We start from the raw sequence: 67,386 nt of genomic DNA on the forward strand, positions 1-67,386 counted from the left end.
CTAGCTATTTCTCTTAATATACACTTATATTCAGAGCAATCTAGTCTGATTCTCACGCCGGAGGGTGGTCACAATGAGGTACCCCCCCTTCTCAGTGACGAGCTCACGGTGTCTGTTTTGCAGGTCATCGGAAGAATAACCATCTTTGTAGGACCTAACCCTCGTGGGAAACATCTACTTGACCCCCAGATTATCCGTAATCTGCCGGGTCACTTAGTGTTTCTTTATTGGCGCCATCCGTGCATAAAAGCTGGAACTAATTCTTTTTCAGTTTTTTCAAAACTTCTGGAAAGATGGTTAAGGTTACTCCGGTGCCAAGGCCAGCGAGTGACCAAGAAACCCCGGTAATTAAAACCCCAGCTACTGGGGGGAACACCGGCGAGTACACAATTTTTACGAACACTACCCCGGTTACCCAAGCCGGGGCAAGTGCAGTAAACAATCCTCCCCTGGGATTCATTGATACCCAGTTGGAGAAACAACAAACGAGGCTCCCCCGCCAAACACTTGATCAAGTTAAAGCGTGGGCAGAATAGTTTTAAGCATTTGATATACTATGCACTATAATTTTAAGTTAAACCAAATCTTGGTATTTAATTTATTTAAAATAAAACATTCATACCGATATTGTTTTATTAAATATTGTGCATATAAGAATGATATTTATAACAAAATGTTGTCACAAATTTAAAAACCAAATTTACAAAAACTAAGGTATTGTTATAAAAGAAAAATAAATAAAAATATTTTAAAATAATAAAAAGAGAAACGACGAACAATCTTAAATGGTTGTTTTAAAAAGATATGAGAATATAATGTGAATTATGGAAATGTTAACAGTCAAATATAAGTTTGGTTTTATACTTGAATAGAAATCACATTTGTATATGCTAAGGTAAGAAATCAACACAATTACCATTTTAGGGGCTGTTTGGTTCATTCAGATATGAATGAGTCAGATCTGAATAAACCTCTGTCCTATTCAGCAACAACAATAAGTCTGAATGATTCATACCTAATTTTAACCATTCAGATGTTTTTTCGTTTGGAATTAAACAGTCTGAATTCTGAATGAATTAGATGTTTACATCTTAATGGTTCCATTCAGATGTAAACAAACAACCCCTTAGTTGAGTTGGTAAGCATATTTGGTTTGAAACATAAGGTCTTAGGTTTGAAACCTGTATAAAAAAATAATTTATTTTTCAAAGTTTGATAAAGACTTATGGGTCATGGATCATAACTGGTTTATATTTTATTCAATGCTTTAGCACTTCGATCAGTTATTTTATATTTTATTCTCGTTCGTCTGAGTTACAACAGACTCATGTAGCTTCAATAGAAGCTTTAACAAATGTGCAATAAAAAATATCTAGCCAGCTTTGCATGAAACAATATTACTAAATAAACTCAAAGGATAACTTCAACTACCACACACACGTTCAAAAATCAAAATGAGCATAAAACTTATCGTACCAAAATTTCGTGTTTCATACCGGGATACACATATTTTTGGCGGTTTAATAATTAAGAAAATGAATTGACAACAAAAGAAAAGAAAAGAAAAGAATACAAATGGGCGTACGTACGCCAGTGGATGATCAAAAGCACAAAGAAATGAAAGAAGAAGTTGAGTAGACTCCAAATTGACTCACTCAGTAGTTTTTCGAAAATCAAGTAAATGATCCTCCTTTCCAACGCATTCTTCTTCTGTTGATTATTTGTACGGAGAAAGAAAGATGTTGAAAAAGATTATTCAATCGTTCCAAAGCATTACTGCTACCACTGCTTCACCATCAATTCCTTCGAAAGTAAGTAACACCCTTTTCATTTATTTACCTTTTTAAATAATAATAATAATAATAATAATAAGTAAGCTTTGTTAACTTACCTGCATTTCGTTTCATTTGATACAGGCGATGATGGAAGAAGAAGACTACGACGACTTTTATCATCATCAAAACCAGGTCTGTTATCTATTATGCTTTTACTGTATTCAATTAATAATATTGATTTTTATATAAGTTTATTAAAGTTTCAATTTTGATACAGGGATTGATATCCCCTCAGCATCATAATCATGGGTTTGACCATATGCTCTTTTCATGGTCTCTTGCTGATATCTTGAATCACGACTTGTATAAACATCAGGTTTATCTCTTTTTCATTAGTATATTATATATGGGATGCATTCTTTTCAGAATAAAAAAAAAATGTTGAGAACTGCTGCATAATGCACCTGTACACAGTGCATTAGAGATAGTCAAGGTAGCGGGAGAGAGAAAGCGTGGCGGTTACATAACCGTCTTATGTACCACAATTAAAGCACCAATTACAAGTGTTTTTAGGGGTGAGCAATAATCGAACTTAACTGAAAACCGACGAAACCGAATCAAAGTTAACTAGAAAAGTGGTTATCGATTATTTTTTGTACCCACGGTTAACCGAAAATTGACCGAACCGAACCATTAATATTTTCATATATTTATAGCTTTTATACCTTCATTTCATGTTTTTCATGTTCTATACTACCATTTTATGCATTTATATACCAGTATTATGTATTTATATCTTCATTTTTGTAGTTATGCATGCATTTCTAAGTAAATTTTTAGCCCAAATTTGATTTTGGTATGAACCAAAATTAACCGAAAACCAATTGGTTAATTTGTTTGAGGCTAATAACCGAACCATACACACCCTTAAGTGTATTATGCGGTTCTTGAGGCTCTTAACAATGTTTTTGGTTCTCATCTGACTATCTTCATACACTGTATATCATATATATAGTAAGGAGTAAAGATAAACAAGATTGGTAGGAATTAGGAATATAATCGGGTAAATATTTGGGTAAATAGGTATATGTTATCGGGTAATTGGGCCGGGTAAACGTGCATATCACGAAATCCCATGCCCGGTTATGGGTTTGGGGTTGATTGTCATCCCTAGTTTCAAGTGTTCATAGATCATGATAATGATTTATGAAGCTTAACTATTGTTTTTTGGATCATATATCGATAACATGAATCATTCTTGTAACCTGATATAGGTGGAGGACATACCACTTACTTTCCAATCAGAACACCACTATGTTGGCTCTTTTGTTTATCCTTTGTTAGAGGAAACGCGTGCTGAGTTGGCTTCATCTATGGAGGTCATGTATAGAGCTCCATACGCTGAAATAATCTCTTTAACCGAAACCAAACGTCACGGGGAAACACTGCATGATGTTACTGTGGGAAAATGGAGAAACAAAGTTAGCGAACGTGGTAAAGAGCCTTACCGGACATTACCAGGTGATCTGCTTATTTTAGCAGATGGAAAACCCGAATCTGTTGAAGATTTGGAGCGTGTGGGAAGAACATGGGCTTTTTCATTAGTTACTCAAATCAGTCAAGATGATGATATTGATGATGATAATACATCAATACGTTTTAAAGTTAAAGCTTCGAAAGATATTGAATTCCAAGAGGGGATGTTTGTTGTTTTCTTGACAAATATTACCACCAACAAAAGAATCTGGAATTCGTTGCACATGCACCGAAATATGAATATCATCAGAGAGATTCTTTACAACGATTCTATGGTAAGATTTTTGTTAAGATAACTCTAATAATATTTATTTTTTGTTGGTAACTTTGTTGTTAATTGTGAATGTGTTGGTTACAGGTTAAAGAGGGCTGCGATATTTGCTCTGTTGATAGCGATTTTTCTCAAAAGTTTGATTCACATGTTTTAGATCGGTTGAACGAATCACAAGCAGGGGCAATTAAGGCAGCTCTTTGTAAAACAGAATGTAGCCACGGTTCCTTTGTGGAGCAGATATGGGGACCACCTGGAACCGGGAAGACGACAACTGTCAGCGTGTTGCTGTTTATTCTTCTGCAAATGAATCATAGGACAGTTACTTGTGCTCCAACAAATGTGGCTATAGTACAAGTAGCTTCGCGTGTGCTTAGTCTGGTTAAGGAATGGTCCAAAATTACAACTGCGAGTGGAGATTCCTTTTATTGTATCGGAGACGTGCTTTTGTTTGGGAACAAACAGAGGTTGAAAGTTGGTTCAGAAGTTGAAGAAATTTATCTGGAAAATCGGGTTAAGAGGCTTACAGAGTGCCTCGGGTCATTCACGGGTTGGAGGCTATGCATAAAGTCTATGGTTGATTTACTTGAAGATTCTGTTTCTGAATATCATGTTTTTGTGGACAATGAAAAACAACTTGCAGCTAAAAATGAAGATGAAAATGAAAATGAAAAAGAAACTGAAACTACTGAGTTGGTAGTAAAATCGTTCATTGAGTTTGTTCGTGATCGTTTCATTTCGTGTCTAATTCCACTCAGGAGATGCATTTTACTGTTCTTGACTCATATTCCAAAAAGTTTCATGAAGGAACACAATTTCCAAATGATGGTTTCTCTTTTGGATGATTTAAGTTTGTTTAGGTCACTATTGTTTCAAGAGAAATTGGTTTCTGAAGAGCTTGAGCAATTTTTAACTTCTCAATCATTGCTAAATGATTTTGATGAGTCGAGTGACATGTCATCATTAAATTCTGCTAGAACCAAGACTTTGTCTGTTCTGAAAGCTTTGAATATATCTCTTGGAGGACTCCGTCTTCCAAGTGTTTTGAACAGTTTTGTGATAATGGACTTTTGCTATCAAAATGCTTCTCTTTTGTTCTGCACAACTTCTACTTCCTACAAGTTGCATATGGTTCAAATGAAGCCTTTGGAGATTTTGGTGATAGATGAAGCTGCTCAGTTAAAAGAGGCTGAATCCACTATTCCTCTTCAGCTGCCGGGAATTAAACATGCGATTCTTATTGGAGATGAATGCCAGTTACCTGCAATGGTTTTCAGCAATGTAAGTCTATACTTCCTCTGTTTTATGGTTACTAAGTTAAAGAAACCAGAAACCGATATTGATACATATATTTGACAAAACAATTTTTTTGTTTGTTGACAGTTATGTGCTGAATCTGATTTTGGAAGAAGCCTGTTTGGCAGACTGAGTTCTTTGGGACATTCTAAGCACTTACTTGATGTGCAGTACAGGATGCATCCTTCTATAAGTTATTTCCCAAATTGGAAATTCTATCAAAATAATATTCTGGATGCTGAAAATGTGAAATGTAAAAGCTATGAGAAACAATATCTTTCTGGACCAATGTTTGGTTCATATTCGTTTATAAATGTTGTTGGTGGAAGGGAAGAAAAAGATGACGAAGAAAGAAGCCGGAGAAACATGGTTGAGGTGGCTATAGTGATTAAGATTGTACAAAATCTTTACAAAGGTATGCGAGTTCTTTATATTTTATCATTTACACCAACATTTTGTTTCTTCATAATTTTGTTGCGGGCTCGATTTATGTATACTTATAATTCTAGAGAAGACAAAGTAGAATAATGTTGTAACACTAAAACATAAGTAGCTGTGAAATTTTGTTTAAGTTTTATCTTTTTTTTGGTGTTATAGCATGGCAGGAGTCAAAGAAGAAATTTACTATCGGTGTTGTGTCTCCTTATGCTGCACAAGTTGTTTCCATTCAAGAAAAGCTTGCTAAAAAGTATGAGAAACTTGATGGATTCTCAGTAAAGGTGAAAACCATTGATGGTTTTCAAGGTGGTGAAGAAGATATTATTATCTTATCAACAGTAAGATCTAATAACCATGGGAATGTTGGCTTTTTATCTAGTCCTCAAAGGACTAACGTAGCCTTGACTAGAGCACGGTATGATAGCTTATCAGATTGTTTTATTCAGTTATTTAGAATAATATTCCTCTTGTAGTTATGATAAAACTTGTCTTGAACCTCAGTATGTTTGACTTTGTTAATGTTTTGTCTTTCATTTTTCTAGACACTGTCTTTGGATATTGGGCAATGAAAGAACCCTCACTAATAGTGAATGTGAATGGAGCGCGTTAATTTATGACGCAAAGACTCGCCATTGTTTGTTTGATGCTGATGCTGATGAATGTTTGCAGTCTACAATCATAGCTGCAAAGAAAGAACTAGACCAACTTGATGATCTGGTTAATGGCAATAGCATTCTTTTTAAACATTCTAAATGGAAGGTATTGTACCTATATGCTTTTTTTTCCAACATAAACGTATCTCATTATGTGGTATATTTTGTGCTTTTGTTTATCTATCTTGTTACTTTTATCCAATCAGGTTCTCTTTAGTGATGATTTCAGAAAGTCGTTTGGAAAACTGACATTTGCTCGATTAAAGAAGGTGGTTTTAAATCTTTTACTGAAACTTTCCGGTGGTTGGCGTCCTAAAAACACAAGTGTAGACATGTGTTGCGAAAAATCTTCACAAATTTTGAAAAAGTTTAAAGTTGAAGGTTTGTACATTATCTGTTCAGTTGACATAATCAAAGAAGTCAAATACACCCAAGTTTTAAAGGTTTGGGATATATTACCCTTGGAGGAAATTCCTAAACTCACAAAACGACTTGAGAGCATATTTTCCGCTTATACAGATGATTATATTAATCGTTGCACAGCAAAATGTTTGGAAGGGTAATGCTAATATGATGTCTACTAATTACTAAATAGCGGTTATACATGCTAATTTTCAATTTTTTCGTGTTCAGGAATTTTGAAGTTCCTAGGAGTTGGTCGGCTTCACAAGAATTAATCAGATTTAATTCTTTAGCCAACTGTGAAGGTGATAGTGAAGCGGGTGCGAGTGCTGGTGATGGAAGAATTTATGTTGAAAACTCCAAAGTGAGTGAAAGCTTACTGCTGATGAAGTTCTACTCGTTGTCACGTGGGGTGGTGACCCATTTGCTTTCTGGTAAAGAACTTGACTTACCAATGCAAGTAACCGATGAGCAAATGGATATAATTCTTTTTGACAAAAGTTCTTTCATAATTGGGCGATCGGGAACCGGTAAAACCACAATTTTGACTATGAAGTTGTTCCAAAATGATCAAAATTTTCGCATTGCTTCTGAAGGGATTAATGAAGCAGAAAACAGTCGAGTTAGGGATGGTGAAGTTGCTAATGACTCGGAAAGTAGAAAACCGAGTGTTCTTCGTCAGCTTTTTGTGACAGTCAGCCCAAAGTTGTGTTATGCTGTAAAGCAGCATGTTTCTCAACTTACAAGGTGAATAAATACCTGTCTGTTAATTTATTATTATTATTATTTTGCATTGGTAGTTTTCTGACATCAAGAATTGATGTATATGACAGTATTTCGAGTCATGGAAGTTCACCAGCTGAGATTAATCTTGAGGATGCAGATTCTACATTGGAATTTAGTGATTTCCCGAACAAATTTGTTGACATTCCCGTGAAGAAGTATCCTCTAGTCTTGACTTTCCAGAAGTTTCTACTGATGTTGGATGGCACACTGGGGAGTTCATTTTTTGAAAGATTTATCGAGGCAAGAGAGAGTCCTCAATCTAACTTTATAAGTTTAGGATCTGTTGCATTGCAAAAATTCATAAGACAGAAGGAGGTTACGTTCGATAGGTTTTGTTCATTTTACTGGCCTCACTTTAATCTAAATCATAAAAAGAAACTTGACCCTTCTCGAGTATTTACAGAAATAATTTCTCATATAAAAGGGGGCCTGCAAGCAGGAGAATGCAGTGATGGTAAACTAAGTTTAGAGGGATACTCTTTATTGGCTGAAACACGTGGTTCCAAAGTAACCAAAAAGAAAAGAGAGAACGTCTACTCTCTTTTTCAAGCCTATGAAACTATGAAAACGGAACGTGGGGAATTTGATTTGGGCGATCTAGTCATTGACCTTCATCATCGGTTAAAAAATTCAAGGTACGAAGGTGATCAGATGGATTTTGTTTACATTGATGAAGTTCAAGATCTTAGCATGAGGCAAATCTCTCTTTTTAAATATATTTGCCAAAATGTTGACGAGGGTTTTATTTTTGCTGGTGATACTGCACAAACCATTGCAAGAGGCATTGACTTTAGGTTTCAAGATATTAGATCTTTGTTTTATACCGAGTTTTTAAGCTCCCGACGAGCTGGGAAACAAGAGAAAGGCATTGTATCTGAAATCTTTCAATTGAAACAAAACTTCCGAACTCACGCGGGCGTTCTTGATTTGGCTCAAAGTGTCATTGACATTTTGTACTGTTACTTTCGTCACTCGATTGATATTTTGGAGCCTGAGACTAGTCTGATTTCTGGGGAAGCACCAGTTTTGCTAGAGTCTGGTAATGATGAAAACGCGATAGTGACAATCTTTGGTGGCAGTGGGAGTGGTGCAGAAATTGTTGGTTTTGGTGCTGAACAAGTGATTTTGGTACGGGATGATGAAGCAAAAACCGAGATATGTGATTATATTGGAAAACAGGCTCTTGTTCTCACTGTTGTGGAGTGTAAAGGCCTTGAGTTTCAGGTCAGTTTCTTATTCTTTCTTTCACTAACCGATCATTTTTTTTGTAACTTTACTTTACTTTTATTTTTAATGTTTGTGTTGCATGATTTATAGGATGTGTTACTCTATAACTTTTTTGGGACGTCTCCTCTGAAAGATCAGTGGAGGGTAATATATGAATACATGAAGGAGCGTGACTGGCTCGATGAGAAACTTGCTCAGTCATTCCCTAGTTTCAGTGAGTCAAGACATAGTGTCTTATGTTCTGAATTGAAACAGTTATATGTGGCAATCACCCGCACACGACAAAGGCTATGGATATGTGAAAATAAAGAGGAACTCTCCAAGCCAATGTTTGAATACTGGAAAAGAAGGGGACTCGTTCAGATTAGAAAGCTGGATGATTCAGTTGCGCAGGCAATGCGAGTTGCAAGCAGCCCTCAAGAATGGAGGGAGCGTGGCAAAAAGGTAATATTTTTTAAATGTATTACTGTTGTAGTTATTTTATGATATTTTATTTTTATTACATTTTTAACATGCTTTTGTGATTCTCGTATGGTTTTCAGCTTTATTATGAGAATAATTTTGTGATGGCAACCATGTGTTTTGAAAGAGCTGGTGATATAAAGTGGGAGACTTTAGCCAAGGCTTCTGGTCTCAGAGCATCTGCTGATCAAATGCGGGGTACAAATCATGAAGCTTTTACAGGTTATGCTAGACAAGCGGCGGAAATGTTTGAATCTATTGGGAAACTTGAGCTTGCTGCATCTTGTTTTTGTGATTTGGAGGAGTATGAAACAGCAGGTAACGTCTATTTTAACCATAAATGCCTGTCTAAAGATTTACTCAACAATTGCGTGACTAGTGCTCACATTTGCATTCTCTCTGGTGTCTTATTAAACACGTTGAACTGGTTATTCAAAGATATAGTTATTTTTTCCGGTGTGATAACTGTGTGTTTTTGTTCATAATCAACCAACCTGACTCGTCTATCTTGACACATTTATTTTGATCTCTTGTTTTTTGTGCAGGAAAAATGCAGCTTAAGTGTGGAAAGATGAACGCAGCAGCTGAATGTTTCACTCTAGCAGGGTGCTATATTGATGCAGCCGAAGCCTATGCAAAAGGAGAGGAGTTCTCCAAGTGTTTATCAGTTTGCAGAAAAGGGAAACTTTTCGATAAAGGATTGCAGTTCATAGAACACTGGAAAGAGTTATCTACTGTTCAAAGCAAAGAGTTAGAACTGATTGAACAAGAGTTTCTGGAGAGCTGTGCCCTCGATTTCCATGAGCATAAAGATCTTAAATCCATGATGAAGTTTGTTCGTGCTTTCTGTTCTATGGAGTCCAAGCGCGTGTTCTTAAAGTCATTAGGCTGCCTTGACGACCTTTTGGTTTTGGAAGAAGAGTCTGGCAATTTTCTTGATGCTGCTGAGCTGGCAAGGTCTTGGGGTGATGTTTTGAAAGAAGCTGATCTTTTGGACAAGGCTGGTTGTTTTAAAGATGCAGCGGTTCTGTTGCTTTGGTATGTGTTTTTTAGCTCGTTATGGGGAAACAACAACAAAGGCTGGCCATTGAAGCAGTTTGCTCAGAAGGAAGAGCTTTGTGACAAAGCAAAATCGCTTGCAAAAATGTTATCAGACGATTTCTATGAATTTGTTTGTAGTGAGCTTAAAGTAGTCTCTGATCAGCATGGCAGCTTGCGCGAGCTCAAAAAAGATTTTCATGTTTCCCAGATAAACAAGAGTTTAAGGGGAGAAAACTTTATTATTAGAAAAATCTTGGATTCTCATACTCGTTTGAATTATTCGAAGTATGACTGGGAGGATGAATTACCGGTTGATGTTAATAAGCACTGTGAGAACAAGATTTGGCAGAACCAAGTGTCTGTTAGAACACTTGTTTTTTACTGGAATGCATGGAAGGAAAGTGTTCTGGATATATTTGAGTGTCTTGAAAGCTTCCACAAAGAAGAACATGAACACGAGGGTTGTGTTGACTTTCTTTTAAATTATTTTGGGGTGAGGAAGCAGTTTCTAAAAGGCAATATCGTTTACATGTTAGTCAACGAGCAGGGTGATTGGATAAGAAATGCGGGTCAAAAGGGTCTTCAAAGGGACGGGAAGCTTCTTACTATGAATGTAAAAGATTTGGTGTTTTCTATAAGGTCTTATTGGCAATGTGAATTAGTTTCTGTGGGTATTAAAGTGCTTGAAGTTCTTGAAGGTCTTTATAAGTCAGTCAACGGTTCTGCATTTCATCAAAGCACATCCCTTCTTCACATGTTTGAGGTTTCCAAGTTTCTCATAGACTGCAAGTACGTTAACGCCAAAGATACAAGGAAGCTGGAAAGGTACCTAGGGATTTCTTCAAATTATTTTGATCTCGTGTTTCCATTAGACTGGAGAAGATCGGTCTCTGGTGATTTAATTTCGTTAAGGGACACCAATCTGTCTCATAACTTGCTTGAGGAGATTATTCATCAAAATGTTAACATGAAGGGTGGTGTCATCACCTATCGGACAATCGGGAGGGTGATGATGATATGTCTAGGTTCTAGAAAACCTGCAGCACTTTACGAGCATATAACTACACGGATTCAATGGAATCCCGCATGGAAGCAATGTTTTGAGATATTCATGAATGGTGGCTTTAAAGAGGTTTATATTTCTCAAGCACTACTTAGTGCTTTGGAAGATACGTTTAGAGCCAATTGGAGAACTGCCGGTTACATGTCACCTCACAGTTTTGTTTATCTCTTGGAAAGTCTTTATTTCATGACATCTTTCTATTCTAGAATCTTTTACACCACAAAGTCTTCTTTTGTTGGATGGTTCACAGACGTCCACTCTACCACAACCTACTTGGCATCCCAACAGATAGTTTCAAACGCAACAAACTTTATCGTTGGACTGATTCAACAGATTCTCTACAATAAAAGTGATACTAAATCATGGATTCAAAGTTCTGGTATTACTTTCTCTAATTACCATCGATTGTTATCTTTGAAGCTGGTTATGATGCTGGCTTTAATCTGTCTGCAAGTATCAGACTGTTCTCAAGTACTACTTGATTTGCTGTTGGGAAATAATAATGTTGCTTATTTGCTTCCGAGGGAGTTCATGACTTGTCTTCTAAGTAGGAGAAAGGGCCGTTACTTGAACTTGCATCCAGAAGTGGTTGCAGAGGCGTTTACGAGCATAAATGATTCTCTCCTAATCGTGTGCACGGGCAATGCCAATCCAAGAATCCATGCTCCTTGTGCTCTGTTTGTGGACCTTAGGAAATCCAAAGAAGAGATAATGCGCGTATTATTTCCAAGAAAAGTTGTACCTTCAAACGATGATGAAACTGTGGTGATTCCTGAGGCACCATCTTCAAATGCATCACCGGATGACAATCTGAATGTGAATCCTGTGAAACTGCAATTTAATTGGAAAGTTCTTGAAGATATATCTAAAGCTGTAAATGAGAAGCGGGATGTGACACTAAACACCTTACCTGCTGCGCCTATGATAAAGGTAATATTGTATCATTGTGGTTGTAATGAATAATTATGTTAGTTTACTTTTATCATCATTGGTGTATGTTTAATGTTTTGGTTTCAGAAAGAATTGGATAAGAATATAAACATATTAGCTACTGCTCTTGCGGACAAACGATTCTGTACTGGAAAAGATGAACGTGTTGTACATGAAGCGATGGATGCAAAAACTAATCTAGAGATGCTTTCTTCTGCATTTGGCACACGGTTAGACTTAACACTCTTGTGAACTATGAAGCAGTTTTTATTGTTGATTGATGTGTTTACATACATAATAACAAGATTTTCTTGGGTTTATTTTGATCTTTCAGTCAAACAATTTTGGAACGTTCAGATTTTCTGAAGATGGTGCGAAGGTTGGTGGAAGAACTGCAGAATGTTAGGCCAACAATAGATGGCTTCTTGAGCGATACTGTCACGGGTCAGGAGTCAAAGATTGAGCAAAAGGTGGTGTCGGAGACAACTGAGGTTGGTCAAACGAGTGAGGAGAAGGATAATGTCAAGGGAACCGGCGCAGTGATAGAAAATCAAACCGGTGGCGGTAACACTCAGGATGCAAAAAGCAATAAAGGGAAGAATAATGTCAAGGGAACCGGCACGGTGGTAGAAAATCAAACCGGTGGCGGTAACACTCAGGATGCAAAAAGCAATAAAGGGAAGAATAATGTCAAGGGAACCGGCACGGTGGTAGAAAATCAAACCGGTGGTGGTAACACCCAGGATGCTAAAGGCAAGAAAGCGAAGAAAAAGAAGAGCAAAAAGAACAAAGGTAAAAAGTAATGATTATGGAAGATCATGTCTTTTGAGTTTGAGAATCTAAAGTGTGTATATACTGAGAACATATTTAAGGTCATGTTTGCTTTGGGTTATGTAGAGTGGTCTCATGTTTTTGGCTGTGGAAATGTGCCTAGTGTTATTTTCATATTCGGGGCAGTTCGGTTTCAAGCTGGTTGGTTTTACACATAACTATCGATATCACAGTATTCAAATTCTGACATCTGATAATGATTCGGTTAGTTCGGTTTCTAGAGACCAACAATTACGTTCTTTCTTTCGTTTACTTTTAATTCATTTAAATCACTTTTAAAGTTTTATCGAGGGTGGTGTTTGTGTGTTGATCAAATAATGTATATCTAAAAGATTGTTCACATCTAGCTCATCGGCGACGGCGAAATTTTGTTTAATTGACAAATTTCATTATAATACAAAAAATGCTCTCTTTAAATTCGCGCTTCTATATATAGTAATTTTTATCTTTACAAATTTCATCCTTCTATAATTACACCATTGATGGTCCCTAGAAACAGTTGGACCACATGTACTTGCACTACTATTTTGATTAAAAGGTTAGGCACTCTTGTCAAGTTCAATGTCGCTCTTACGTGTAGTGCGGTAGATTAAAAGCTGTGTTGAATAAAAGTTGTGTTGAATGCGATTTTAATGATGGTGCCTCGGTATAATTGATTAAAAGTTATGTTGAATAGATTAAAAGTTGTGTTGAATAAAAGTTGTATTGAATGCGATTTTAATGATGGTGCCTCGGTATGAATTCCGATACACCATAATGTCTCTAACCTAGAAAATCATAGAATCATAGATACTTAAAAAAACTTCAATAGCCAATTAAAAATCTTAATTTAAATTCATGATAAGTTCTAATCAAGGCTTCGTGTATGGAAAAACAAATATCACGTCGCAAAGTCAATTTATGTTGAAATGAAGTATTTTAATTTATAATTGTGTGCATAACAAAAAATAAAAAATTCAATCAAGGCTCGGATCACCTGGACCACTACACCTTCTCAGGCTTGGTTGAGGGGCTTGATCCAAGGCCATGCCATCGCCTACGTGTCGGGTTTTGATTGGATCACTTGGGGCTCAACCAAGCCCCATTACCTTTAGCCTAAGTATATATGAAATGACAATCCTTTTGAATATCTAAATTTGTGTAGAAATTAAAACTTGATTAATAAGTTTTATGTGTATAATGTTTTCCTAGTTTTTGAAATAACAAATTAAAGTTGTTTGATGTCTTTAAAAATATTTCTAACTTTTAAAGCGATAGGATTAACGGTTTATATATTGATGACATGATTTTTTAAATATCTATATATAAAACAATTACGTTCTTTCTTTCGTTTACTTTTAATCCATTTAAATCAATTTTAAAGTTTTATCAAGGGTGGTGTTTGTGTATTGATCAAATAATGTATATCTACAAGATTGTTCAATCCAGTTCATCAGCGACGGCGAAATTTTGTTTATTTGACAAATTACATTATAATACAAAAAATGCTCTCTTTAAATTCGCGCTTCTATATATAGTAATTTTTATCTTTACAAATTTCATCATTCTACAATTACACCATTGATGGTACCTAGAAACAGTTGGACCACATGTACTTGCACTACTATTTTGATTAAAAGGTTAGGCACTCTTGTCATGTTCAATGTCACTCTTGCGTGTAGTGGGGTAGATTAAAAGGTGTGTTGAATAAAAGTTGTGTTGAATGCGATTTTAATGATGGTGCCTCGGTATAATTGATTAAAAGTTGTGTTGAATAGATTAAAAGTTGTGTTGAATAAAAGTTGTATTGAATGCGATTTTAATGATGGTGCCTCGGTATGAATTCCGATACACCATAATGTCTCTAACCTAGAAAATCATAGAATCATAGATACTTAAAAAACTACAATAGCCAATTAAAAACCATAATTTAAATTCATGATAAGTTCTAATCAAGGTTTCGTGTACGGAAAAAACATATATCACGTCGCAACGTCAATTTATGTTGTATTGAAGTATTTTAATTTATAATTGTGTGCATAACAAAAAATAAAAAATTCGATCAAGCCGAGGGTCACCTGAACCACTACACCCTCTGAGGCTTGGTTGAGGAGCTTGATCCAGGGCCATGTCATCACCTACGTGTCGGGTTTTGATTGGATCACTTAAGGCTCAACCAAGCCCCATTACCCTTAGCCTAAGTATATATGAAATGACAATCCTTATGAATATCTAAATTTGTGTAGAAATTAAAACTTGATTAATAAGTTTTAATGTTTAATTGACAAATTTCATTATAATACAAAAAATGCTCTTTTTAAATTCGCGCTTCTATATATAGTAATTTTTATCTTTACAAATTTCATCATTCTACAATTACACCATTAATGGTACCTAGAAACAGTTGGACCACATGTACTTGCACTACTATTTTGATTAAAAGGTTAGGCACTCTTGTCATGTTCAATGTCACTCTTGCGTGTAGTGCGGTAGATTAAAAGCTGTGTTGAATAAAAGTTGTGTTGAATGCGATTTTAATGATGGTGCCTCGGTATAATTGATTAAAAGTTGTGTTGAATAGATTAAAAGTTGTGTTGAATAAAAGTTGTATTGAATGCGATTTTAATGATGGTGCCTCGGTATGAATTCCGATACACCATAATGTCTCTAACCTAGAAAATCATAGAATCATAGATACTTAAAAAACTTCAATAGCCAATTAAAAACCATAATTTAAATTCATGATAAGTTCTAATCAAGGTTTCGTGTACGGAAAAAACATATATCACGTCGCAACGTCAATTTATGTTGTATTGAAGTATTTTAATTTATAATTGTGTGCATAACAAAAAATAAAAAATTCGATCAAGCCGAGGGTCACCTGAACCACTACACCCTCTGAGGCTTGGTTGAGGAGCTTGATCCAGGGCCAAGTCATCACCTACGTGTCGGGTTTTGATTGGATCACTTAAGGCTCAACCAAGCCCCATTACCCTTAGCCTAAGTATATATGAAATGACAATCCTTATGAATATCTAAATTTGTGTAGAAATTAAAACTTGTATAATGTTTTCCAAGTTTTCAAAATAACAAATTAAAGTTGTTCGATGTCTTTAAAAATATTTCTAACTTTTAACGCGATAGGATTAAGGGTTTATATGATTGATGACTTGACTGTTTAAATATCTATATATAAAACAATTACGTTCTTTCTTTGGTTTACTTTTAATCCATTTAAATCACTTTTAAAGTTTTATCGAGGGTGGTGTTTGTGTATTGATCAAATAATGTATATCTAAAAGATTGTTCATATCCAGCTCATCAGCGACGGCGAAATTTTGTTTAATTGACAAATTTCATTATAATACAAAAAATGCTCTCTTTAAATCCGCGCTTCTATATATAGTAATTTTTATCTTTACAAATTTCATCCTTCTATAATTACACCATTGATGGTCCCTATAAACATTTGGACCACATGTACTTGCACTACTATTTTGATTAAAAGGGTAGGCACTCTTGTCAAGTTCAATGTCACTCTTACGTGTAGAGTAGTAGATTAAAAGCTGTGTTGAATAAAAGTTGTGTTCAGTGCGATTTTAATGATGGTGCCTCGGTATAATTGATTAAAGTTGTGTTGAATAAAAGTTGTGTTGAATGAGATTTTAATGATGGTGCCTCGGTATGAATTCCGATACATCATAATGTCTCTAACCTAGAAAATCATAGATACTTAAAAAACTTCAATAGCCAATTAAAAATCTTAATTTAAATTCATGATAAGTTCTAATCAAGGTTTCGTGACGGAAAAAACAAATATCACGTCGCAACGTCAATTTATGTTGTAATGAAGTATTTAATTTATAATTGTGTGCATAAAAAAATAAAAAATTCAATCAAGTCCTAGATCACCTGGACCACTACACCCTCTGAGGCTTGGTTGAGGTGCTTGATCCAGAGCAATGCCATCGCCTACGTGTCAGGTTTTGATTGATCACTTGGGCTCAACCAAGCCCCATTACCCTTAGCCTAAGTATATATGAAATGACAATCCTTATGAATATCTAACTTTGTGTAGAAATTAAAACCTGATTAATAAGTTTTATGTGTATAATGTTTTACAAGTTTTCGTAATGATGTGCGAAAATATATATATAAATAAAACACAAGTCGCAACTAAGCTTTAAAAACCAAACAATCTATCCTAGTTCACACAAACGGCAAGTGTACCGGTCGCGTACAGCACAGATGAGGAAAGTCCGGATATCGAACTCGAAGACACGTGAAAACGTTTATAATTACTAAACTCTAACCAAGACTCACCAAAATATTTAATTGATTTATTTTAGAATTTATTTAACTACTTAACTTAACTGAATGAAAACTTTTGACAAAACTTTGAAAACTTTGGTTTAAATTCAATGAATAAAGACGTCTACCTAGGAATTAATCATGTTGATAGAAATAACAAGACAACGGATTGAAAATATTCACGACACCGGTTATAAAAGATGACACAACTAAAACTTGTTTAAGAAAGTCAAATTACCTCTCAGTCTCTCTAACAAACTCCAACTTATTTTAATTGATTTTAAAGAATAAACCGGAAAAACAATTATTAACGTGTTCAAATGACGACTCTCCTCTCGGTCTCATCGAACACACTATCCTAATGGAGACAAATACTATGCCACCAAGGATAGATGAACAATTTAACTTAACCCAAATTAAACCAACTAATTGCACATAAACACTCAAACTTGACAAGACAAAAACCCGCTCTCGCGCGGTCTTAATTCTAACAAGTAAAAGCAACGAGACAATATTACTTCTTATCACCTCTCGGTCTCAAAGAAGGTGTATTTTAATTGATTTTAGATGATTTATATTACCCACTTATCCCTACGGTTGTACACCCCGCAAATAAACCCTAAACACCAAGTCAAGAGTCTAACAAGCAATCAATTAATCAAAACTAATTCAATTAACTAATGCAAGAGGATTATAAGTAATAAAACATAAAACACAGCCATCACACACAATCTAAATTATGGTTTAGTTAAACTTTACATCAATAATTCAAGTCTTGAACATTAACAATCCATTATACAAGTCTAAACTACTCAACAATCATCTATTCTAGGCAGAACAAGCAAGTTTAGCCTAACATTGATTTTGGACAGCCGTGCATACTTAAGAAAAACATCACAAACATCAACTTAAACATGATCAAATTCATTCAAGATTCAAACACAATCAATCACAAGTCAAACTATCAATCACTTGCAAAACAATCCAAAATAAAAGACCAATTCAACAAAGTTAGGGTTCTTGAACAATAACCAAAGATTAAAGATGATTACTTAGGGTTTTTGGCTGAGATTAGGAATGTTATTGATGCCTAGCTACTGTACCAAGATCCTCCTTGATGTCCTTGATCTCCAGCCGTCACAGCCGCCAACAGCCTCCTTTTTTTTTCTTTTCCTGCTGCTGTCCGATCGCAACCTTGTGAAGAGGTTAGGGTTTTTTTTAATTTCGGGATTAGGGCTGGCTTAATGGCTGAAAACTCTTTTAATTATCTTCATATAATATTACTTAAGGCTTCTAACTTGTGGGCTTGGGTTGGGCCTTGAGTTGTAGCTTTAAAACTTGACCAACAAGTCCTCTAGAATCTTCCAAATTGACTCTTTTTCACCATCTTTCATAAACTATCAAATAACATTTAAACTTTGTAAATTATTGCACTTAGCCCACAATACTTTCATAAAATAGACAAATAAACATAAAAACCATAATAAAATCATAAGGAAAGTAAGTGTGTTTCACTACACATCAAACATCCCCACACTTAAGACTTTTTCGTCCGTGAAAAAGATTTGACTGCAGTTGGATCAGAATCGGAAAATCAAAGTTAAATCAAACATATAGGTTATATTTTAAAGCTCAGAAAAACGCAAAAACCGCGATCATCGATATTGTTGTCCACCTAAACCCATGCCTTAATCTTTACCGGGACAAATAAGATTCGACAATAATATTACTTAGTGGTTTACACAATTAAGACCCGCTTATTTTTAGCTTTTATCGGACCAGACCACCCCAACTTGACTTAAACCTCAAAGTTAGCAGAATTAAAACTTTGTTGCGCAATATTTATGAATAGTTAAGACGATCAAGGGTATTGTTTATCCACCTAAGCTTAAGCATCAAAGTCTACCAAGCAGCCATTAGATACGATTAAGGTTCAATTATTTATAGCCAGTGCTCCCCACAACATGACATACCCCCGTTATCAAGCAATACCCCAAATCCATAACCATAGGTGAGTATGCAAAATTTCATCTGTAGGGCTTACATGTAGCGTGTCCCTTGTGGTCCGTTTCTTAATGGTAATGAGACGCGAGCAAGGGGACCCCACATGGCTAACAGCGTGGATGATCAAGTCTGTAGTGTATTTGTACTTTTGTACTTTTATGATCATGTTTATAGACTTATAAGGGTTTGCTCTTTGGCTTTATTTTAAATATCCACAACCCCACTTAGGAATTGTGAATACCCAGCTAAATAGATTGCATACAGACCCATGGTCTCCGGACCCGAAGCATCCCATCAATACAGGATTTAAGGTTATAAAACCATACGCCAATGAGGTGTAAAACACTAAACTAGCATTTTAAGACTTATATCACAGGCTACACGGCATACTCTAACGTTAAACCTACCCAAGCATCATATGATAACGTATTCAAATTTTTAAAACTCATGATATTTCCACTTTTTCATACCAAAATTTGAGGCTTGAGTATGGCCCCGACCTTTCATTGCTTATTTTCCACGGACAAAACGCTTTACCCACAAAAGATTTCCGTTTAACTGTTTTATCAAATTTGTCCTTTCATTTTCAAGGCTGAGCCTACCGACACATCCTAAGTTAAGTGCATTTTCTTTTATTTATCTCATATTATTAGTAGTTTGAAAAACCGATTTCCGATAAATATCATCATCTCCCACTTTAATGCAACAGAAGCTAAAAACAAGGGACATTTTTTTTAACATCAACTTGAACAACGTACGAAAACGAAAAACAAGTGAAAAATTTTTATTTTTAAAATTTTTTCTATTTTTTTTTTAATTTTTTTATTATTATTATTATATATTTTTTTCTACAACTAAGTAAAATAAATTCCCATCCCCACACTTAGAACGAAATCGTCCTCGATGAGAACAAGGAAAAGAAATAAAATAAAAATAAAATGTAAAGCATAAAATTAAAACTTTAAAGAACAGAAATTAAAATAGAGAACGGGTTACTCCCCTGGTTTATATGCAAATTCTTCATCAGTTGTGTATGATTCGAACGAACGACCGTATAGCATTTCATTCGCAGCCGCAACCTCGGGTGAACCAGTTCCAAAACGCCATCAGAGCTACCATGCACATAATAATACCTGTAACAACTCAAACTCGCTCGCATGTAGCGGCGTACGAAACAGAAAACAAAAACATAAGAAGTAAACATATTTTTATGTTTTTGAATTTTTTAATTTTTTGGTTTTTTATTAAATATTTAATTTTTTTTTTGTATTTATGTTTTTATAAATATAAATAAAAATAAAACAAATAAAAACAGATAATAAAAAGAATCATAATACAAACTCTACAACTCGGGCTGTCTCCCGAATGATGCATCCATCACGACTATTCCTCGGTGAATGAGTCAAGGTAGAACACCTCGACTGTCTGATCAGTTATCGGCTCTCCTATGTAGTGCTTCAATCTATGGTCGTTCACCTTAAACCTCCCGCTTCGATCTTGTATCTCAATCGTGCCATACGGGAAAACCTCAGTGACCGTGAACGGTCCCGACCATCGGGATTTCAACTTTCCCGGGAATAACCTCAACCGTGAGTTATACAGTAAAACCTTATCCCCACACTTGAACTGCTTATTACCCTTCAATTTCCTGTCATGCAGTTCCTTCGTATGCTCCTTATATCGAAATGATTGTGCATATGCGTGATCCCGGAGCTCCTCTAATTCATGTAATTGATGGAAACGATTACCCTCTGCAGCGGGTAAATCAAGATTAACCCTTTGAAGGGCCCATGAAGCGCGGTGCTCCAATTCAACAGGAAGATGACAGGCCTTCCCATAAATCATCCGAAATGGTGTGGAACCAGTCGGAGTCTTGTAGGCTGTACGGAAGGCCCACAGAGCGTCATCTAATTTGTTGGACCAATCCCGACGATTTGAACCAACCGTTTTCTCGAGAATACGTTTGATTCCCCGATTACTCACTTCCACTTGCCCACTAGTCTGTGGGTGGTAGGCGGTCGCAAGCCGATGGGTGACCCCATAACGCTTCAACGCCTTATCCATCTGCGAGTTGCAAAAGTGAGTACCTCGATCACTGATCAAGGCTTTCGGGATTCCAAAACGAGCAAATAGACTTTTTAGAAAATGGACTACCACTCGGGCATCATTGGTGGGTAGAGCTTTGGCCTCAACCCACTTAGACACGTAATCGACGGCCACGAGTATGTATTTGTTTCCACGCGAAGATGGAAACGGTCCCATGAAATCAATAACCCAAATATCAAAAACCTCACAAACTTGAATGGCATTCTGGGGCATTTCGTTTCGTGAAAAATGTTGCCGACACGCTGGCAACGATCGCAACTCTTAACGAACAGATGAGCATCCTTAAAGATAGACGACCAGGAGAAAACCACTTTCACCTGCCCTTACGGAACGTTTGCTTACAAACGTATGCCGTTTGCCAAAAACTTGATGTGCGAAAATATATATATAAATAAAACACAAGTCGCAACTAAGCTTTAAAAACCAAACAATCTATCCTAGTTCACACAAACGGCAAGTGTACTGGTCGCGTACAGCACAGATGAGGAAAGTCCGGATATCGAACTCGAAGACACGTGAAAACGTTTATAATTACTAAACTCTAACCAAGACTCACCAAAATATTTAATTGATTTATTTTAAAATTTATTTAACTACTTAACTTAACTGAATGAAAACTTTTGACAAAACTTTGAAAACTTTGGTTTAAATTCAATGAATAAAGACGTCTACCTAGGAATGAATCATGTAGATAGAAATAACAAGACAACGGATTGAAAATATTCACGACACCGGTTATAAAAGATGACACAACTAAAACTTGTTTAAGAAAGTCAAATTACCTCTCAGTCTCTCTAACAAACTCCAACTTATTTTAATTGATTTTAAAGAATAAACCGGAAAAAACAATTATTAACGTGTTCAAATGACGACTCTCCTCTTGGTCTCATCGACACACTATCCTAATGGAGACAAATACTATGCCACCAAGGATAGAGGAACAATTTAACTTAACCCAAATTAAACCAACTAATTGCACATAAACACTCAAACTTGACAAGACAAAAACCCGCTCTCGCGCGGGTCTTAATTCTAACAAGTAAAAGCAACGAGACAATATTACTTCTTATCACCTCTCGGTCTCAAATAAGGTGTATTTTAACTGATTTTAGATGATTTATATTACCCACTTATCCCTACGGTTGTACACCCCGCAAATAAACCCTAAACACCAAGTCAAGAGTCTAACAAGCAATCAATTAATCAAAACTAATTCAATTAACTAATGCAAGAGGATTATAAGTAATAAAACATAAAACACAGCCATCACACACAATCTAATTTATGGTTTAGTTAAACTTTACATCAATAATTCAAGTCTTGAACATTAACAATCCATTATACAAGTCTAAACTACTCAACAATCATCTATTCTAGGCAGAACAAGCAAGTTTAGCCTAACATTGATTTTGGACAGCCATGCATACTTAAGAAAAACATCACAAACATCAACTTAAACATGATCAAATTCATTCAAGATTCAAACACAATCAATCACAAGTCAAACTATCAATCACTTGCAAAACAATCCAAAATAAAAGACCAATTCAACAAAGTTAGGGTTCTTGAACAATAACCAAAGATTAAAGATGATTACTTAGGGTTTTTGGCTGAGATTAGGAATGTTATTGATGCCTAGCTACTGTACCAAGATCCTCCTTGATGTCCTCCTTGATCTCCAGCCGTCACAGCCGCCAACAGCCTCCTTTTTTTCTTTTTTTTTTCTTTTCCTGCTGCTATCCGATCGCAACCTTGTGAAGAGGTTAGGGTTTTTTTTTTTAATTTCGGGATTAGGGCTGGCTTAATGGCTGAAAACTCTTTTAATTATCTTCATATAATATTACTTAAGGCTTCTAACTTGTGGGCTTGGGTTGGGCCTTGAGTTGTAGCTTTAAAACTTGACCAACAAGTCCTCTAGAATCTTCCAAATTGACTCTTTTTTCACCATCTTTCATAAACTATCAAATAACATTTAAACTTTGTAAATTATTGCACTTAGCCCCCAATACTTTCATAAAATAGACAAATAAACATAAAAACCATAATAAAATCATAAGGAAAGTAAGTGTGTTTCACTACACATCACGTAACAAATTAAAGTTGTTTGATGTCTTTAAAAATATTTTTAACATTTAAAGCGATAGGATTAAGGGTTTATATGATTGATGACATGATTGTTTAAATATCTATATATAAAACAATTACGTTCTTTCTTTGGTTTACTTTTAATCCATTTAAATCACTTTTAAAGTTTTATCGAGGGTAGTGTTTGTGTATTGATCAAATAATGTATATCTAAAAGATTGTTCATATCTAGCTCATCAGCGACTGCGAAATTTTGTTTAATTGACAAATTTCATTATAATACAAAAAAACGCTCTCTTCAAATTCGCGCTTCTATATATAGTAATTTTTGTCTTTACAAATTTCATCCTTCTATAATTACACCATTGATGGTCCCTAGAAACATTTGGACCACATGTACTCGCACTACTATTTTGATTAAAAGGTTAGGCACTCTTGTCAAGTTCAATGTCACTCTTACGTGTAGGGCAGTAGATTAAAAGCTGTGTTGAATAAAAGTTGCATTGAATGCGATTTTAATGATGGTGCCTCGGTATGAATTCCCGATCCATCATAATGTCTCTAACCTAGAAAATCATAGAATCATATATACTTAAAAAACTTCAATAGCCAATTAAAAATATTAATTTAAATTCATGATAAGTTCTAATCAAGGTTTCGTGTACGGAAAAAAACAGATATCGCGTCGCAACGTCACATCTAGTCTAGATTGAAATTTCGTTGAAGATATTAAACATTAAACGGATATTATATTCGAATATCATGAGTATGAGTATATCAATTAAAAAATAATTGTTATCTAGGTAGGTGTAGGTCTATACTTATTTTCTCTCCAAATTTTGAGTGGTGCGTTGAAAAGCATTTGTTTTTAATTCTTAAAAGTATCATTATACCAATTTAATAAGACTTTTAAACAAAGTCATAATCCTTTTAATCATAGTTAATAGCCACTTTGGTCACGTTGCTATACCTTTTATTTAAACAATCTAACTCTTTTTTATTTTGGAACGACCAAATTAAATAACGCCGGGTACTCCGTACACGTTCTCCATTGGCTAAAGGTAGCCCGAGCCGGCCACGAGTCCGGACGGACGGAGCCCCTAGCGGTCCATCTATTGAGGGATTCCCCGGATAAAACCTGACCCCCACGCCAGTCAAACGGCACGACAGTGAGAAGCCGGTAAAATCGTGTGAGATCAGGACTCGAACCCTGACAAGCCAGGGTCATCCCTCATATCTCTCATATAAATTGGTGATAGTGAGGTTTGATCCCTCATATCTCCCATATAAATTCCTCTAAAGATTTTGACTTTTGATAAAAAAAAATGTATACTTGCTAATACAATCACAAATGTAGTGTAAAAGAAAGTTTTTATCTATTTGTAACATATTTGTGTAATATTAGTTATGTAATTTATGTAATTTTAATTTAATTGTATTAACAATATATGATCAATTTGTTAACTGTATTTCACTTAATGGTCAAAGTTCAAAATTTTCAACAATTACCCGTGTAATACACGGGTCTCAAACTAGTATTAATAATATAGAACAAATGGGAAGGTTAACGTACAAATGAAATTAACGTACTAAACGTAAGAATTAAGTAGAGTAATTATATATACAAGTAGGGTTACTATGTAATTACATCATAGAGTAATTACATAATTACTCTACTTGTATTTATAATTACTCTACTTGATTCTCACATTTAGCGCGTTAATTTCATTTATATTTGATCCAAACCTATATAACAAATATACTATATTCGTTTAAATAAACCTATCAGATATACAAACTAAACTAGTTAAAAATACAAGTCACTATTATTACATTCTAAAGTTCAAACCAAGTTTAAACCCTTGGGTTTGAAGAAACATGATAACTCAAAAAGCCCTTGAACGCAAGTCATGCCATCTTTCGCTTTCTCCTCAAGTTAGGCATAGCAGAAAAGTAACTAACAGGCCTAATCCCTTCATCATCCTCTTCATTGTTTTGACCTTGACCCACCGCTAACCCGGTTGCATCATCTTGGCTAGGTAATGCTTCCGCATCCCCTGACCCTCTGCGGTCAGAGTCTGGTTCATTCAACGGTTCAATTGAAGAGCTGCAACTAGGTCCTCCTGACTCCTTGTTTTCCTCTTCTTCTTCCAAGCAAAACCCACCCCCCATTTGAAGGTACTCTTTTGATAATTCCGCCTCCGGGTCATCTTCGTCATTTTGACACCAATCTTTACCCACATCCGCCACATCAGCATCGACGACACCGGTCTCCAAACTAGTGTCAAGCGTCACCTCATGATCTTGTGTTGTAGGTTCATCGGTTTCAGAGTCTTCATTGTATGTGGATATCACTGACTTTTTAACACGTTTTGACTGATAATAACAGTAAGTTAATCAGAAAGTGATAAAAGACATATAACTGTTTATTTCTGAATTTAAAGCGTGTGTTTACCTTCCGTGGTCCGAGTTTATGTTCATCATGCACTTGTTGCACATGGTCACTCTGGTTTTCTTCATCAGAACTTGTTCCAGAAAGTTCGAGATTATTCTTCTTTTTTCTTCTTCCTCTTCCAACTGATTTACCAGTTCCTTTAACACTTGAACCTCTTTTGGTCTTTTTACTTTGTCTCTCATGAACAGACAATTCTGACTTTTCTATATCATTATTATCTTCTGCATGCTTAACTTTCTTTCTCTTGTTCCCATTGGATACATTTGCCTGCTCGTTGTAATCCATTAACTCTGAGCTTTTACTCCCTGCCATTCCTTTCACTGCTTTGCTTATCCTCTTGCTACGAATTTTAGCAAACCTCTCGTTAAAAGTGTAAAACGCTTCCAGTCGCAATTGAGTCTGCACAAAACAAATGGTCAAAACCAGACATTTTTCCTGAACTTTTTAAATTAATTAAAAATTAGGATGATGAAGATGGAGCACCTCATGTTTGTTGTACTCCTTTAGAACAGGTCGTAGTAACTCATCCGCCTTCTGTGAACCCCAACCAAACTTCTCAAAACACAATCTTTATAAAAACAAAGATCAACAAACATTAGAAACAGAGTAACTAAGTTACACTATGTACGAAAATATTTAATAAAAAACGCTCACTTGCGAAGAACAAATAGATCTGGCTTTCCCCATGAAAAAGGTTCTGTTGACTTGTCTACTTGTGGAGACGCGTATGCAGAAACCACTGCATCACTTGGAAACGTAGAAGGAATATGCCAGTTTTTGCTCACATTTCTCTGTATATAAAATATATTCAAACTGAGATCAAAGATGAAGAAATCGTTATAAAAATAATGATACGAACGAGAAACAAATTTATTTTACATGTGTGTCCATGAAAATTTGCTTCAGGTCATCAACACTGGCATTTGACCCTCTTTTCCTTGTATTTGACGAGTCAACTTTACCAAGGATACTTGGATCGGGAGGTTCTATCCACACACGAAATTTTTGAAACCCGTCTTCCTCGGGAAAAGCATTTATTACTTCTACTGCATTCACAATGCCAATTCCACTACACGATATTGCATAATAATCAGATAACCCAAAAAATATTTTGTTTCAAAACAAAATAAAACAAATGACAAAGATTGTCTTACCTGATACCTTCAGTGTAATCACTTCCCAAAAGCATTGCCATACGGATTAACTTTTCTCTCGTTAAGCCAAGCTCCTTTTCAATGTCCTAAAACCATATTAATATGCAACAGATACAATAAGATTCAACTATATATAAATTCTACAAAAATACACTAGTTATATTTGATGCATACCTTCATAAAGTATGTTTCTACATATTTTCTATCATCAAATATGTTTTTGTAAACACTTCGTGCCCCAAACAACAACACATCAGAGTCATCCGTGACAACTCCATCAACAAGCTTTTCAAGTTCCATGTATGCACATTGAGCTTCCGCTTCCATTGGAGCAATGATATATGGCAATCCAAACATTTGAAGAAGCTCCTGAAACATATATAAACAGAAATTAACTTCTTTTCTATTAGCATTTGTATCATGTGGGCTCTAAAGATGCTAAAAGACTGCTTGTGCTTACCTGGCATTCGGTAAACATATCACCACTTACAGACTCTGCATTCCGTTCAAGCCTTCTTTGTTCATCACCAAGATCGATGCTTTCCTTGTTTAAATTTGCCATTTCTTCCTCTATATTAGCCTTAGCGATTTCAACCTGTTCATCGCTCAGATCATTGATAACAAATCTGTTGGCATCTTCTTGTATTTGCACATGAGCTGCATTACTGTCGCGTTCCTCTGCAACCTTCTGCACGATATCAGATTCGGATTGTGACTTGTTAGAAGAAGTTCCTTTAGGTTCTAGTGGCTCGGAAACATGGTCAACCATCTGGTCTTTAACCTCACTTTGCTGAGGCCCAGTGAGATTATCATGTGAACTAGAAATATGGGTTCGAGTACTAGATATATTATCAGAACTTGTGATAATGTCAGCCTTCTCTCCAAGGTTATCTTCACTAACTCTTTCTTCTTCAGTTGTTTCCACATGTCTCTCGTTTTGAGAATTATGATCATCGTTTGCAGCTTTAACTAAATCATGGTGGTGCATTTGATCGCTTTGATACAAAGTTTCCATCTGTACTTTCATTAAATCTGGATCATTTAAAGTAGTTGCATCCACATCAACAGATGATTTGTTTGGAAGAGCAATCTCTGAGGATAATCTTGGAGTATCAATATCTTTACACGCTTCAGGTGCAGATGATGCATCGGTATCTTTCTGGTGCCTCGCATCATCCATACTTCGTCTAATTGCTTCCTGAAAATCCATTTCTTCCAGCAAATCACCTTTTGAAGCAGGCTCCGTTTGCTCTAACTCATGTGCAGAGCCCAAATCAGGATTATTATCAGAAGGTCCTTCTTCCCATTCCACTTCACTTTCATCGCCTTTAACTTCTCCCGGCATTCCGTCTTCCCGTTCACAATCTGAAAGGTTAATAACGGGCTGCTTCTCAGATAACGTATCATGAGGAGTCACTAACTGAACAAATATATCATCATCACTGTCTGCAAATTGCTTCTCATTATCATCATCAAATGAAACCTCTATCGATGTTCCATTAACAGGAGTAGATTCCTGATTTGTTTTAACACTGTCTGCAAACTGCTTCTCAATGTCATCAAATGACACCTCTATCGATGTTCCGTTAAGTGGGGTAGACACCTGATTTGTTTTGGTGGAGAAACCGAATCGATCCTGATATGAAGTCTCAGAAAGCTTGGAGTTGGAGCTTTCAGGAAGTTTATTCGAATCAATCTTATTCTTTTCAATCTCTTTCATTAGATCCAGGTTCCTTTGTAGGTCACGAGTCATACGAATTCCCATAGCTCTCACCTTGCTGACTCGTACACGTCCCCTTTCATCTCTGTATGTCTCAACATCTTCAGTAAATGCCTTTTTTGGCCCATTTATGATAGACTCAACTGCTCCGTTTGACTTGGTGGTTGACCCGACACTAGAACCAATAGATGGCCTTGTTGCTATCTGGCTTTGCATGTTGCTGGTTGTCTCAACTCCAGCAGATGTAAGGGATCTACACAGTGAAGCTTGTTACTAAACAAGTGAACCACAAGGGGCGCTGTAAAAGTGTAAATTATTAACTGAATACATACTGTCTGTCTCCGGTAAAAGAAGTTGAAAAGATAAACTCTCTGTTTGCTTCAGATGCTATCCGTGAAGTCTGGACCCCACCAACTCCCCTTCCACCAGCTACTTTCTGCACTTCATTAATCTCCCTACGAAAGGCGACTGTTTTAAGATAAGCCTCTATTTGCAGTTCAGAAAACTTTTCAGGGGCCTACAAGCACAGAAACATGTAACACAGAAGATCTTGCAAGGGCAATAAACATTTAGTCACCACGTTAAAAAAAATAAATACCTTCTTGACTTTTTGATACTTTTGCCGATTCTCTGCCATCAACCGTTCTCTCATCTATAACAAAAACGTATATTAAAATACATCAATCAACGAAAGTTGTTGAAACTCACAAAAGACATGATGGATGTTAACATGTGTACTTACTTGCACTAGAAGATCAAGTTGCATAGACGGTGGTAAAGAAGCTAAAACAGCAGGATCAATCTTTCCTTCTAGTGTTGGCTGAATAATTGATTAGATAGGAGATACGTTAAAAACCAATAAACCACCAAAAACATTATAAGTGCATTCTTCTGTAGTTTTCATGAGCTAAGTGTTCATCACAAGAGTAACATATCGACTGTACTTCAATATGAAGGACATGTCAAGCTTTGTCCATCTACATACCGCTATATCTTCTAATCAAAATACTTTAAAAATAAAAATAAAAAAACCTTTGTAATTAGTAGCACCTAACATTTTCACGTGTTCGCCTAACACATATTCTAACTTTTTCCTTTACTTAAGTTAGAAAAAAAAATACACATTTACTTACAAATTCACATAAGTAGTGAGCTGTAAAATTGTTATTCAGCTGCTCAGACTACAAATAACTTCACTCATTAAAGACCTACATATCTTATAACCTTAACTAAGATAACTTACAAGTAGCATCTCTTCATCATCTTCTTCATCGTCATCTTCCGCAAGATCTCCAGCACCAGACGTAGACGCCTCACCCATAAAACCTTCACCTTCCTCCGCCTCAATCGACGCTGCCAACCTTTAAAACAAAACTCACATCATCCGAATCCATTCCACAACAAATATCAATACAAAAAACGATAACTGTTCATAGCTCTTACATTGCATCTAAAGCTTCTTGATCCAAAACCTTACCATCCGGCGGATTCGCTTTCGCACTACTCCCAGAACAATCATCATTATCCATCACCACCGTTTTACCCTTATCCCGGTTACTCTTCCGCTGATTCTCCAAATCATTCGCCAACTCTTTCAACCTCATCGCCTTAAGCTATACAATAACATTAACTTCTCATTACTTAAAAATCCCTAATTTAATAGTGTAAATTATAAACAAACTACTGACATGATTAAGCAGCAACTTTTCAGCGGTTTTCCGAATCTTGGCTTGCGCATTCTCGCGCTGGCGCCTACGCGCAATCACCGTCCTCCTTGTTTCTCCTTGTTTCGGAAAACCATGGGCGTGGCGCCATCGAAAACAAACACGGGTTTTGTCCGTAAAAACAGCAGCTTGCAAATTCGACGAAAGAACCCTAGAATATGAGCGTTTCTCACCATTTCTCCTTGTTCATCACGCATCGCCTTCATAAACTGTACCATCCATATGCTGGCATCTGTAAAACAAATTCAATACCATTTCAACATATACTAATTGAGCTGGAAATAACTAAATTGAATAACTAATAATGGTTGACGTGTTTTTATTAATATTAAAGAATATGAATTGTTGTACCGATTGCGAGTCGTTTGCCGGCGAGGGTTTCGACGGAGACACGGCGGCCGACAGGAGATAGCAGGTCCCACAGACCGTGGACGCCCATGGTGTGTTGTTGTCTGATTTAGGTTAACAGTTCTGTTAATTGTTGCCGCCAATTTTTGTGAATTTGGGGGTAAAAGTGGGTGGACTATTGAAAGCTGAAACGACACCGTCATACACCTTTACGGTTTATATTGGCTTTAGAGTTTGTCGGGCGTATCCAGGAAACTATCATGTCGGTTAGGTTGTGTCATCACAAGAGCAGAATTCTCAGACAAAAAACACGGTGTGACGAAAACTCTAGTGGACTCGGTATTCGAACCAAGAACCTCACAAGATCTAGCTCAAACCATTTATTCTTATAATCACAAAAAATAACATAAGTAGAGATTGAACTTGTGTTTCCACTAGAGTACTTAAAAATATGCCACACCTAGGGATTGAAACCCTTGTGTAAATGATGTCACCAAAAAAGATTTGTGTTTACAAAAATATAGACTAACTAATCGAGTTTGGGATATGGTCAATATATTTCACATAACTGAATATATGGGTCATATTTTAGCTTATCAATTTCAACATACCATGTCGACAAGATTTTTACCTCTATTAATTCCTCTATGATATTTGTGACGTCTGTTGTAACACCCCGACCAAAGGCGGATTATACATCGGGGCGCCACATATTGTTTCATTACTCGTGACACTATTGGGTGTCAATATTTAATAAATACATTCATTCGCGCACGCGCAAGGTAAACACAAGATAACATAAATCAATATATTATAAGGCAAAATATTAGAACAACAAATAACTTGTCTTGATACATTTTAATCTAGGTCCAAAATAAATAAAACTTCCTATGTGTCCACAAGCTCCAAAACAGCTACTGCAAACCTGAACATGTGTTAAAATAAACGTCAAATACTTGCGTGTTGGTGAGAAATCAAGTTTAATACAATACATAGATAACAATAAATCTGCGCGCAACACGTGTATGTCTGGTGTTTAACAAGGGTGCAATCAGATTGTGATCAAGCCTAAATAGATCATAGCTCATAGTTCATAGTTCAATCCGTGCTCCCAATTGAGCACAAAAACGAGAAAACATCTGTGCAAGTGTAAACAAAGAAAACCGTAAACGATAGGTCTCCCGTGTTCATCTAATGGATCCATGAAAACTTCGGAATAGGCCGAACAAAGCGGTTAATGATACACACATACAAATAAACAGCCAAGTAAACGTCCTCAACACATGGGATACTGCGCGACTAAAGTTCATAAACAAGTTTAAGACTCGAGTTTGTACGAACACATGAACATCCCAAAACATTAAAAATAAAAAGGGATTAGATACGAGATTACTCACTTGATAAACGATGCGGTGTAAGATAAGGCAAGAACCAACTTTAAACAAGCACAAGTTAACCTAAAAATAAGATTATTGTTTTAATGATCTGTTTTAAGTCTTGATTATAAGTTAGCATAATTAATAAGTAAATTATTATATATAATATATATACCGGAAAAGCAGGGCAGAACAGGGAGGAAGACGGAGGCAGAGAGGAGGCGGCAGAGAGAGCAAGGAGCAAGAGAGAACAGGAGAGATTAAGTGTTTTGTGTGTGTAGTGTTAGGAAAATATTATTATTATTTATAGAGAAACCCTAGGGAACACAATCCCTAGAAAAGGGGAAAAAGATCTCAAAAAGCAAAAGATTCCAAAAACAAAAGATATCAAAAGATATGGCAGCAGGGAAAAAGAGAAAAAGGCTGACAGGGAACAGTAAAAAGCATGGGCGGATCAGAAAAAGGTACCGGTCAAGCAAGGAAAAAGCAGATCTCAAAAGATAATGTCAGTCACTTTTTCTGCCAACCAATGGGGTTGGTGCGCATGCTGCGCCGAAAGTAACTTTTCAGACATAAAGCAGATTAGGTCAACAGCTCAAAAGATAAGACATCACAAAAGCAAACGGCTAGATTCAACAGAAGAAAACTCAAAGGGTTTAGCGCGAGAAGGCTTGAGCGCACGCGCGAGGGAGAAGGCTGACAGAACAAACCTTAGCGCGCCGCGGGAAGAACTACCATTCTTAGCGCGTCGCGGGAAGGATTACCATTCTTAGCGCGTCGCGGGAAGAACTACCGTTCTTCGCGCGCTGCGAGAAGAACTACAAATCCTTAGCGCGTCGCGGGAAGAACTACCGTTCTTCGCGCGCTGCAAGAAGAATTACAATTCTTAGCGCGCTGCGAGAAGAGTTCGTCTCGCGTATCGCTGGAACAGATGGTCTTCACGCAGGCTTCCTTGTAAGGAGTCTGGCGCGTGGAGCTGCGCAGACAACCTTAGGCGGGAAGGAACAAAGGACAAGCAAAGAGTTAGAAGAAAAAAGAGGGAAACAAGGCTTAAGGGCGGGACAGCGACAAGAGGGAACAGAAGGCGGAAAGAGAGAAGAGGGATGGGACGGCGAAAAGAAAGAGAGGAAGAGGCGGGAAAGTAAAATATATATATATTATTATTAAAAGTAAAATATAAGTATAAATAAATATTAAATCATAAAAGAAAGAGATCGGGTCAGAGAAACGGGTACCTGGGTCGGGTCGGATCGGGGCAGATGTTACAGTCTCCCCTACTTTAAGAAATTTCGTCCCGAAATTTATCTCGAAGTAGGTTGCGCAGAGAACAGGTGCGGGTACTTGATCTTCATTTGATCTTCCCTTTCCCATGTAAACTCGGCTCCGCGCTTGGACTCCCAGCGAACTTTCACGATAGGGATACGACTGCGCTTGGTTTGCTTTACCTCGCGATCCATAATCTCAACAGGCTTCTCAACGAAATGCATAGTTTCATCAACTTGAACTTCATCAAGTGGAATGTGAAGATTCTCGTCGGCTAAACACTTCTTGAGATTGGATACATGGAACGTTGGATGCACATTACTGAGCGCGGGCGGCAGGTCAAGTCTGTAGGCAACTTTTCCCACACGCGCGAGAATCTTGAATGGTCCAACATATCGAGGAGCAAGCTTACCTTTCTTCCCAAAGCGGACAACACATTTCCAAGGCGACACTTTGAGGAGAACAAGATCACCAACTTGAAATTCGAGAGGCTTCCGCCTACGATCTGCGTAACTCTTCTGTCGGCTTCTGGCAGTCAGCAGATGATCACGGATCTTGGCGATTTTATCGGTTGTCTCTTGAACAAGTTCGGGTCCTGTGATTTGAGCTTCACCCACTTCGCTCCAACAAATCGGGGAGCGGCACTTACGACCGTAAAGTGCTTCAAATGGGGCCATACCAATACTGGAATGATAGCTGTTATTATAGGAGAACTCAATCAAAGGCAGGTGTGAATCCCAATTACCTCCAAAATCAAGAACACAAGATCGGAGCATATCCTCAAGAGTTTGAATAGTTCGCTCAGACTGACCGTCAGTCTGAGGATGATATGCCGTACTCATGTCCAAGCGAGTTCCTAGCGCAGATTGGAGAGATTTCCAAAAGCGAGATATAAAACGGCCATCGCGATCGGATATGATGCTCAAAGGAGTACCATGGCGGCAGATAATTTCCTTGACATAAAGCTGCGCGAGTTGCTCAACACGGTAGTTTTCACGAATGGGCAGAAAGTGAGCAGACTTAGTCAAACGATCCACTATTACCCAAATGCTATCATGTTTGCTTGCTGTCAAAGGTAACTTGGTAATAAAGTCCATCGCTACACATTCCCATTTCCACGTAGGAATTTCTGGTTGTTCGAGCAAACCAGATGGGCGTTGGTGTTCAGCTTTTACCTTAGAACAAGTCAGGCATTTAGCTACGAACACAGCAATATCCCTCTTCATACCGGGCCACCAATAAGTAATGCGCAAATCCTTGTACATCTTATCAGCGCCGGGATGAATAGAATACCGAGATTTGTGCGCTTCACTCAGGATATCAGCGCGAAGATTCTCATCACAAGGAATCCAGATGCGATTAAGATAGCAGAGAATTCCACTTAGATTGGGCACAAAATGTGTTTCCGCGCCACACGCTAACTCGGCGCGAAGGTTACCATTACTGATGGATGCGCGCTGCGCGTCACGAATACGCGATTCAAGGTTGCTTTGAATCGGCGCAAAGTGAAGCTGGGTGCGCGACAAGATACAGTTAAGCTGGCAGGGTTTTCGGCTGAGCGCATCGGCTACCACATTAGCCTTACCAGGATGATACCGGATCTCACAATCGTAATCGCTGATGAGTTCGTTCCATCGGCGTTGCCTCATGTTAAGTTCCTTCTGATCAAAGATATGCTGAAGGCTTTTATGGTCAGTGTAGAGGATACACTTAGTACCATAAAGGTAGTGTCTCCAGATCTTCAAGGCAAATACCACTGCGCCTAGTTCGAGGTCGTAAGTTGTATAATTCTTTTCGTGAACCTTAAGTTGCCTTGATGCGTAAGCGATAACCTTGCCTCGTTGCATAAGAACACAACCGAGACCTTGGTTGGAGGCATCGCAGTACACAACAAAATCATCATTACCCTCAGGTAGCGCAAGGACAGGAGCTTCACACAACAAACGCTTGAGTGTTAGAAAGGCTTCTTCTTGCTTCGAGCCCCAAATATATGGTTTACCTTTGTGCGTTAGAGCTGTTAAAGGCAAAGCGATCTTTGAGAAGTTCGAAATAAATCGCCGGTAGTAACCAGCTAAGCCCAGAAAGGAACGGATCTCAGAAGGAGTAGTCGGCGTAATCCAGTTCTTGATTGCTTCAATTTTGGATGGGTCGACATGAATACCCATCTTGTTCACAACATGGCCAAGAAACTGTACTTCATCCGACCAAAATTCACACTTGGAGAGCTTGGCAAAGAGCTGCTCGGTTCGAAGCTTTTGCAACACCAATCGGAGATGTTGCTCATGCTCGGCCTTGGTCTTAGAATACACCAGAACATCATCGATAAACACGATCACGAATTTATCCAAGAAAGGCCTACACACCCGATTCATTAGATCCATGAAAACGGCGGGTGCGTTGGTTAAACCGAAGGACATGACCAAGAATTCAAAATGGCCATAACGAGTTCGAAAAGCAGTCTTCGGAACATCTTCATCGCGGATGCGCAACTGGTGATAGCCAGAGCGGAGATCAATCTTGGAGAAACAAGTGGCACCTTGGAGTTGATCAAAGAGGTCGTCAATACGCGGTAAGGGATACCGGTTCTTAATGGTGAGTTTGTTCAACTCGCGGTAATCGATACACATGCGAAACGAACCATCTTTCTTTTTAACGAACAACACCGGAGCACCCCAGGGCGAAGAGCTAGGGCGAATGAATCCTTTAGCGGTCAACTCTTGAAGTTGGCTTGCCAATTCTTGCATCTCAGCGGGCGCAAGACGGTAAGGAGATTTAGCTACGGGGGAAGCACCAGGGACAAGATCAATACGAAACTCGACTTCACGAGCGGGAGGGATACCAGGAAGATCATCAGGAAAAACTTCAGGGAAATCACGCACAACAGGGATATCGCGAAGCTTCTTTTCTTCAGCAGGTTTAACCACATGGGCTAGAAATGCAATACACTTCTTCCGCATGAGTCTTTGGGCTTCGGCGCAAGACATAAGTTTAAGACCGCGGGAGGGTTTTTCGCCGTAGATATGAAGATCACCATTCTCCCGAGGTATGCGAATCATCTTCTTGGCGCAAATAACTTCGGCGCGATTATGCGTAAGCCAGTCCATACCAATGATAACATCAAAGCTTCCAAGAGGCATGGGGATGAGGTCGATTAGAAAATCGTTTTCGTTAAGGTTAAGCGTGCAATCTTTAATCACTGAGTTAATTAAAACAGTTTCGCCATTAGCCAATTCAACTGAAAAATCTTCTTTTAAGTTATCGCGCGGTCGCGCAAGCTTCTGCTCAAAGGTGCGAGAGATAAAACTTCGATCGGCGCCAGTATCAAAAAGTACAGAAGCATAAAATCCGTTAAGCAAAAATGTACCATTAACTACGTCATTATTCGCTTGCGCTTGGTGCGCGGTTATGTTAAAAGCTCATCCACGCGTCACTTGGTTCGAAATCTGGTTCACCGGATTCGCTTGTGTGATTTGCACTTGTAGTCTCGGGCACGCGTTCCGGAAATGACTGGGATCACCGCAGTTATAGCACGACCTGGGTCGTGGGTTTTGGTAGGTTGGTTGTGGGTTCTGCGGGTAGACTGGTGGTGTTGGTGCGATTGGGTTGGCGGGAGGGACTCTACAGTATTCGGCAGAGTGACCAACGCGGCCACATTGGTTACATTGTCGACACGGGGTTTGGGTTGGGTGGTGAAGTCTACAGGTTGGGCAAAAGGGTTGATTTCCTGTGTAAGGTTTCTTAAGTGGCGGGGCAGGGAGTGCGGGATTGGTTAAGGCATAGTTGTGGGCTACAGGAGGTGTTGGGTAGGCTGACAGTGGGTTAGGCGCGTAAACTGGAGGTTGATAAATGGGTTGCTGGGCAATGGGCGGGTTGGTAAGCGCATAGGCCTTGCGCCTGCGCTTGAGGTTGTTACGGTTTGAGGGTTCAGGTTTGGTTTCCGTTGGTTCAGGAACAGTCTTGGTGGGTTTGGTCTTCTCTGTTCCCCGCAGGAACAGGGTTCCTGCTCTGACATGGTTGTCGCTGAGCACAGCGGCCAACTCGATGGCGTCAGAGAGGGTTACTGGGTTTCTGGCCCATACAGAATCTTGAATTTCCATGGGGAGACCCCCAAGGAATTTCTCTATGGCTCGGCGGGAAGGGGTAACAAGGTGAGGGACCAGTAAGCTTAGCTCGTGGAAGCGCGTCGCGTACTCGCGCGCTTCTCCACTGTATTGCTTCAGGTTCCAAAATTCTTCCTCCAGGCGCTTTACTTCGTTGGGAGGGCAGAATTCTCGCGTCAAGAGATCCTTAAATTCCTCCCAGAGTATGCTGGAAGCAGCTTCTGCGCCACGCGCATGGGCTACTCCATTCCACCATGTAAGCGCTCTGGATTCCAGGACACTGGAGGCATATAGGGTTCGTCTGTCATGAGGGCATTGGGTATGGAGGAAAGTGTTTTCAATCTTTTCGAGCCATTGGAGCGTCACGGTGGCTCCTTCAAGACCTGTGAACTTTGGAGGGTTACCCGCGTTAAAGGACTTAATGTTATAACTGGAGGTATTATTTTGGCTCAAGGCTTGGGCTATCGCGGCGGCCATTTCCTGGGAACGTTGCTGTCTACGCATGCGCGAGGCTTCTCTTCTCTGAAATCGGCGAGATAGCGGAGGCATTCTATAAAAATTTTAATTTTAGTTAATATCTTGGTTTTAGCACAAAGTATAACCTCGAAAAGCTTGGTTTCACGGAGTTAGATACTATCAAAAGTTAAAGTAAAATAAATGACCCTAAATGCAGACTTAATAAAGGTAGCAAATTCGAATCAAGAATCGACAATTCATGTATCACCATGACTTTCCGAATTCCCAATTTAAAATATACGAGCAAACGAGTATTGGAGATTGACGATTCATGTATCATCATGACTTTTCAATCTTCAATATAAAACATACAAGAAAATGAGTATTGGAGGTTGACAATTCATGTATCACCATGACTTTTCAAGTCTCCAACCTCAGAACATAATCGTAAATGGAAATTGAAAATCAACTATTCATGTATCACCATGACCTTTCGGATTTTCAAATCCAACAAACGAATATGTAAGTAAAATCAATAAAAATCGAAATTCAACAAAAATCGAAATATCGCGAAATAAAACATAAAATCATATACTGCGCAAGCGCGAGCATATTCATAAATAACGAGTAATTAACAATAAGCGCGCAAACATGAGATTTCTCTCATGCGCGAGAAGGGACTCTTAGGTATTCTAAGCCGTTACGTCTAACCACCTATCCTAAAGTCAACGAGCTCTGATACCAATCTGTAACACCCCGACCAAAGGCGGATTATACATCGGGGCGCCACATATTGTTTCATTACTCGTGACACTATTGGGTGTCAATATTTAATAAATACATTCATTCGCGCACGCGCAAGGTAAACACAAGATAACATAAATCAATATATTATAAGGCAAAATATTAGAACAACAAATAACTTGTCTTGATACATTTTAATCTAGGTCCAAAATAAAGAAAACTTCCTATGTGTCCACAAGCTCCAAAACAGCTACTGCAAACCTGAACATGTGTTAAAATAAACGTCAAACACTTGCGTGTTGGTGAGAAATCAAGTTTAATACAATACATAGATAACAATAAATCTGCGCGCAACACGTATATGTCTGGTGTTTAACAAGGGTGCAATCAGATTGTGATCAAGCCTAAATAGATCATAGCTCATAGTTCATAGTTCAATCCGTGCTCCCAATTGAGCACAAAAACGAGAAAACATCTGTGCAAGTGTAAACAAAGAAAACCGTAAACGATAGGTCTCCCGTGTTCATCTAATGGATCCATGAAAACTTCGGAATAGGCCGAACAAAGCGGTTAATGATACACACATACAAATAAACAGCCAAGTAGACGTCCTCAACACATGGGATACTGCGCGACTAAAGTTCATAAACAAGTTTAAGACTCGAGTTTGTACGAACACATGAACATCCCAAAACATTAAAAATAAAAAGGGATTAGATACGAGATTACTCACTTGATAAACGATGCGGTGTAAGATAAGGCAAGAACCAACTTTAAACAAGCACAAGTTAACCTAAAAATAAGATTATTGTTTTAATGATCTGTTTTAAGTCTTGATTATAAGTTAGCATAATTAATAAGTAAATTATTATATATAATATATATACCGGAAAAGCAGGGCAGAACAGGGAGGAAGACGGAGGCAGAGAGGAGGCGGCAGAGAGAGCAAGGAGCAAGAGAGAACAGGAGAGATTAAGTGTTTTGTGTGTGTAGTGTTAGGAAAATATTATTATTATTTATAGAGAAACCCTAGGGAACACAATCCCTAGAAAAGGGGAAAAAGATCTCAAAAAGCAAAAGATTCCAAAAACAAAAGATATCAAAAGATATGGCAGCAGGGAAAAAGAGAAAAAGGCTGACAGGGAACAGTAAAAAGCATGGGCGGATCAGAAAAAGGTACCGGTCAAGCAAGGAAAAAGCAGATCTCAAAAGATAATGTCAGTCACTTTTTCTGCCAACCAATGGGGTTGGTGCGCATGCTGCGCCGAAAGTAACTTTTCAGACATAAAGCAGATTAGGTCAACAGCTCAAAAGATAAGACATCACAAAAGCAAACGGCTAGATTCAACAGAAGAAAACTCAAAGGGTTTAGCGCGAGAAGGCTTGAGCGCACGCGCGAGGGAGAAGGCTGACAGAACAAACCTTAGCGCGCCGCGGGAAGAACTACCATTCTTAGCGCGTCGCGGGAAGGATTACCATTCTTAGCGCGTCGCGGGAAGAACTACCGTTCTTAGCGCGCTGCGAGAAGAACTACCGTTCTTAGCGCGCTGCGAGAAGAACTACAAATCCTTAGCGCGTCGCGGGAAGAACTACCGTTCTTCGCGCGCTGCGAGAAGAACTACAAATCCTTAGCGCGTCGCGGGAAGAACTACCGTTCTTCGCGCGCTGCGAGAAGAATTACAATTCTTAGCGCGCTGCGAGAAGAGTTCGTCTCGCGTATCGCTGGAACAGATGGTCTTCACGCAGGCTTCCTTGTAAGGAGTCTGGCGCGTGGAGCTGCGCAGACAACCTTAGGCGGGAAGGAACAAAGGACAAGCAAAGAGTTAGAAGAAAAAAGAGGGAAACAAGGCTTAAGGGCGGGACAGCGACAAGAGGGAACAGAAGGCGGAAAGAGAGAAGAGGGATGGGACGGCGAAAAGAAAGAGAGGAAGAGGCGGGAAAGTAAAATATATATATATTATTATTAAAAGTAAAATATAAGTATAAATAAATATTAAATCATAAAAGAAAGAGATCGGGTCAGAGAAATGGGTACCTGGGTCGGGTCGGATCGGGGCAGATGTTACATCTGTAATCTATGAAAGAGGTTTACGCCTAAAACTTAGTTTTAGCATATAGGTATTTTTAGCTTTTTGATAAAAATGAATAAATCATTCATGTTCAGCTCCTTTAAGCTCGTGCCTTAAGATCAAGTGTAGTTGAATGTGGCTAGTTAACTAAAAAAAAGTATCGTCATGTTACAATCACATAGACAGTGGGACATTAACTAATTAATCCATAAATCATGTGTATTGGAAGGGCTTTAGCTAGCAAGTAGGGGTGTTAATCGGGTCAACCCGATCGGCTTTCGGGTTAATCGGGTCGGGTTAGTCGGGTTTTCCTTAAATAATATCTAACCCGCAACCCGACCCTATTAAGGTTTGGGTTACTCGGGTTTGGGTTATTCGGGTTTCGGGTTTGTCGGGTTGGGTTAATCGGGTTAACCATGTTACTTTATAATTTTAAGTTGTTTTATGTGTTTGTAACTTGTAGGTTGCAAAATTTCTCATTCCACTTAATTTTCAATTTCTTTTACAAGCAATTATCTTATAATTTCCAATATAAACCTGTAAATGAACCGAACGAACATGAACAAAGGCGTCCGTATTCTTTCATTTAACTTTTAACGAACACAAACACTTAATCAAACAAATATTTGTGTTCATGATCATTCATTTAAAATCTAAACGAAGAATTTACGAACATAAATGAACATAATCAAACGAAGATAAACGAACATGAAGGAACATATATGTACATACATTAACAAACACAGACATACATTAACAAACATAAATGAACGCATTTAAATAAACACAAACAAACAACTATAAAACATATTAGGGTGATATAATTACTAAATGCAAATAATATTTAATAATTTTTTATTAATATGCAAACGAACATGAACGAACGTAAACAAACTTAAATGAACGATCATAAACAAACATTCACAAACATAGATGAACGAGTGAATATGTGTTCATGCTCGTTCGTTTATTTAAATGAACACAACATAAATGAAACATTATTGTCTTTATAGTGCTTATTTCACCTTTTAATCATTGTATATAAAGTTAAGTATCGCCACTAATCGAGTTATTCGGGCTAACCCGAAACCCGACTTTTTCCCAAAAATGAACCCGAAACCCGACCCTATTAACAATTCGGGTTATTCGGGTTGACCCGAATAACCCGATTAATACTTTTTGACCCGATTTAACCCGACCCGGATTTGCTTATTTGGGTTCGAGTCGGGTCGGATTAATCAAGTTCGGGTATCTTGGACACCCCTACTAGCAAGTTAGCCATCTTAACTATTTTGGAAACCCTGCCCCTTTTAGCCGATGGGTGATGTCCACCATACAATACTTGATCTAAACGCGTCTAGAGAATTGAGATTACCACCATTCATTATTGCTTTGAGCCCAATTCGTTTGTTTGTGGAAGGATTATTTGATAGTGGGCTGGGCTACCTATTCAATTCCACCATACCAAATTACCAATTGTGTTCCACAAATGTGGATTCCCATTTACTTATTTAGTGGTTTGGTTTGTATGATATTAAAGTTATCTTCGTGTTATTTATGTATGCATTGCAAGCTTACAAGTTTATGACCTGTCTCTTCTCCTATTCACATAACCAATAAGGCTAGTAAGACCTCTTGAGCCGATACGGCTGATAGGACCTCTTGAGCCGATATGACCGGTATAAATCATTTTATATTATTATTACACGAGAACGTCTACCCCCCCCCTCATATTAAGATAAAAAATTAGTTCTAAACTTATAAATCTGATTGTATTTTATTAACCACACAATTATGCGTTCTCTGTTCCAAATTCAAGCCATTTTTCCTTTTAAATTATCCAAACCATCATTTCTACATTAATGGCATCAATAACAATCTATTCCAACGTCAATGAAGAATTGCCCTCCCAAAGAGGGTGTTATTTCCGGATGCCATGCCGGTGATGGTCTAAGGGATTATCACCGTTAAAGGAGTGGTCGCCCATTCCCAAATTGAAAACGTTTATCCATCAATTTAGCATGCAACGTTTTAGGCACGGTAAATTCCAATATGATCCAACGAGTTATATGCTAAATTTTGACGAAGGTATAGGGTATTTGGAAGATGATGATCAGTCCGTTCCAAATTTCTCCATGAGGTACTTGTTGATTATGGTCCCCCATTCGATGGATTCAGACGATGATATTCAACATGTGTTCACCAACCAACTAGGCAAGAATTGATGGCTTTCGCAGGCGCCAAAAGGATTATTAGAATTGAATTTTATACATTATGTATAAATCCTATATTGTCGATACAAAATGTTTTACAAGCCATAACTAGAAGGATCCACGGCCTGTTGATAACCCGCAACCAACATAACTTTTCCTATCGATATGGGCATCAAATGTTATCAATTACATAGTTTGTTCATTGAACGTGTCGCCTGTAGAGTCGTTGAAGCGAATGTAAAATTCTTTTTCTTCCTGTTATTGTTTTTGTATGCCACATTCTTAGACTTTTGTTGTTGGTTCTACAGTTTCATTTTTGACGAGTTTCTACGAATGTAAAATTATAAGACGAGTTGAAACAACTTGCATCAAGTAAGTTAGGTTCGGACTCGAAGTTAAATGGCAATAAAGCATATTACATATACATATACATATACATATACATATACATATACATATACAATTTCATAGTAAAAAAAATAAACGGGTCTTGGGTCTCATCAAAACCATATAGCTTTTAAACCGGGTTACAACATCTCATTTATTTATAAAACAATTTATTATCAAACCATAAGTATATTATTAACTTTCATACAATAAAAAAATGTAAATTAAAAAAATAAATAAATATTAGAAAGCTCATACCCAAAAGTCCAAAACAAGGTCACATTAACATAAAGAACAGTTTAAATGACCCACACAATCCCCACCATGACCAATTTTGGAATCATGAAAAAAGCAATAAATCATATGAAGAGGTAGGTCCCAGCAGAGCCCAGTTGGACCCGCAAGACTCACCTTGAAGAGGGACGTCTGCGCAAAGACCAACTGGTTCCGCAGGACCCACCATGCTCAGAGAGATGAAGACCTTACGCGCAGTACGCCAGCTGTTCCCGCAGGAAAAGCCTCCCAATGGTGAAGTACCCCGCCTGTTCCCGCAGCTGCGGATACAAGCCATCAGGGAAGGCTACCCGCACTAATAGCAAGGCTACACGCACAAGGCACTAACTCTCAATAATTCAGTAATGTCACCTGAAGAATGAATGAGCAAGCCGGGAATACTCCCGCCCAAATGAGCCAGTCTGTACGCTTCTGGAGGATCTTTTGTACTATACCTGCCAAGGTATGGACAAAATACACAAGATCTGACCAAAGCAGCCCATGAACCAATCACAGGGTGACAGCTCACTGACAACAGTACGACGAGCAGCACGCTCTAGTACTTAATGTCACTATTAGCCGCTGCCTACTCACCAACCCTCATCGTGGCACGTATATAGCCTGCAGTTGGTGGAAAAGGAATAGTACACAGCCGGCCATGTCACTATCAGCCGCTGCCTACCCACCAACCACCAGCATGGCACGTGCGTAGCCCACAGTTGGTAGAAAAGGAATATTATACAGCTGGCTGTACCTGATTGGAAACCTACCTTCGGCTATAAATACTCCAACACCTTGGAACGGTATCAATATCTTATCTTATACCATCACATGTCTTATCTGCTCTAGCTATTTCTCTTAATATACACTTATATTCAGAGCAATCTAGTCTGATTCTCACGCCGGAGGGTGGTCACAATGAGGTACCCCCCCTTCTCAGTGACGAGCTCACGGTGTCTGTTTTGCAGGTCATCGGAAGAATAACCATCTTTGTAGGACCTAACCCTCGTGGGAAACATCTACTTGACCCCCAGATTATCCGTAATCTGCCGGGTCACTTAGTGTTTCTTTATTGGCGCCATCCGTGCATAAAAGCTGGAACTAATTCTTTTTCAGTTTTTTCAAAACTTCTGGAAAGATGGTTAAGGTTACTCCGGTGCCAAGGCCAGCGAGTGACCAAGAAACCCCGGTAATTAAAACCCCAGCTACTGGGGGGAACACCGGCGAGTACACAATTTTTACGAACACTACCCCGGTTACCCAAGCCGGGGCAAGTGCAGTAAACAATCCTCCCCTGGGATTCATTGATACCCAGTTGGAGAAACAACAAACGAGGCTCCCCCGCCAAACACTTGATCAAGTTAAAGCGTGGGCAGAATAGTTTTAAGCATTTGATATACTATGCACTATAATTTTAAGTTAAACCAAATCTTGGTATTTAATTTATTTAAAATAAAACATTCATACCGATATTGTTTTATTAAATATTGTGCATATAAGAATGATATTTATAACAAAATGTTGTCACAAATTTAAAAACCAAATTTACAAAAACTAAGGTATTGTTATAAAAGAAAAATAAATAAAAATATTTTAAAATAATAAAAAGAGAAACGACGAACAATCTTAAATGGTTGTTTTAAAAAGATATGAGAATATAATGTGAATTATGGAAATGTTAACAGTCAAATATAAGTTTGGTTTTATACTTGAATAGAAATCACATTTGTATATGCTAAGGTAAGAAATCAACACAATTACCATTTTAGGGGCTGTTTGGTTCATTCAGATATGAATGAGTCAGATCTGAATAAACCTCTGTCCTATTCAGCAACAACAATAAGTCTGAATGATTCATACCTAATTTTAACCATTCAGATGTTTTTTCGTTTGGAATTAAACAGTCTGAATTCTGAATGAATTAGATGTTTACATCTTAATGGTTCCATTCAGATGTAAACAAACAACCCCTTAGTTGAGTTGGTAAGCATATTTGGTTTGAAACATAAGGTCTTAGGTTTGAAACCTGTATAAAAAAATAATTTATTTTTCAAAGTTTGATAAAGACTTATGGGTCATGGATCATAACTGGTTTATATTTTATTCAATGCTTTAGCACTTCGATCAGTTATTTTATATTTTATTCTCGTTCGTCTGAGTTACAACAGACTCATGTAGCTTCAATAGAAGCTTTAACAAATGTGCAATAAAAAATATCTAGCCAGCTTTGCATGAAACAATATTACTAAATAAACTCAAAGGATAACTTCAACTAGCACACACACGTTCAAAAATCAAAATGAGCATAAAACTTATCGTACCAAAATTTCGTGTTTCATACCGGGATACACATATTTTTGGCGGTTTAATAATTAAGAAAATGAATTGACAACAAAAGAAAAGAAAAGAAAAGAAAAGAATACAAATGGGCGTACGTACGCCAGTGGATGATCAAAAGCACAAAGAAATGAAAGAAGAAGTTGAGTAGACTCCAAATTGACTCACTCAGTAGTTTTTCGAAAATCAAATAAATGATCCTCCTTTCCAACGCATTCTTCTTCTGTTGATTATTTGTACGGAGAAAGAAAGATGTTGAAAAAGATTATTCAATCGTTCCAAAGCATTACTGCTACCACTGCTTCAGCATCAATTCCTTCGAAAGTAAGTAACACCCTTTTCATTTATTTACCTTTTTAAATAATAATAATAATAATAAGTAAGCTTTGTTAACTTACCTGCATTTCGTTTCATTTGATACAGGCGATGATGGAAGAAGAAGACTACGACGACTTTTATCATTATCAAAACCAGGTCTGTTATCTATTATGCTTTTACTGTATTCAATTAATAATATTGATTTTTATATAAGTTTATTAAAGTTTCATTTTTGATACAGGGATTGATATCCCCTCAGCATCATAATCATGGGTTTGACCATATGCTCTTTTCATGGTCTCTTGCTGATATCTTGAATCACGACTTGTATAAACATCAGGTTTATCTCTTTTTCATTAGTATATTATATATGGGATGCATTCTTTTCAGAATAAAAAAAAATGTTGAGAACTGCTGCATAATGCACCTGTACACAGTGCATTAGAGATAGTCAAGGTAGCGGGAGAGAGAAAGCGTGGCGGTTACATAACCGTCTTATGTACCACAATTAAAGCACCAATTACAAGTGTTTTTAGGGGTGAGCAATAATCGAACTTAACTGAAAACCGACGAAACCGAATCAAAGTTAACTAGAAAAGTGGTTATCGATTATTTTTTGTACCCACGGTTAACCGAAAATTGACCGAACCGAACCATTAATATTTTCATATATTTATAGCTTTTATACCTTCATTTCATGTTTTTCATGTTCTATACTACCATTTTATGCATTTATATACCAGTATTATGTATTTATATCTTCATTTTTGTAGTTATGCATGCATTTCTAAGTAAATTTTTAGCCCAAATTTGATTTTGGTATGAACCAAAATTAACCGAAAACCAATTGGTTAATTTGTTTGAGGCTAATAACCGAACCATACACACCCTTAAGTGTATTATGCGGTTCTTGAGGCTCTTAACAATGTTTTTGGTTCTCATCTGACTATCTTCATACACTGTATATCATATATATAGTAAGGAGTAAAGATAAACAAGATTGGTAGGAATTAGGAATATAATCGGGTAAATATTTGGGTAAATAGGTATATGTTATCGGGTAATTGGGCCGGGTAAACGTGCATATCACGAAATCCCATGCCCGGTTATGGGTTTGGGGTTGATTGTCATCCCTAGTTTCAAGTGTTCATAGATCATGATAATGATTTATGAAGCTTAACTATTGTTTTTTGGATCATATATCGATAACATGAATCATTCTTGTAACCTGATATAGGTGGAGGACATACCACTTACTTTCCAATCAGAACACCACTATGTTGGCTCTTTTGTTTATCCTTTGTTAGAGGAAACGCGTGCTGAGTTGGCTTCATCTATGGAGGTCATGTATAGAGCTCCATACGCTGAAATAATCTCTTTAACCGAAACCAAACGTCACGGGGAAACACTGCATGATGTTACTGTGGGAAAATGGAGAAACAAAGTTAGCGAACGTGGTAAAGAGCCTTACCGGACATTACCAGGTGATCTGCTTATTTTAGCAGATGGAAAACCCGAATCTGTTGAAGATTTGGAGCGTGTGGGAAGAACATGGGCTTTTTCATTAGTTACTCAAATCAGTCAAGATGATGATATTGATGATGATAATACATCAATACGTTTTAAAGTTAAAGCTTCGAAAGATATTGAATTCCAAGAGGGGATGTTTGTTGTTTTCTTGACCAATATTACCACCAACAAAAGAATCTGGAATTCGTTGCACATGCACCGAAATATGAATATCATCAGAGAGATTCTTTACAACGATTCTATGGTAAGATTTTTGTTAAGATAACTCTAATAATATTTATTTTTTGTTGGTAACTTTGTTGTTAATTGTGAATGTGTTGGTTACAGGTTAAAGAGGGCTGCGATATTTGCTCTGTTGATAGCGATTTTTCTCAAAAGTTTGATTCACATGTTTTAGATCGGTTGAACGAATCACAAGCAGGGGCAATTAAGGCAGCTCTTTGTAAAACAGAATGTAGCCACGGTTCCTTTGTGGAGCAGATATGGGGACCACCTGGAACCGGGAAGACGACAACTGTCAGCGTGTTGCTGTTTATTCTTCTGCAAATGAATCATAGGACAGTTACTTGTGCTCCAACAAATGTGGCTATAGTACAAGTAGCTTCGCGTGTGCTTAGTCTGGTTAAGGAATGGTCCAAAATTACAACTGCGAGTGGAGATTCCTTTTATTGTATCGGAGACGTGCTTTTGTTTGGGAACAAACAGAGGTTGAAAGTTGGTTCAGAAGTTGAAGAAATTTATCTGGAAAATCGGGTTAAGAGGCTTACAGAGTGCCTCGGGTCATTCACGGGTTGGAGGCTATGCATAAAGTCTATGGTTGATTTACTTGAAGATTCTGTTTCTGAATATCATGTTTTTGTGGACAATGAAAAACAACTTGCAGCTAAAAATGAAGATGAAAATGAAAATGAAAAAGAAACTGAAACTACTGAGTTGGTAGTAAAATCGTTCATTGAGTTTGTTCGTGATCGTTTCATTTCGTGTCTAATTCCACTCAGGAGATGCATTTTACTGTTCTTGACTCATATTCCAAAAAGTTTCATGAAGGAACACAATTTCCAAATGATGGTTTCTCTTTTGGATGATTTAAGTTTGTTTAGGTCACTATTGTTTCAAGAGAAATTGGTTTCTGAAGAGCTTGAGCAATTTTTAACTTCTCAATCATTGCTAAATGATTTTGATGAGTCGAGTGACATGTCATCATTAAATTCTGCTAGAACCAAGACTTTGTCTGTTCTGAAAGCTTTGAATATATCTCTTGGAGGACTCCGTCTTCCAAGTGTTTTGAACAGTTTTGTGATAATGGACTTTTGCTATCAAAATGCTTCTCTTTTGTTCTGCACAACTTCTACTTCCTACAAGTTGCATATGGTTCAAATGAAGCCTTTGGAGATTTTGGTGATAGATGAAGCTGCTCAGTTAAAAGAGGCTGAATCCACTATTCCTCTTCAGCTGCCGGGAATTAAACATGCGATTCTTATTGGAGATGAATGCCAGTTACCTGCAATGGTTTTCAGCAATGTAAGTCTATACTTCCTCTGTTTTATGGTTACTAAGTTAAAGAAACCAGAAACCGATATTGATACATATATTTGACAAAACAATTTTTTTGTTTGTTGACAGTTATGTGCTGAATCTGATTTTGGAAGAAGCCTGTTTGGCAGACTGAGTTCTTTGGGACATTCTAAGCACTTACTTGATGTGCAGTACAGGATGCATCCTTCTATAAGTTATTTCCCAAATTGGAAATTCTATCAAAATAATATTCTGGATGCTGAAAATGTGAAATGTAAAAGCTATGAGAAACAATATCTTTCTGGACCAATGTTTGGTTCATATTCGTTTATAAATGTTGTTGGTGGAAGGGAAGAAAAAGATGACGAAGAAAGAAGCCGGAGAAACATGGTTGAGGTGGCTATAGTGATTAAGATTGTACAAAATCTTTACAAAGGTATGCGAGTTCTTTATATTTTATCATTTACACCAACATTTTGTTTCTTCATAATTTTGTTGCGGGCTCGATTTATGTATACTTATAATTCTAGAGAAGACAAAGTAGAATAATGTTGTAACACTAAAACATAAGTAGCTGTGAAATTTTGTTTAAGTTTCATCTTTTTTTTTGGTGTTATAGCATGGCAGGAGTCAAAGAAGAAATTTACTATCGGTGTTGTGTCTCCTTATGCTGCACAAGTTGTTTCCATTCAAGAAAAGCTTGCTAAAAAGTATGAGAAACTTGATGGATTCTCAGTAAAGGTGAAAACCATTGATGGTTTTCAAGGTGGTGAAGAAGATATTATTATCTTATCAACAGTAAGATCTAATAACCATGGGAATGTTGGCTTTTTATCTAGTCCTCAAAGGACTAACGTAGCCTTGACTAGAGCACGGTATGATAGCTTATCAGATTGTTTTATTCAGTTATTTAGAATAATATTCCTCTTGTAGTTATGATAAAACTTGTCTTGAACCTCAGTATGTTTGACTTTGTTAATGTTTTGTCTTTCATTTTTCTAGACACTGTCTTTGGATATTGGGCAATGAAAGAACCCTCACTAATAGTGAATGTGAATGGAGCGCGTTAATTTATGACGCAAAGACTCGCCATTGTTTGTTTGATGCTGATGCTGATGAATGTTTGCAGTCTACAATCATAGCTGCAAAGAAAGAACTAGACCAACTTGATGATCTGGTTAATGGCAATAGCATTCTTTTTAAACATTCTAAATGGAAGGTATTGTACCTATATGCTTTTTTTTCCAACATAAACGTATCTCATTATGTGGTATATTTTGTGCTTTTGTTTATCTATCTTGTTACTTTTATCCAATCAGGTTCTCTTTAGTGATGATTTCAGAAAGTCGTTTGGAAAACTGACATTTGCTCGATTAAAGAAGGTGGTTTTAAATCTTTTACTGAAACTTTCCGGTGGTTGGCGTCCTAAAAACACAAGTGTAGACATGTGTTGCGAAAAATCTTCACAAATTTTGAAAAAGTTTAAAGTTGAAGGTTTGTACATTATCTGTTCAGTTGACATAATCAAAGAAGTCAAATACACCCAAGTTTTAAAGGTTTGGGATATATTACCCTTGGAGGAAATTCCTAAACTCACAAAACGACTTGAGAGCATATTTTCCGCTTATACAGATGATTATATTAATCGTTGCACAGCAAAATGTTTGGAAGGGTAATGCTAATATGATGTCTACTAATTACTAAATAGCGGTTATACATGCTAATTTTCAATTTTTTCGTGTTCAGGAATTTTGAAGTTCCTAGGAGTTGGTCGGCTTCACAAGAATTAATCAGATTTAATTCTTTAGCCAACTGTGAAGGTGATAGTGAAGCGGGTGCGAGTGCTGGTGATGGAAGAATTTATGTTGAAAACTCCAAAGTGAGTGAAAGCTTACTGCTGATGAAGTTCTACTCGTTGTCACGTGGGGTGGTGACCCATTTGCTTTCTGGTAAAGAACTTGACTTACCAATGCAAGTAACCGATGAGCAAATGGATATAATTCTTTTTGACAAAAGTTCTTTCATAATTGGGCGATCGGGAACCGGTAAAACCACAATTTTGACTATGAAGTTGTTCCAAAATGATCAAAATTTTCGCATTGCTTCTGAAGGGATTAATGAAGCAGAAAACAGTCGAGTTAGGGATGGTGAAGTTGCTAATGACTCGGAAAGTAGAAAACCGAGTGTTCTTCGTCAGCTTTTTGTGACAGTCAGCCCAAAGTTGTGTTATGCTGTAAAGCAGCATGTTTCTCAACTTACAAGGTGAATAAATACCTGTCTGTTAATTTATTATTATTATTATTTTGCATTGGTAGTTTTCTGACATCAAGAATTGATGTATATGACAGTATTTCGAGTCATGGAAGTTCACCAGCTGAGATTAATCTTGAGGATGCAGATTCTACATTGGAATTTAGTGATTTCCCGAACAAATTTGTTGACATTCCCGTGAAGAAGTATCCTCTGGTGTTGACTTTCCAGAAGTTTCTACTGATGTTGGATGGCACACTGGGGAGTTCATTTTTTGAAAGATTTATCGAGGCAAGAGAGAGTCCTCAATCTAACTTTATAAGTTTAGGATCTGTTGCATTGCAAAAATTCATAAGACAGAAGGAGGTTACGTTCGATAGGTTTTGTTCATTTTACTGGCCTCACTTTAATCTAAATCATAAAAAGAAACTTGACCCTTCTCGAGTATTTACAGAAATAATTTCTCATATAAAAGGGGGCCTGCAAGCAGGAGAATGCAGTGATGGTAAACTAAGTTTAGAGGGATACTCTTTATTGGCTGAAACACGTGGTTCCAAAGTAACCAAAAAGAAAAGAGAGAACGTCTACTCTCTTTTTCAAGCCTATGAAACTATGAAAACGGAACGTGGGGAATTTGATTTGGGCGATCTAGTCATTGACCTTCATCATCGGTTAAAAAATTCAAGGTACGAAGGTGATCAGATGGATTTTGTTTACATTGATGAAGTTCAAGATCTTAGCATGAGGCAAATCTCTCTTTTTAAATATATTTGCCAAAATGTTGACGAGGGTTTTATTTTTGCTGGTGATACTGCACAAACCATTGCAAGAGGCATTGACTTTAGGTTTCAAGATATTAGATCTTTGTTTTATACCGAGTTTTTAAGCTCCCGACGAGCTGGGAAACAAGAGAAAGGCATTGTATCTGAAATCTTTCAATTGAAACAAAACTTCCGAACTCACGCGGGCGTTCTTGATTTGGCTCAAAGTGTCATTGACATTTTGTACTGTTACTTTCGTCACTCGATTGATATTTTGGAGCCTGAGACTAGTCTGATTTCTGGGGAAGCACCAGTTTTGCTAGAGTCTGGTAATGATGAAAACGCGATAGTGACAATCTTTGGTGGCAGTGGGAGTGGTGCAGAAATTGTTGGTTTTGGTGCTGAACAAGTGATTTTGGTACGGGATGATGAAGCAAAAACCGAGATATGTGATTATATTGGAAAACAGGCTCTTGTTCTCACTGTTGTGGAGTGTAAAGGCCTTGAGTTTCAGGTCAGTTTCTTATTCTTTCTTTCACTAACCGATCATTTTTTTTGTAACTTTACTTTACTTTTATTTTTAATGTTTGTGTTGCATGATTTATAGGATGTGTTACTCTATAACTTTTTTGGGACGTCTCCTCTGAAAGATCAGTGGAGGGTAATATATGAATACATGAAGGAGCGTGACTGGCTCGATGAGAAACTTGCTCAGTCATTCCCTAGTTTCAGTGAGTCAAGACATAGTGTCTTATGTTCTGAATTGAAACAGTTATATGTGGCAATCACCCGCACACGACAAAGGCTATGGATATGTGAAAATAAAGAGGAACTCTCCAAGCCAATGTTTGAATACTGGAAAAGAAGGGGACTCGTTCAGATTAGAAAGCTGGATGATTCAGTTGCGCAGGCAATGCGAGTTGCAAGCAGCCCTCAAGAATGGAGGGAGCGTGGCAAAAAGGTAATATTTTTTAAATGTATTACTGTTGTAGTTATTTTATGATATTTTATTTTTATTACATTTTTAACATGCTTTTGTGATTCTCGTATGGTTTTCAGCTTTATTATGAGAATAATTTTGTGATGGCAACCATGTGTTTTGAAAGAGCTGGTGATATAAAGTGGGAGACTTTAGCCAAGGCTTCTGGTCTCAGAGCATCTGCTGATCAAATGCGGGGTACAAATCATGAAGCTTTTACAGGTTATGCTAGACAAGCGGCGGAAATGTTTGAATCTATTGGGAAACTTGAGCTTGCTGCATCTTGTTTTTGTGATTTGGAGGAGTATGAAACAGCAGGTAACGTCTATTTTAACCATAAATGCCTGTCTAAAGATTTACTCAACAATTGCGTGACTAGTGCTCACATTTGCATTCTCTCTGGTGTCTTATTAAACACGTTGAACTGGTTATTCAAAGATATAGTTATTTTTTCCGGTGTGATAACTGTGTGTTTTTGTTCATAATCAACCAACCTGACTCGTCTATCTTGACACATTTATTTTGATCTCTTGTTTTTTGTGCAGGAAAAATGCAGCTTAAGTGTGGAAAGATGAACGCAGCAGCTGAATGTTTCACTCTAGCAGGGTGCTATATTGATGCAGCCGAAGCCTATGCAAAAGGAGAGGAGTTCTCCAAGTGTTTATCAGTTTGCAGAAAAGGGAAACTTTTCGATAAAGGATTGCAGTTCATAGAACACTGGAAAGAGTTATCTACTGTTCAAAGCAAAGAGTTAGAACTGATTGAACAAGAGTTTCTGGAGAGCTGTGCCCTCGATTTCCATGAGCATAAAGATCTTAAATCCATGATGAAGTTTGTTCGTGCTTTCTGTTCTATGGAGTCCAAGCGCGTGTTCTTAAAGTCATTAGGCTGCCTTGACGACCTTTTGGTTTTGGAAGAAGAGTCTGGCAATTTTCTTGATGCTGCTGAGCTGGCAAGGTCTTGGGGTGATGTTTTGAAAGAAGCTGATCTTTTGGACAAGGCTGGTTGTTTTAAAGATGCAGCGGTTCTGTTGCTTTGGTATGTGTTTTTTAGCTCGTTATGGGGAAACAACAACAAAGGCTGGCCATTGAAGCAGTTTGCTCAGAAGGAAGAGCTTTGTGACAAAGCAAAATCGCTTGCAAAAATGTTATCAGACGATTTCTATGAATTTGTTTGTAGTGAGCTTAAAGTAGTCTCTGATCAGCATGGCAGCTTGCGCGAGCTCAAAAAAGATTTTCATGTTTCCCAGATAAACAAGAGTTTAAGGGGAGAAAACTTTATTATTAGAAAAATCTTGGATTCTCATACTCGTTTGAATTATTCGAAGTATGACTGGGAGGATGAATTACCGGTTGATGTTAATAAGCACTGTGAGAACAAGATTTGGCAGAACCAAGTGTCTGTTAGAACACTTGTTTTTTACTGGAATGCATGGAAGGAAAGTGTTCTGGATATATTTGAGTGTCTTGAAAGCTTCCACAAAGAAGAACATGAACACGAGGGTTGTGTTGAATTTCTTTTAAATTATTTTGGGGTGAGGAAGCAGTTTCTAAAAGGCAATATCGTTTACATGTTAGTCAACGAGCAGGCTGATTGGATAAGAAATGCGGGTCAAAAGGGTCTTCAAAGGGACGGGAAGCTTCTTACTATGAATGTAAAAGATTTGGTGTTTTCTATAAGGTCTTATTGGCAATGTGAATTAGTTTCTGTGGGTATTAAAGTGCTTGAAGTTCTTGAAGGTCTTTATAAGTCAGTCAACGGTTCTGCATTTCATCAAAGCACATCCCTTCTTCACATGTTTGAGGTTTCCAAGTTTCTCATAGACTGCAAGTACGTTAACGCCAAAGATACAAGGAAGCTGGAAAGGTACCTAGGGATTTCTTCAAATTATTTTGATCTCGTGTTTCCATTAGACTGGAGAAGATCGGTCTCTGGTGATTTAATTTCGTTAAGGGACACCAATCTGTCTCATAACTTGCTTGAGGAGATTATTCATCAAAATGTTAACATGAAGGGTGGTGTCATCACCTATCGGACAATCGGGAGGGTGATGATGATATGTCTAGGTTCTAGAAAACCTGCAGCACTTTACGAGCATATAACTACACGGATTCAATGGAATCCCGCATGGAAGCAATGTTTTGAGATATTCATGAATGGTGGCTTTAAAGAGGTTTATATTTCTCAAGCACTACTTAGTGCTTTGGAAGATACGTTTAGGGCCAATTGGAGAACTGCCGGTTACATGTCACCTCACAGTTTTGTTTATCTCTTGGAAAGTCTTTATTTCATGACATCTTTCTATTCTAGAATCTTTTACACCACAAAGTCTTCTTTTGTTGGATGGTTCACAGACGTCCACTCTACCACAACCTACTTGGCATCCCAACAGATAGTTTCAAACGCAACAAACTTTATCGTTGGACTGATTCAACAGATTCTCTACAATAAAAGTGATACTAAATCATGGATTCAAAGTTCTGGTATTACTTTCTCTAATTACCATCGATTGTTATCTTTGAAGCTGGTTATGATGCTGGCTTTAATCTGTCTGCAAGTATCAGACTGTTCTCAAGTACTACTTGATTTGCTGTTGGGAAATAATAATGTTGCTTATTTGCTTCCGAGGGAGTTCATGACTTGTCTTCTAAGTAGGAGAAAGGGCCGTTACTTGAACTTGCATCCAGAAGTGGTTGCAGAGGCGTTTACGAGCATAAATGATTCTCTCCTAATCGTGTGCACGGGCAATGCCAATCCAAGAATCCATGCTCCTTGTGCTCTGTTTGTGGACCTTAGGAAATCCAAAGAAGAGATAATGCGCGTATTATTTCCAAGAAAAGTTGTACCTTCAAACGATGATGAAACTGTGGTGATTCCTGAGGCACCATCTTCAAATGCATCACCGGATGACAATCTGAATGTGAATCCTGTGAAACTGCAATTTAATTGGAAAGTTCTTGAAGATATATCTAAAGCTGTAAATGAGAAGCGGGATGTGACACTAAACACCTTACCTGCTGCGCCTATGATAAAGGTAATATTGTATCATTGTGGTTGTAATGAATAATTATGTTAGTTTACTTTTATCATCATTGGTGTATGTTTAATGTTTTGGTTTCAGAAAGAATTGGATAAGAATATAAACATATTAGCTACTGCTCTTGCGGACAAACGATTCTGTACTGGAAAAGATGAACGTGTTGTACATGAAGCGATGGATGCAAAAACTAATCTAGAGATGCTTTCTTCTGCATTTGGCACACGGTTAGACTTAACACTCTTGTGAACTATGAAGCAGTTTTTATTGTTGATTGATGTGTTTACATACATAATAACAAGATTTTCTTGGGTTTATTTTGATCTTTCAGTCAAACAATTTTGGAACGTTCAGATTTTCTGAAGATGGTGCGAAGGTTGGTGGAAGAACTGCAGAATGTTAGGCCAACAATAGATGGCTTCTTGAGCGATACTGTCACGGGTCAGGAGTCAAAGATTGAGCAAAAGGTGGTGTCGGAGACAACTGAGGTTGGTCAAACGAGTGAGGAGAAGGATAATGTCAAGGGAACCGGCGCAGTGATAGAAAATCAAACCGGTGGCGGTAACACTCAGGATGCAAAAAGCAATAAAGGGAAGAATAATGTCAAGGGAACCGGCACGGTGGTAGAAAATCAAACCGGTGGTGGTAACACCCAGGATGCTAAAGGCAAGAAAGCGAAGAAAAAGAAGAGCAAAAAGAACAAAGGTAAAAAGTAATGATTATGGAAGATCATGTCTTTTGAGTTTGAGAATCTAAAGTGTGTATATACTGAGAACATATTTAAGGTCATGTTTGCTTTGGGTTATGTAGAGTGGTCTCATGTTTTTGGCTGTGGAAATGTGCCTAGTGTTATTTTCATATTCGGGGCAGTTCGGTTTCAAGCTGGTTGGTTTTACACATAACTATCGATATCACAGTATTCAAATTCTGACATCTGATAATGATTCGGTTAGTTCGGTTTCTAGAGACCAACAATTACGTTCTTTCTTTCGTTTACTTTTAATTCATTTAAATCACTTTTAAAGTTTTATCGAGGGTGGTGTTTGTGTGTTGATCAAATAATGTATATCTAAAAGATTGTTCACATCTAGCTCATCGGCGACGGCGAAATTTTGTTTAATTGACAAATTTCATTATAATACAAAAAATGCTCTCTTTAAATTCGCGCTTTTATATATAGTAATTTTTATCTTTACAAATTTCATCCTTCTATAATTACACCATTGATGGTCCCTAGAAACAGTTGGACCACATGTACTTGCACTACTATTTTGATTAAAAGGTTAGGCACTCTTGTCAAGTTCAATGTCGCTCTTACGTGTAGTGCGGTAGATTAAAAGCTGTGTTGAATAAAAGTTGTGTTGAATGCGATTTTAATGATGGTGCCTCGGTATAATTGATTAAAAGTTATGTTGAATAGATTAAAAGTTGTGTTGAATAAAAGTTGTATTGAATGCGATTTTAATGATGGTGCCTCGGTATGAATTCCGATACACCATAATGTCTCTAACCTAGAAAATCATAGAATCATAGATACTTAAAAAAACTTCAATAGCCAATTAAAAATCTTAATTTAAATTCATGATAAGTTCTAATCAAGGCTTCGTGTATGGAAAAACAAATATCACGTCGCAAAGTCAATTTATGTTGAAATGAAGTATTTTAATTTATAATTGTGTGCATAACAAAAAATAAAAAATTCAATCAAGGCTCGGATCACCTGGACCACTACACCTTCTCAGGCTTGGTTGAGGGGCTTGATCCAAGGCCATGCCATCGCCTACGTGTCGGGTTTTGATTGGATCACTTGGGGCTCAACCAAGCCCCATTACCTTTAGCCTAAGTATATATGAAATGACAATCCTTTTGAATATCTAAATTTGTGTAGAAATTAAAACTTGATTAATAAGTTTTATGTGTATAATGTTTTCCTAGTTTTTGAAATAACAAATTAAAGTTGTTTGATGTCTTTAAAAATATTTCTAACTTTTAAAGCGATAGGATTAACGGTTTATATATTGATGACATGATTTTTTAAATATCTATATATAAAACAATTACGTTCTTTCTTTCGTTTACTTTTAATCCATTTAAATCAATTTTAAAGTTTTATCAAGGGTGGTGTTTGTGTATTGATCAAATAATGTATATCTACAAGATTGTTCAATCCAGTTCATCAGCGACGGCGAAATTTTGTTTATTTGACAAATTACATTATAATACAAAAAATGCTCTCTTTAAATTCGCGCTTCTATATATAGTAATTTTTATCTTTACAAATTTCATCATTCTACAATTACACCATTGATGGTACCTAGAAACAGTTGGACCACATGTACTTGCACTACTATTTTGATTAAAAGGTTAGGCACTCTTGTCATGTTCAATGTCACTCTTGCGTGTAGTGCGGTAGATTAAAAGGTGTGTTGAATAAAAGTTGTGTTGAATGCGATTTTAATGATGGTGCCTCGGTATAATTGATTAAAAGTTGTGTTGAATAGATTAAAAGTTGTGTTGAATAAAAGTTGTATTGAATGCGATTTTAATGATGGTGCCTCGGTATGAATTCCGATACACCATAATGTCTCTAACCTAGAAAATCATAGAATCATAGATACTTAAAAAACTACAATAGCCAATTAAAAACCATAATTTAAATTCATGATAAGTTCTAATCAAGGTTTCGTGTACGGAAAAAACATATATCACGTCGCAACGTCAATTTATGTTGTATTGAAGTATTTTAATTTATAATTGTGTGCATAACAAAAAATAAAAAATTCGATCAAGCCGAGGGTCACCTGAACCACTACACCCTCTGAGGCTTGGTTGAGGAGCTTGATCCAGGGCCATGTCATCACCTACGTGTCGGGTTTTGATTGGATCACTTAAGGCTCAACCAAGCCCCATTACCCTTAGCCTAAGTATATATGAAATGACAATCCTTATGAATATCTAAATTTGTGTAGAAATTAAAACTTGATTAATAAGTTTTAATGTTTAATTGACAAATTTCATTATAATACAAAAAATGCTCTCTTTAAATTCGCACTTCTATATATAGTAATTTTTATCTTTACAAATTTCATCATTCTACAATTACACCATTAATGGTACCTAGAAACAGTTGGACCACATGTACTTGCACTACTATTTTGATTAAAAGGTTAGGCACTCTTGTCATGTTCAATGTCACTCTTGCGTGTAGTGCGGTAGATTAAAAGCTGTGTTGAATAAAAGTTGTGTTGAATGCGATTTTAATGATGGTGCCTCGGTATAATTGATTAAAAGTTGTGTTGAATAGATTAAAAGTTGTGTTGAATAAAAGTTGTATTGAATGCGATTTTAATGATGGTGCCTCGGTATGAATTCCGATACACCATAATGTCTCTAACCTAGAAAATCATAGAATCATAGATACTTAAAAAACTTCAATAGCCAATTAAAAACCATAATTTAAATTCATGATAAGTTCTAATCAAGGTTTCGTGTACGGAAAAAACATATATCACGTCGCAACGTCAATTTATGTTGTATTGAAGTATTTTAATTTATAATTGTGTGCATAACAAAAAATAAAAAATTCGATCAAGCCGAGGGTCACCTGAACCACTACACCCTCTGAGGCTTGGTTGAGGAGCTTGATCCAGGGCCAAGTCATCACCTACGTGTCGGGTTTTGATTGGATCACTTAAGGCTCAACCAAGCCCCATTACCCTTAGCCTAAGTATATATGAAATGACAATCCTTATGAATATCTAAATTTGTGTAGAAATTAAAACTTGTATAATGTTTTCCAAGTTTTCAAAATAACAAATTAAAGTTGTTCGATGTCTTTAAAAATATTTCTAACTTTTAACGCGATAGGATTAAGGGTTTATATGATTGATGACTTGACTGTTTAAATATCTATATATAAAACAATTACGTTCTTTCTTTGGTTTACTTTTAATCCATTTAAATCACTTTTAAAGTTTTCTCGAGGGTGGTGTTTGTGTATTGATCAAATAATGTATATCTAAAAGATTGTTCATATCCAGCTCATCAGCGACGGCGAAATTTTGTTTAATTGACAAATTTCATTATAATACAAAAAATGCTCTCTTTAAATCCGCGCTTCTATATATAGTAATTTTTATCTTTACAAATTTCATCCTTCTATAATTACACCATTGATGGTCCCTATAAACATTTGGACCACATGTACTTGCACTACTATTTTGATTAAAAGGGTAGGCACTCTTGTCAAGTTCAATGTCACTCTTACGTGTAGAGTAGTAGATTAAAAGCTGTGTTGAATAAAAGTTGTGTTCAGTGCGATTTTAATGATGGTGCCTCGGTATAATTGATTAAAGTTGTGTTGAATAAAAGTTGTGTTGAATGAGATTTTAATGATGGTGCCTCGGTATGAATTCCGATACATCATAATGTCTCTAACCTAGAAAATCATAGATACTTAAAAAACTTCAATAGCCAATTAAAAATCTTAATTTAAATTCATGATAAGTTCTAATCAAGGTTTCGTGACGGAAAAAACAAATATCACGTCGCAACGTCAATTTATGTTGTAATGAAGTATTTAATTTATAATTGTGTGCATAAAAAAATAAAAAATTCAATCAAGTCCTAGATCACCTGGACCACTACACCCTCTGAGGCTTGGTTGAGGTGCTTGATCCAGAGCAATGCCATCGCCTACGTGTCAGGTTTTGATTGATCACTTGGGCTCAACCAAGCCCCATTACCCTTAGCCTAAGTATATATGAAATGACAATCCTTATGAATATCTAACTTTGTGTAGAAATTAAAACCTGATTAATAAGTTTTATGTGTATAATGTTTTACAAGTTTTCGTAATGATGTGCGAAAATATATATATAAATAAAACACAAGTCGCAACTAAGCTTTAAAAACCAAACAATCTATCCTAGTTCACACAAACGGCAAGTGTACCGGTCGCGTACAGCACAGATGAGGAAAGTCCGGATATCGAACTCGAAGACACGTGAAAAAGTTTATAATTACTAAACTCTAACCAAGACTCACCAAAATATTTAATTGATTTATTTTAGAATTTATTTAACTACTTAACTTAACTGAATGAAAACTTTTGACAAAACTTTGAAAACTTTGGTTTAAATTCAATGAATAAAGACGTCTACCTAGGAATGAATCATGTTGATAGAAATAACAAGACAACGGATTGAAAATATTCACGACACCGGTTATAAAAGATGACACAACTAAAACTTGTTTAAGAAAGTCAAATTACCTCTCAGTCTCTCTAACAAACTCCAACTTATTTTAATTGATTTTAAAGAATAAACCGGAAAAACAATTATTAACGTGTTCAAATGACGACTCTCCTCTCGGTCTCATCGAACACACTATCCTAATGGAGACAAATACTATGCCACCAAGGATAGATGAACAATTTAACTTAACCCAAATTAAACCAACTAATTGCACATAAACACTCAAACTTGACAAGACAAAAACCCGCTCTCGCGCGGTCTTAATTCTAACAAGTAAAAGCAACGAGACAATATTACTTCTTATCACCTCTCGGTCTCAAAGAAGGTGTATTTTAATTGATTTTAGATGATTTATATTACCCACTTATCCCTACGGTTGTACACCCCGCAAATAAACCCTAAACACCAAGTCAAGAGTCTAACAAGCAATCAATTAATCAAAACTAATTCAATTAACTAATGCAAGAGGATTATAAGTAATAAAACATAAAACACAGCCATCACACACAATCTAAATTATGGTTTAGTTAAACTTTACATCAATAATTCAAGTCTTGAACATTAACAATCCATTATACAAGTCTAAACTACTCAACAATCATCTATTCTAGGCAGAACAAGCAAGTTTAACCTAACATTGATTTTGGACAGCCATGCATACTTAAGAAAAACATCACAAACATCAACTTAAACATGATCAAATTCATTGAAGATTCGAACACAATCAATCACAAGTAAAACTATCAATCACTTGCAAAACAATCCAAAATAAAAGACCAATTCAACAAAGTTAGGGTTCTTGAACAATAACCAAAGATTAAAGATGATTACTTAGGGTTTTTGGCTGAGATTAGGAATGTTATTGATGCCTAGCTACTGTACCAAGATCCTCCTTGATGTCCTTGATCTCCAGCCGTCACAGCCGCCAACAGCCTCCTTTTTTTTTCTTTTCCTGCTGCTGTCCGATCGCAACCTTGTGAAGAGGTTAGGGTTTTTTTTAATTTCGGGATTAGGGCTGGCTTAATGGCTGAAAACTCTTTTAATTATCTTCATATAATATTACTTAAGGCTTCTAACTTGTGGGCTTGGGTTGGGCCTTGAGTTGTAGCTTTAAAACTTGACCAACAAGTCCTCTAGAATCTTCCAAATTGACTCTTTTTCACCATCTTTCATAAACTATCAAATAACATTTAAACTTTGTAAATTATTGCACTTAGCCCACAATACTTTCATAAAATAGACAAATAAACATAAAAACCATAATAAAATCATAAGGAAAGTAAGTGTGTTTCACTACACATCAAACATCCCCACACTTAAGACTTTTTCGTCCGTGAAAAAGATTTGACTGCAGTTGGATCAGAATCGGAAAATCAAAGTTAAATCAAACATATAGGTTATATTTTAAAGCTCAGAAAAACGCAAAAACCGCGATCATCGATATTGTTGTCCACCTAAACCCATGCCTTAATCTTTACCGGGACAAATAAGATTCGACAATAATATTACTTAGTGGTTTACACAATTAAGACCCGCTTATTTTTAGCTTTTACCGGACCAGACCACCCCAACTTGACTTAAACCTCAAAGTTAGAAGAATTAAAACTTTGTTGCGCAATATTTATGAATAGTTAAGACGATCAAGGGTATTGTTTATCCACCTAAGCTTAAGCATCAAAGTCTACCAAGCAGCCATTAGATACGATTAAGGTTCAATTATTTATAGCCAGTGCTCCCCACAACATGACATACCCCCGTTATCAAGCAATACCCCAAATCCATAACCATAGGTGAGTATGCAAAATTTCATCTGTAGGGCTTACATGTAGCGTGTCCCTTGTGGTCCGTTTCTTAATGGTAATGAGACGCGAGCAAGGGGACCCCACATGGCTAACAGCGTGGATGATCAAGTCTGTAGTGTATTTGTACTTTTGTACTTTTATGATCATGTTTATAGACTTATAAGGGTTTGCTCTTTGGCTTTATTTTAAATATCCACAACCCCACTTAGGAATTGTGAATACCCAGCTAAATAGATTGCATACAGACCCATGGTCTCCGGACCCGAAGCATCCCATCAATACAGGATTTAAGGTTATAAAACCATACGCCAATGAGGTGTAAAACACTAAACTAGCATTTTAAGACTTATATCACAGGCTACACGGCATACTCTAACGTTAAACCTACCCAAGCATCATATGATAACGTATTCAAATTTTTAAAACTCATGATATTTCCACTTTTTCATACCAAAATTTGAGGCTTGAGTATGGCCCGACCTTTCATTGCTTATTTTCCACGGACAAAACGCTTTACCCACAAAAGATTTCCGTTTAACTGTTTTATCAAATTTGTCCTTTCATTTTCAAGGCTGAGCCTACCGACACATCCTAAGTTAAGTGCGTTTTCTTTTATTTATCTCATATTATTAGTAGTTTGAAAAACCGATTTCCGATAAATATCATCATCTCCCACTTTAATGCAACAGAAGCTAAAAACAAGGGACATTTTTTTTAACATCAACTTGAACAACGTACGAAAACGAAAAACAAGTGAAAAATTTTTATTTTTAAAATTTTTTCTATTTTTTTTTTAATTTTTTTATTATTATTATTATATATTTTTTTCTACAACTAAGTAAAATAAATTCCCATCCCCACACTTAGAACGAAATCGTCCTCGATGAGAACAAGGAAAAGAAATAAAATAAAAATAAAATGTAAAGCATAAAATTAAAACTTTAAAGAACAGAAATTAAAATAGAGAACGGGTTACTCCCCTGGTTTATATGCAAATTCTTCATCAGTTGTGTATGATTCGAACGAACGACCGTATAGCATTTCATTCGCAGTCGCAACCTCGGGTGAACCAGTTCCAAAACGCCATCAGAGCTACCATGCACATAATAATACCTGTAACAACTCAAACTCGCTCGCATGTAGCGGCGTACGAAACAGAAAACAAAAACATAAGAAGTAAACATATTTTTATGTTTTTGAATTTTTTAATTTTTTGGTTTTTTATTAAATATTTAATTTTTTTTTTTGTATTTATGTTTTTATAAATATAAATAAAAATAAACAAATAAAAACAGATAATAAAAAGAATCATAATACAAACTCTACAACTCGGGCTGTCTCCCGAATGATGCATCCATCACGACTATTCCTCGGTGAATGAGTCAAGGTAGAACACCTCGACTGTCTGATCAGTTATCGGCTCTCCTATGTAGTGCTTCAATCTATGGTCGTTCACCTTAAACCTCCCGCTTCGATCTTGTATCTCAATCGTGCCATACGGGAAAACCTCAGTGACCGTGAACGGTCCCGACCATCGGGATTTCAACTTTCCCGGGAATAACCTCAACCGTGAGTTATACAGTAAAACCTTATCCCCACACTTGAACTGCTTATTACCCTTCAATTTCCTGTCATGCAGTTCCTTCGTATGCTCCTTATATCGAAATGATTGTGCATATGCGTGATCCCGGAGCTCCTCTAATTCATGTAATTGATGGAAACGATTACCCTCTGCAGCGGGTAAATCAAGATTAACCCTTTGAAGGGCCCATGAAGCGCGGTGCTCCAATTCAACAGGAAGATGACAGGCCTTCCCATAAATCATCCGAAATGGTGTGGAACCAGTCGGAGTCTTGTAGGCTGTACGGAAGGCCCACAGAGCGTCATCTAATTTGTTGGACCAATCCCGACGATTTGAACCAACCGTTTTCTCGAGAATACGTTTGATTCCCCGATTACTCACTTCCACTTGCCCACTAGTCTGTGGGTGGTAGGCGGTCGCAAGCCGATGGGTGACCCCATAACGCTTCAACGCCTTATCCATCTGCGAGTTGCAAAAGTGAGTACCTCGATCACTGATCAAGGCTTTCGGGATTCCAAAACGAGCAAATAGACTTTTTAGAAAATGGACTACCACTCGGGCATCATTGGTGGGTAGAGCTTTGGCCTCAACCCACTTAGACACGTAATCGACGGCCACGAGTATGTATTTGTTTCCACGCGAAGATGGAAACGGTCCCATGAAATCAATAACCCAAATATCAAAAACCTCACAAACTTGAATGGCATTCTGGGGCATTTCGTTTCGTGAAAAATGTTGCCGACACGCTGGCAACGATCGCAACTCTTAACGAACAGATGAGCATCCTTAAAGATAGACGACCAGGAGAAAACCACTTTCACCTGCCCTTACGGAACGTTTGCTTACAAACGTATGCCGTTTGCCAAAAACTTGATGTGCGAAAATATATATATAAATAAAACACAAGTCGCAACTAAGCTTTAAAAACCAAACAATCTATCCTAGTTCACACAAACGGCAAGTGTACTGGTCGCGTACAGCACAGATGAGGAAAGTCCGGATATCGAACTCGAAGACACGTGAAAACGTTTATAATTACTAAACTCTAACCAAGACTCACCAAAATATTTAATTGATTTATTTTAAAATTTATTTAACTACTTAACTTAACTGAATGAAAACTTTTGACAAAACTTTGAAAACTTTGGTTTAAATTCAATGAATAAAGACGTCTACCTAGGAATGAATCATGTAGATAGAAATAACAAGACAACGGATTGAAAATATTCACGACACCGGTTATAAAAGATGACACAACTAAAACTTGTTTAAGAAAGTCAAATTACCTCTCAGTCTCTCTAACAAACTCCAACTTATTTTAATTGATTTTAAAGAATAAACCGGAAAAACAATTATTAACGTGTTCAAATGACGACTCTCCTCTTGGTCTCATCGACACACTATCCTAATGGAGACAAATACTATGCCACCAAGGATAGAGGAACAATTTAACTTAACCCAAATTAAACCAACTAATTGCACATAAACACTCAAACTTGACAAGACAAAAACCCGCTCTCGCGCGGTCTTAATTCTAACAAGTAAAAGCAACGAGACAATATTACTTCTTATCACCTCTCGGTCTCAAATAAGGTGTATTTTAACTGATTTTAGATGATTTATATTACCCACTTATCCCTACGGTTGTACACCCCGCAAATAAACCCTAAACACCAAGTCAAGAGTCTAACAAGCAATCAATTAATCAAAACTAATTCAATTAACTAATGCAAGAGGATTATAAGTAATAAAACATAAAACACAGCCATCACACACAATCTAATTTATGGTTTAGTTAAACTTTACATCAATAATTCAAGTTTTGAACATTAACAATCCATTATACAAGTCTAAACTACTCAACAATCATCTATTCTAGGCAGAACAAGCAAGTTTAGCCTAACATTGATTTTGGACAGCCATGCATACTTAAGAAAAACATCACAAACATCAACTTAAACATGATCAAATTCATTCAAGATTCAAACACAATCAATCACAAGTCAAACTATCAATCACTTGCAAAACAATCCAAAATAAAAGACCAATTCAACAAAGTTAGGGTTCTTGAACAATAACCAAAGATTAAAGATGATTACTTAGGGTTTTTGGCTGAGATTAGGAATGTTATTGATGCCTAGCTACTGTACCAAGATCCTCCTTGATGTCCTCCTTGATCTCCAGCCGTCACAGCCGCCAACAGCCTCCTTTTTTTCTTTTTTTTTTCTTTTCCTGCTGCTATCCGATCGCAACCTTGTGAAGAGGTTAGGGTTTTTTTTTTAATTTCGGGATTAGGGCTGGCTTAATGGCTGAAAACTCTTTTAATTATCTTCATATAATATTACTTAAGGCTTCTAACTTGTGGGCTTGGGTTGGGCCTTGAGTTGTAGCTTTAAAACTTGACCAACAAGTTCTCTAGAATCTTCCAAATTGACTCTTTTTTCACCATCTTTCATAAACTATCAAATAACATTTAAACTTTGTAAATTATTGCACTTAGCCCCCAATACTTTCATAAAATAGACAAATAAACATAAAAACC

The 67,386-nt window shown here is 37.0% G+C and overlaps 3 protein-coding genes and 1 pseudogene across 3 annotated transcripts; 3 read left to right on the forward strand and 1 right to left on the reverse strand.

The window, feature by feature from the left end:
• Positions 1-1,739: 1,739 nt before the first annotated feature.
• LOC143574423 (uncharacterized) lies at positions 1,740-12,785 on the forward strand. The gene is made up of 16 exons (XM_077059048.1): positions 1,740-1,811; positions 1,917-1,967; positions 2,053-2,151; positions 3,050-3,586; positions 3,670-4,863; positions 4,966-5,293; positions 5,476-5,731; positions 5,859-6,075; positions 6,176-6,528; positions 6,603-7,118; positions 7,205-8,381; positions 8,475-8,828; positions 8,927-9,164; positions 9,392-11,880; positions 11,968-12,110; positions 12,215-12,785. Exons 1-16 carry the CDS (start codon positions 1,740-1,742, stop codon positions 12,681-12,683), a joined length of 8,493 nt encoding a protein of 2,830 aa, XP_076915163.1. The 3' UTR covers positions 12,684-12,785.
• A 12,319-nt stretch (positions 12,786-25,104) lies between these two features.
• Positions 25,105-30,688, reverse strand: LOC143574424 (DNA repair protein UVH3-like; annotated as a pseudogene).
• A 15,379-nt stretch (positions 30,689-46,067) lies between these two features.
• On the forward strand, positions 46,068-54,721 carry LOC143574425 (uncharacterized). Its single transcript, XM_077059049.1, has 15 exons — positions 46,068-46,139; positions 46,239-46,289; positions 46,375-46,473; positions 47,371-47,907; positions 47,991-49,184; positions 49,287-49,614; positions 49,798-50,053; positions 50,181-50,397; positions 50,498-50,850; positions 50,925-51,440; positions 51,527-52,703; positions 52,797-53,150; positions 53,249-53,486; positions 53,714-54,670; positions 54,708-54,721. Exons 1-15 carry the CDS (start codon positions 46,068-46,070, stop codon positions 54,719-54,721), a joined length of 6,363 nt encoding a protein of 2,120 aa, XP_076915164.1.
• On the forward strand, positions 54,668-57,023 carry LOC143574414 (uncharacterized). The gene is made up of 3 exons (XM_077059042.1): positions 54,668-56,202; positions 56,290-56,432; positions 56,537-57,023. The coding sequence occupies exons 1-3, from the start codon at positions 54,739-54,741 to the stop codon at positions 56,919-56,921; spliced, it is 1,992 nt and encodes a 663-aa protein (XP_076915157.1). The 5' UTR covers positions 54,668-54,738; the 3' UTR covers positions 56,922-57,023.
• Positions 57,024-67,386: the final 10,363 nt, after the last annotated feature.

This window comes from Bidens hawaiensis, unplaced genomic scaffold (assembly GCF_021521415.1).
Source record: "Bidens hawaiensis isolate Kalapana, Puna unplaced genomic scaffold, B.hawaiensis_p1.1 tig00026908_1, whole genome shotgun sequence".
Taxonomy (NCBI): domain Eukaryota; kingdom Viridiplantae; phylum Streptophyta; class Magnoliopsida; order Asterales; family Asteraceae; genus Bidens; species Bidens hawaiensis.

Excerpts from the sequence above, each read along its gene's own strand:
- LOC143574414 (XM_077059042.1), top strand. The coding sequence starts at position 54,739 with ATGTTAGTCAACGAGCAGGCTGATTGGATAAGAAATGCGGGTCAAAAG. Across the intron at positions 56,203-56,289 it reads CTGCTGCGCCTATGATAAAG|AAAGAATTGGATAAGAATAT; the intron begins GTAATATTGTAT and ends TTTTGGTTTCAG. Across the intron at positions 56,433-56,536 it reads TCTTCTGCATTTGGCACACG|TCAAACAATTTTGGAACGTT; the intron begins GTTAGACTTAAC and ends TTGATCTTTCAG.
- LOC143574423 (XM_077059048.1), top strand. The coding sequence starts at position 1,740 with ATGTTGAAAAAGATTATTCAATCGTTCCAAAGCATTACTGCTACCACT. Across the intron at positions 4,864-4,965 it reads CTGCAATGGTTTTCAGCAAT|TTATGTGCTGAATCTGATTT; the intron begins GTAAGTCTATAC and ends GTTTGTTGACAG. Across the intron at positions 6,076-6,175 it reads TTAAACATTCTAAATGGAAG|GTTCTCTTTAGTGATGATTT; the intron begins GTATTGTACCTA and ends TTATCCAATCAG.
- LOC143574425 (XM_077059049.1), top strand. The coding sequence starts at position 46,068 with ATGTTGAAAAAGATTATTCAATCGTTCCAAAGCATTACTGCTACCACT. Across the intron at positions 46,474-47,370 it reads ACGACTTGTATAAACATCAG|GTGGAGGACATACCACTTAC; the intron begins GTTTATCTCTTT and ends AACCTGATATAG. Across the intron at positions 53,151-53,248 it reads GGAGGGAGCGTGGCAAAAAG|CTTTATTATGAGAATAATTT; the intron begins GTAATATTTTTT and ends TATGGTTTTCAG.